Source organism: Salvelinus namaycush, chromosome 8, assembly GCF_016432855.1.
Source record: "Salvelinus namaycush isolate Seneca chromosome 8, SaNama_1.0, whole genome shotgun sequence".
Classification (NCBI taxonomy): Eukaryota; Metazoa; Chordata; class Actinopteri; order Salmoniformes; family Salmonidae; genus Salvelinus; species Salvelinus namaycush.
Genome location: NC_052314.1, coordinates 65,682,849 through 65,754,937, shown reverse-complemented (window position 1 = coordinate 65,754,937; position 72,089 = coordinate 65,682,849). Strand labels below are relative to the sequence as shown.

General features: G+C 40.3%; 1 protein-coding gene across 1 annotated transcript; it reads left to right on the top strand.

The window, feature by feature from the left end:
• Positions 1-21,598: 21,598 nt before the first annotated feature.
• LOC120052250 (fibronectin-like) lies at positions 21,599-45,588 on the top strand. Its single transcript, XM_038999070.1, has 8 exons — positions 21,599-21,617; positions 21,805-22,071; positions 22,178-22,444; positions 38,336-38,605; positions 39,555-39,638; positions 44,426-44,565; positions 44,646-44,755; positions 45,082-45,588. Exons 1-8 carry the CDS (start codon positions 21,599-21,601, stop codon positions 45,212-45,214), a joined length of 1,290 nt encoding a protein of 429 aa, XP_038854998.1. The 3' UTR covers positions 45,215-45,588.
• Positions 45,589-72,089: the final 26,501 nt, after the last annotated feature.

The following is a 72,089-nucleotide window of genomic DNA, read 5'->3' as shown; positions in this document are numbered from 1 at the left end:
GTCAGTTATCTGGTGATAGTATAGTGTTCTGACATCTACACTACTATAACAGGTCAGTTATCTACTGATAGTATAGTGTTCTGACATCTACACTACTATAACAGGTCAGTTATCTGGTGATAGTATAGTGTTCTGACATCTACACTACTATAACAGCTCAGTTATCTGGTGATAGTATAGTGTTCTGACATATACACTACTATAACAGCTCAGTTATCTGGTGATAGTATAGTGTTCTGACATCTACACTACTATAACAGGTCAGTTATCTGGTGATAGTATAGTGTTCTGACATCTACACTACTATAACAGGTCAGTTATCTGGTGGTAGTATAGTGTTCTGACATCTACACTACTATAACAGGTCAGTTATCTGGTGATAGTGTAGTGTTCTTGTCAGGATTTGGCCAGGATTATTCAGGTTTTGGTCACTAGATGCCCCCATTGCGCCTTTTTGAACCTTTTGTTTTTCCCTTGTTCTAGTTATTATTTGCACCTGTGCCTCATTTCCTTGTAAGTATTTAAACCCTTAGTGTTCCTCAGTTCTTTGCTCTATGTTTGTATGTTAGCACCCAGCCATGCTGTGAACATTTATTTCTCTAGTTGGATTTTCCTGAGGTACTCTGGTTTTGTTCTTGTTTATTTTTGATTATTCTTTTGAGGTTTGTTTTTCCCTGCTGTTCTTACCACTTTGTGGATTTTCATTGTGTCTTGGAGGATATTCATTTTTTCTCTTGGCATTACTTTTGACGTTGTGGATTTATATTTTTTGCCTGAAGATCTTTTTCCTTTATTAACTTCTTTGGGCTGCAAGCCCGAAGCCGGGCACAATATGACAACAGCCACTTCAGGTGCAGGGCGCGAAATTCAAAATATATTTTTTAGAAATATTTAACTTTCACACATTAGCAAGTTCAATACAGCAAATGAAAGATAAACATCTTGTGAATCCAGCCAACATGTCCGATTTTTAAAATGTTTACAGCGAAAACACCACGTATATTTATGTTAGCTCACCACCAAATACAAAAAAGGACAGACATTTTTCACAGCACAGGTAGCATGCACAAAACCAACCAAACTAACCAAGAAACAACTTCATCAGATGACAGTCTTATAACATGCTATACAATAAATCTATGTTTTGTTCGAAAAATGTGCATATTTGAGGTATAAATCAGTTTTACATTGCAGCTACCATCACAGCTACCGTCACAAATAGCACCGAAGCAGCCAGAGTAATTACAGACACCAACGTGAAATACCTAAATACTCATCATAAAACATTTCTGAAAAATACATGGTGTACAGCAAATGAAAGACAAGCATCTTGTGATTCCAGCCAATATTTCCGATTTCTTAAGTGTTTTACAGCGAAAACACAATATAGCATTATATTAGCTTACCACAATAGCCATAAACACAAGCCATTTACCAGCAGCAAAAGTTAGCGATCGTAACAAACCAGCAAAAGATATATAATTTTTGACTAACCTTGATAAGCTTCATCAGATGACAGTCCTATAACATCAGGTTATACATACACTTATGTTTTGTTCGAAAATATGCATATTTAGAACTGAAGTCAGTGGTTATACCTTGTGCTAACGTAGCATCTTTTTCCCAGAATGTGCGGATATTTTTATGACACTCAACAATTCTGACCAAATAACTATTCATAAACGTTACTAAAAAATACATGTTGTATAGGAAATGATAGATACACTAGTTCTTAATGCAATCGCCGTGTTAGAATTCTAAAAATAACTTCATTACGACATCCAGCTTAGTTATAGCGAGAGAGTGCCCAAAATCTGGGCGCAAACTAATAGTACACATGTTCGACAGATATATGAAATAGCATCGTAAAATGGGTCCTACTTTTGATGATCTTCCATCAGAATGTTGTACAAGGGGTCCTTTGTCGGGAACAATCGTTGTTTGGTTTTAGAATGTCCTCTTCTCCAGTCAATTAGCACGGAAAGCTAGCAAAGTGGTGCAAAGCTCTCCTTCGTGAACAAACGCAGACAAAGCAACACGCCTAACGTCCCCAAAAAAATTCAATAATCTAATAAAACTATATTGAAAAAACATACTTTACGATGATATTGTCACATTTATCAAATAAAATCAAAGCCGGAGATATTAGTCGTCTATAACGACAGCTTTACAGAAGGCAATACCAGGTCCCTTCTCGCGCGTTCCAGAAAACAGGAAATTGGGGTCACGTCATGCCAAGAGCTTTTATTCGACCTCAGATCATGTTATACACTCCATTTCTTCTCTCACTGCCTGTTGACATCTAGTGGAAGGCGTATGAAGTGCATGTATACTAATAAATATCAAGCACATTTATAGGCAGGCCCTAGAACAGAGCATCGATTTCAGATTCTCCACTTCCTGTCAGGAAGTTTGCTGCAAAATGAGTTCTGTTTTACTCACAGATATAATTCAAACGGTTTTAGAAACTAGAGAGTGTTTTCTATCCAATAGTAATAATAATATGCATATTGTACGAGCAAGAATTGAGTACGAGGCCGTTTTAAATGGGCACATTTTATCCAGGCTACTCAATACTGCCCCTGCAGCCCAAAGAGGTTAAACCACCGTCTCTAGTACTGCTGTGTCTGCCTCAACTTCTGGGTTCTGCCGACTATTAGTGACTGTTTCTCACACCGGGTCCTGACAGTTCTGACATCTACACTACTATAACAGGTCAGTTATCTGGTGATAGTATAGTGTTCTGACATCTACACTACTATAACAGGTCAGTTATCTGGTGATAGTATATTCTTTTGACATCTACACACTACTATAACAGGTCAGTTATCTGGTGATAGTATAGTGTTCTGACATCTACACTACTATAACAGGTCAGTTATCTGGTGATAGTATAGTGTTCTGACATCTACACTACTATAACAGGTCAGTTATCTGGTGATAGTATACAGTAGTGTTCTGACATCTACACTACTATAACAGGTCAGTTATCTGGTGATAGTATAGTGTTCTGACATCTACACTACTATAACAGGTCAGTTATCTGGTGATAGTATAGTGTTCTGACATCTACACTACTATAACAGGTCAGTTATCTGGTGATAGTACAGTGTTCTGACATCTACACTACTATAACAGGTCAGTTATCTGGTGATAGTATAGTGTTTCCGACATCTACACTACTATAACAGGTCAGTTATCTGGTGATAGTATAGTGTTCTGACATCTACACTACTATAACAGGTCAGTTATCTGGTGATAGTACAGTGTTCTGACATCTACACTACTATAACAGGTCAGTTATCTGGTGATAGTATAGTGTTCTGACATCTACACTACTATAACAGGTCAGTTATCTGGTGATAGTTTAGTGTCCTGATGTCTAAACTACTATAACAGGTCAGTTTATCTGGTGATTGTACACTGCTCAAAAAAATAAAGGGAACACTTAAACAACACAATGTAACTCCAAGTCAATCACACTTCTGTGAAATCAAACTGTCCACTTAGGAAGCAACACTGATTGACAATAAATTTCACATGCTGTTGTGCAAATGGAATAGACAAAAGGTGGAAATTATAGGCAATTAGCAAGACACCCCCAAAAAAGGAGTGATTCTGCAGGTGGTGACCACAGACAACCTCTCAGTTCCTATGCTTCCTGGCTGATGTTTTGGTCACTTTTGAATGCTGGCGGTGCTCTCACTCTAGTGGTAGCATGAGACGGAGTCTACAACCCACACAAGTGGCTCAGGTAGTGCAGTTCATCCAGGATGGCACATCAATGCGAGCTGTGGCAAAAAGATTTGCTGTGTCTGTCAGCGTAGTGTCCAGAGCATGGAGGCGCTACCAGGAGACAGGCCAGTACATCAGGAGACGTGGAGGAGGCCGTAGGAGGGCAACAATCCAGCAGCAGGACCGCTACCTCCGCCTTTGTGCAAGGAGGTGCACTGCCAGAGCCCTGCAAAATGACCTCCAGCAGGCCACAAATGTGCATGTGTACTCGCAGTATTCTGGAACATTAACTTTCAGTTGACTGTGAACTTTAGTTACACATAGTGTCTGTTTCCAACCACCCACACATTTTCTGAAAAAGCCCAAGTTAACCACGTTACCTTGTATCAGAACCTATTGTCCAGTGGTATATTAGTTCATAATTGTTTGTCTAAATAAGATAATATTACATCCAGTGTAGTCTACAGGTCCACAAGGACACTTTACTCCAATATTACACCCAGTGTAGCCTACTGACCCACAAGGACACTTTACTCTAATATTACACCCAGTGTAGCCTACTGACCCACAAGGACACTTTACTCCAATATTACACCCAGTGTAGCCTACTGACCCACAAGGACACTTTACTCCAATATTACACCCAGTGTAGGTTACTGACCCACAAGGACACTTTACTCCAATATTACACCCAGTGTAGTCTACTGACCCACAAGGACACTTTACTCTAATATTACACCCAGTGTAGCCTACTGACCCACAAGGACACTTTACTCCAATATTACACCCAGTGTAGGTTACTGACCCACAAGGACACTTTACTCTAATATTACACCCAGTGTAGCCTACTGACCCACAAGGACACTTTACTCCAATATTACACCCAGTGTAGCCTACTGACCCACAAGGACACTTTACTCTAATATTACACCCAGTGTAGCCTACTGACCCACAAGGACACTTTACTCCAATATTACATTTGTGCTCACTCAGTACATTTTGTTACGTTCCTTTTGAAAACACACCAATACAAAAATGTATGCTTTTTTTTTCAACTCTAATAGACTGGTAAGATTTATTTTCTCCATTTCACCAGATATGATAATTTTATGCATTGTTTGATTATGTTGTAATGTGTTAGTGGTTCTGGGGGACTGAGCAGGTGGAACCACAACTGGGTCAAAGTACAGTACATAGCTATGTCAAATACTGAATATGCTTGATTGGGGGGGGGGGGGATACGTACAGGACAATCAGTTTTAGAGATATAGAACTAAGTGTTTTAAATATATTTTACTCAATAAGAGTATTGTGTTTCGAGTTTGCACTTTTGGGACTATCCCATTGGTTTCTTAGTACTGGTTAAGCTAAGTCAAGCTCAATTATTTACATAAGAAATAAATATTAAAGTAAGAGATGATCTATGCAAATGCAGGCGGAGAGGAAGTGGAGAATCCAGCAATGCAGACCGGATATTGATGATGACACGTACGCCAACAAGCACAGGAAAAGGAAGATGGCGTATGTGTTAAATATTAATGTATCAAGCAAGCTTTACAAGGAGATTTGGAGAATATCAGGGAGTGGGGTTGCCGGAACAAACTTGTTTTAAACACCAAGAAAACCAAAGTTATGTTAGTCTGTTCCACTAGGAAAAGGCCAACACAGCATGGGATACAATTAAGTATGGGGGGAGTACAAATTGAGGAAGTGGCAGAAACCAAACTACTAGGAGTGCAACTAGACAACTGCTTATCATGGTCATCTCAAATAACTCATCTATGTAAAACAATTATTTAAACAGTATGCATGATCAGATGGATAGCTAAATATTTACCAGGAACAATTCTTAAGCAAATAACACAAGCATTAATATAGAGTCAGGTGAACTACTGTTCTGTGGTCTGGGGAAATGCATCATCAAGTGAAGTTAGGAGGCTGCAGAATGCACAGAACAAAGCAGCAAGGATTGTTTTAAGGTGGAGATATGGTTCTTCTGTTGCAGTCATGCGCAATGTTCTTGGTTGGTCATCAATCAACAAGATAATTGAAAAAAACATGCTTATTTTATTTCATAACATACATAATTTAAAACAGCCAAATTCTATTCACAATGGTATTCAGTTGGTAAGAGACAGACATTCCGTAAATACTAGGAATAGATTGTCCACCATCTACAGTGGGGAGAACAAGTATTTGATACACTGCCGATTTTGCAGGTTTTCCTACTTACAAAGCATGTAGAGGTCTGTCATTTTTATCATAGGTACACTTCAACTGTGAGAGACGGAATCTAAAACAAAAATCCAGAAAATCACATTGTATGATTTTTAAGTAATTAATTTGCATTTTATTGCATGACATAAGTATTTGATCACCTACCAACCAGTAAGAATTCCGGCTCTCACAGACCTGTTAGTTTTTCTTTAAGAAGCCCTCCTGTTCTCCACTCATTACCTGTATTAACTGCACCTGTTTGAACTCGTTACCTGTATAAAAGACACCTGTCCACACACTCAATCAAACAGACTCCAACCTCTCCACAATGGCCAAGACCAGAGAGCTGTGTAAGGACATCAGGGATAAATTGTAGACCTGTACAAGGCTGGGATGGGCTACAGGACAATAGCCAAGCAGCTTGGTGAGAAGGCAACAACTGTTGGCACAATTATTAGAAAATGGAAGAAGTTCAAGATGACGGTCAATCACCCTCGGTCTGGGGCTCCATGCAAGATCTCACCTCGTGGGGCATCAATGATCATGAGGAATGTGAGGGATCAGCCCAGAACTACACAGCAGGACCTGGTCAATGACCTGAAGAGAGCTGGGACCACAGTCTCAAAGAAAACCATTAGTAACACACTACGCCATCATGGATTAAAATCCTGCAGCGCACGCAAGGTCCCCCTGCTCAAGCCAGCGCATGTCCAGGCCCGTCTGAAGTTTGCCAATGACCATCTGGATGATCCAGAGGAGGAATGGGAGAAGGTCATGTGGTCTGATGAGACAAAAATAGAGCTTTTTGCTCTAAACTCCACTCGCCGTGTTTGGGGGAATAGAAGGATGAGTACAACCCCAAGAACACCATCCCAACCGTGAAGCATGGAGGTGGAAACATCATTCTTTGGGGATGCTTTTCTGCAAAGGGGACAGGACAACTGCACCGTATTGAGGGGAGGATGGATGGGGCCATGTATCGCGAGATCTTGACCAACAACCTCCTTCCCTCAGTAAGAGCATTGAAGATGGGTCGTGGCTGGGTCTTCCAGCATGACAACGACCCGAAACACACAGCCAGGGCAACTAAGGAGTGGCTCCGTAAGAAGCATCTCAAGGTCCTGGAGTGGCCTAGCCAGTCTCCAGACCTGAACCCAATAGAAAATCTTTGGAGGGAGCCGAAAGTCCGTATTGCCCAGCGACAGCCCCGAAACCTGAAGGATCTGGAGAAGGTCTGTATGGAGGAGTGGGCCAAAATCCCTGCTGCAGTGTGTGCAAACCTGGTCAAGAACTACAGGAAACATATGATCTCTGTAATTGCAAACTAAGGTTTCTGTACCAAATATTCAGTTCTGCTTTTCTGATGTATCAAATACTTATGTCATGCAATAAAATGCAAATTAATTACTTAAAAATCATACAATGTGATTTTCTGGATTTTTGTTTTAGATTCCTTCTCTCACAGTTGAAGTGTACCTATGATAAAAATTACAGACCTCTACATGCTTTGTAAGTAGGAAAACCTGCAAAATTGTCAGTGTATCAAATACTTGTTCTCCCCACTGTATGTGTTGTCCAGACAGAAAAGAGAAATAGGCAAAAGAACATTTCGATTTAGAGCAATAAAGAAATGGAATAAATTAACTGAGCAAACCAGAAACCTCAATATATAAATTTCAACATCATTTTAAAACGATTTAAATATAATACATAGAAATGTTGTGGGACTATAGTAGATGAAGAATCAATATTTTTTAGATTGAGTATTTATTGGGTCATTGTGTTAGTATATTATGTATGTTTGTAATAGTGTGTTATATGTGAAAATGTGATCGTATTATAAATTTAATTTGAATGTTTAAGAACTCTTGGAAGATTAGTCCAAATGGGGACTAAATCCAAATATAATAAAATAAATCAATGCACACAGATGGAAACACACACACACTTTAACAGGTGAGAGTACTGCAGTAAATATATGTTTCGTAGTGATCAATAGAGCAACTAATCCCTTACAACCAGAGAAAAGACACAAATATCTGACATTATAATACTCTGTGATTCAGGACATTTTCTGTGGTGGAAGATGGTGTTAGCAATTTATGTTATTCTTCAATAACACAAACTCCAAAGCAAATAAGGGGGAGAAAAATAGGTTTATTCAGAAAGGACAAATCAAGATGTTATGCTGGGAGGTAGATGTTCAGTCTCCCCTGTCCTCAGCTTTTTCCCACCGAACAAAGGAACAGGATGCCATTCATAACCCCGACCCTAGCCTGGGGTTGGCCAATCAATTTCAATCAGAAATTCTTGCAATACAACTCGACCAACGGCCAAATAACCGGTATTCTGCTCCCGACTCAAAGTAGTTTGAGTCGGGTTTAAGTTTACTATACATTAGTAGTGAGTTACTGTTTGTTTTGACTGAAATATTTATCAGATTCAATGGTGTGACAGTGTTTGATGAACTTTTCCCTTTTACAGAATGTTGGGTTAAGTGGTTAAGGTTAGATGAAGGGTTACCTGAAAGGGTTAAGGTTAGGGTTAGCTAAAAGGGTTAAGGTTAAGGTTAGGTGAAGGGTTAGCTAAAATGGTTAGTTAAAAGGGTTAAGGTAAGGGGAAGGGTTAGCTAAAAGGATTAAGGTTGGGATCAGGGGAAGGGTTAGCTAAAACCTTTAATGTTAGGGTCAGGGGAAGGGTTAGCTAACATGCTAAGTAGTTGCAAAGTAGATCAAATATAGTAAGTAGTTGAAAAGTTGCTAATTAGCAAAAATGCTAATGTTGTCCATGATGAAAATGCTAAAGTTGTCCAAATCCAAACCTTTGGATTGCTAGATGTTTGCCTACCTATCCACACTGACCAACCACCCTGTTTTAGTTTATGCCTTAAGTAACCATCTATATTACGTAACCATACCAAACATAACATATCCTACTAAATGGAGTGTCTCGGATTTACATACAGAATGATACAAAATGCTCTGAGACCAGGCTGCGGGGAAGAGACATTTCCATGGAAGTCCTGAGGTCAGTGATGCCAGGAGAGGTGTAATGACTCATGAAAACTTGAATTGACAAAATGTATATTACTGTGTGAATTAAATTGTTGCGTTTGGTTTTTTTCAAGAGCTTTTAAAGAGCTGCACATTTGGATATTTATCACATTCTATGTTTTCTGGTTGATGTATTTTTAAAGTGATTGTATGTTGGGTTGACTGGTTATCAGAAACATCCCTGTTGTCTGGTCAGAACATTCAACTGATTAGATTATAATCTGGGTGTGTTCCTGTCTTTTATTTTTACTAGAAACGTGCTGAGAAATGTTCATTCAGGTTGGGGGTGCATTTCATCTTGAATTTGGTTAAAAGGGCAGTGAATTCACTCATACTTTGAGGACTTGCTACCAAGCTCCCGTGTGTCAGATGCTTCTGGGAAGGCTTTCCACTAGATGTTGGAACATTGCTGCAGGGACTTGCTTCCATTCAGCCACAGGAGCATTTGTGAGGTCGGGCACTAAAGTTGGGCGATTAGGCCTGGCTTGCAGTTGGCATTCCATTTCATCCCAAAGGTGTTCGATGGGGTTGAAGTCAGGGCTCTGTGCAGGCCAGTCAATTTCTTCCACACAATCTCGACAAAACATTGCTGAATGGACCTCGCTTTGTGCACGGGGGCATTGTCATGCTCAAACAGCAAAACAAAGTATACCTCCTCCACCAAACTTTACAGTTTGTACTATACATTGAGGCAGGTAGCGTTCTCCTGGCATCCCCCAAACCCAGATTTGTCCGTCAGACTGCCAGATGGTGAAGCGTGATTCATCACTCCAGAGAACGCGTTTCCACTGCTCCAGAGTCCAATGTCAGCAAGCTTTACACCACTCCACCCGATGCTTGGCATTGGACATGGCCACGTTGAAAGTCACCGATAACAGCGCTCAGAATCCTTATTTTCCGTATAGTATGTATTATTTATGACAGTATATTACATATAGTATATAAGGCCTTTCGAGGGCCTAGTTATACCCTGACACTGTGGTGTTAGGAATCTCCTGGTTTACAGGCCACATACAGGCCACATTACATCCTATTAGAATCCAACCAGAATTAGGAAATCCAACAAGTGGAGTTGTTATTCACTTCCAACCTGCATTCAGAATGACTGCCAGAGTAGAGTAGATTGAATACTGAGACTTCCTCAATAATCTAAACTGGAACAACCATCTCAGTAACGGGTACAATAAATACAATTACTAACAGACTGGATAAGCTTAGAAAACGGTGTGTTATTTACCTTTGTGTAGCATACAATTAATCAACCAATCAATGCAAAAACACATATATTACAGTTAACAAACCATTCAGAAAATCTCCCTGAAATATGATATATGGTTCTATGTAGAACCCTTCTTGTCTTCCAAAGAATCATTAAAGAACCCTTTCTTACAAAAACAGTTCTAAGGATGTTAAGGGCTCTATTTTCGGCTGGCGTTAAGACGGCGCTAGTGTCAAACCCACGTTAGTTTGTCATTTCCTCATTTAAAAACTGACGTACTGGCATTTTCCAACAGAAGACCAACCAAAAACCAACCAAAAGCTGGTTTTAGCGGTAATGCAGTTGGTTATGTCATGAATTTTAACAGTAGAAACACAGCCTATCCAGCCGTGACTCAAACTGCCCATATGCACATGGAACAAGAATATCCTAATGTGCTTTTGGCGCCTACATACTTCATATTTAGAAATATACAAAACTCATGTTTTTTTCCCCCATTTCATTTTATTTTATTAGAAATAGTGAAAATGGCCTAAGTATTTCTGACCCCTGAAACTACAGTATAGCGCTACTGCCTGCACTTAGATTTACAATCGCTTAAGGTTTGTTCAAATTGAGCCCTAGGTGTTCTAGGTAGAAAACGGGAGACTATGTACAAAAAGTGCTGTCATTTCTAAATGGATGAAAATACCCTCAAATTAAAGGTGAGTCAAAAGAGTCAATAGAAGAAAAAAAAATTCACTGTCCCAATAATTAAAGAGGGCACTGTATCTCAAACCATTTCCAAACAACTTGAACCGAGCTGTCCTGAGCTGACCTGGTTACTCATTTACATAATTGCTGGAACCGTGCTATAAAGGACTGTAATGTTCTGTATACGTTCCTACAGTGATCATAGGACCACTCATTATATGCAGGAAGCATGAGCTGTAATTATTGCCTTAATTAAAAATGATTCTAATTTGAGAATTCATGATGGTGACTTCCCTAGTGAATATTATAAGGACAGTTTGTACATAGTATGGTTGGAGTCTGAGTCAGTCAGCATGATAGTGTGAAAAGGGTCAACTCTGTTTAATTTGGAAATGTCAACATTAATACATTGTCAAGATGTGTTTAAATGTCCTTTGCACATTTTGGCGACATTTTCTTTTTGTTACAAAGAGTTGAAAGAAGAGACGGAATAATTAGTCCCTTTGTTTTGGTACTGTCCATATGTAGATCCAGGTATGGTTGAAGAAGTGCAACATTTACCTGGAGCTAACTCTGCAGATAGCACCACTAGGTGATTTAAAAGGTCCTACTCAATCGATCAATAATATAATACTTCCAGCAAAAATTGTTATCTTTAATTTACAATCAGTAGAAACTATGAGAATGACAAGGTTCAGAACTTTGTGAAACATCACAGTTGAAAAATATATGGCAAATAGAAATAAAAAATGGATGGTGTTCAGAGATGGATGGGAGGGGCTGAGTGGAGCTGAAGGATGGGATTAGAAACAACAAGATAAGTAATGTAAAATATACTGTGCCGTAAAATGAATAAAGGTTCAGAACTTTTGTGAAACAGCATAGTTAAAAATATATGGCAAACTGGAGGCTTTTCAGATATAGATGGGAGGGGTTGAGGGTAGCTGAAGGATGGGATTAGAAACAAACAAAAGATAACTATTGTAAAAGACATTGTGTCCGTATATAGTATATGTATAAGCTGGAAGTAGAAGCCTAAGTGAAGCCTTGTCCATTAGTTTACTCCAATTATGGTAGGGGTGGTAGGGTTAGGGCTAAATAATAAAGGAAAATATATTTTAAAAAGATGTGTATATATATATATATATACAGTACCAGTAAGAAGTTTGGACACACCTACTCATTCAAGGATTTTTCTTTATTTGTACTATTTTCTACATTGTAGAATAATGGTGAAGACATCAACAATATGAAATAACAAACATGGAATCATGTAGTAACCAAAAAGGTGTTAAAACAATCAAAAATAAATTTTATATTTGAGATTCTTCAAAGTAAGCACCCTTTGCCTTGATGACAGCTTTGCACACTCTTGGCATTCTCTCAACCAGCTTCATGAGGAATGCTTTTCCAACAGTCTTAAAGGAGTTCCCATATATGCTTAGCACTTGTTGGCAACTTTTCCTTCACCCTGCAGTCCAACTCATCCCAAACCATCTCAACTAGGTTGAGGTCGGGTGAAGTTATTAAGGATACTTTGGATAGTGTATCAATACACCCAGTCACTACAATACAGGCGTAATTTCCTAACTCAGTTGCCAGAGAGGAAGGAAACCATTCAGTGATTTCACCATGATGCCAAAGGTGAATTTAAAACCGTTACAGAGTTCAATTGCTGTGATAGGAGAAAACTGAGGATGGATCAACAACATTGTAGTTACTCCACAATTCTAACCTCAATGACAGAGTGAAAAGAAGGAAGCATGCACCGAATACAAAATATTCCAAAACATACATTCTGTTCGCAATAAGGCACTAAAGTAGAACTGCAAAAAATGTGGCAAAGAAATTAAATTATACTAAATACAAAGCATTATGTTTGTGGCAAATCCATTACAACACATAACTGTATATCACTCTCATATTTTCAAGCCTGGTGGTGGCTGAATCATACTATGGGTATCCTTCTCATTGTTAAAGAATAAGGATAAAAATAAATGGAATACAGCTTTAAGCACAGGTGAAATCCTAGACGGAAACCTGGTGGAGTCTGCTATCCAACAGACACCAGTAGACAAATTCACCTTTCAGCAGGACAATAACCTAAAACACAAGGTCAAATATACACTGTAATTGTTTGCCAAGATGACATTTAATGTTCCCGGGTGGCCTAGTTACATTTTTGACTTAAATCGGCTTGAAAATCTATGGGAAGACTTGAAAATGGCTGTCCAGCAATGATCAACAACCAACTTGACAGAGCTTGAAGAATAAAAAATAAAAAAATGTGCTAACTATTGTACAATCCAAGTGTGCAAAGCGCTTGGTGACTTACCCAGAAATACTCACAGCTGTAATCGCTGCCAAAGGTGATTCTAACATGTATTGACTCAGGGGGCTGAAAACATATGGAAATTAGATATTTCTGTATTTCATTTTCAATAAATTGGCAAACATTCCTAAAAACATGATTTCACTTTATCATTATAGGGTGTTGTGTTAAAAAAATATTAATTTTGAATTCAAGCTGTAATACAACAAAATGTGAAATACTGTGTTTGTGATTATAGCACTGTAATCATTTACCTGTTTGAATATACTGATTATTGCTGATAGGACTCATTCATATAAACACAATGACACAACTATACAGTACTGGAGAGAAACGTGTATTGCATCTGTGTCATCATTTTCCAAATCTCAATTAAATTAACAAAGATGTACACAATTTATCATGAAATACTTTTAAAAATAATTGTTTACAGAAAAATACATTAACACAATAAATAAATACAACTCATTGAATGAACATTATTTCTAATTGTGGTGATTGTTCCCAAATAAACTACAAGTATGAACACAGAGAGGAAATGGAAAGAAAAGGAGAGAGAGAGAGAGAGAGAGAGAGAGCAGTTTGAGAGAAAATAAATTATGGCATTTAATCTCTGTGACCAATCTCTTCATATCATATCATAATGAATATTGGGTCTCTGTACCACTTTGAAATCATCCCTGAGCTTCTTCGCTCTTATCATGTCTGCTTTCTGACAACGTTTTAGGACAATCAGCTCCACAAAGACCTCTGCTTCTACCTGGAGGAACAAAGGAGTGATTACAACTGTGACAGGAATGACAAAAAGATAATAAGAATACTGCATGTTTTCTGGTCTATGTTTGTTTGTATGTTAACAGCATTTTACCACGAGTTGAAGACATTTCAACTTCATCCAATATTTGAATGTAGAATAAATATTTAAAATAAAGTTTGCGGCGTATGCCAAGATTTATCAGATGTGTGTCTTATTTCTAGAAGTTTTTAATTAATTAGACACTATCAATATTTGACGGCAGAAAATTAGAATTATCAGAACTACATACTCTGTCTCTTGGAAACGTAGAACCGTTTTTTTACGGGGGTTACGAGTGTTCAGCTGTGGGGTGTGGTAGAACGGTGAGATGGCGGAAGCAGAAGTGTCTTTGAAGCTGAAAGCGCGTCGATTACAGTTAACACGGAAGAAAGAGAAAGCGAGAAAGATGAGTGGACAGTGAAGTCCAAGAATGGAACAAAAAGTGCTAAGATTGTTGTGGAAAATGAGTCTGATGAATCGTTCCATGTTGGAATACGTTTTTTTGGATAAACATGTTTATTTGGAAAACCCTTTAGAAGTCACGAAGATGGCGTTGGGAAAGTAGCCAGGAGTGGTATGGTGTTGATGTCGTGTAGTCATAGTGACCAGGAGTGGTATGGTGTTGATATCGTGTGTATCTAAAGAGCAAAAGGAACGTGCATTGTGGCTCGCAAAATAATCCACGCATAAAGTGAATAGCATTGATTTTCGGAGCAGGGCCCCGGTAAAATGTGTTATCTCTGGCGTCCTGTAGGACATTGATAATCAATATTTTAGGCAAAACAAATCCAGGAGTAGTTCATTCACGCCGCTGGAAGGAATCTGTTATTGAATGTAAAATGTTGCAACTGTGGTGGGGATCATATTTCCGAATTCCCTGAGTGCCCTGATAGGGTGAAAGATTGAAGTGTCAAGCAAATCTATGTGGAGGCGGTGAAGAACGTTGAAGGGGCAAGACGCCACAGTTCTGAAGAAGATATGGCACCTGATGCACCACAACCAGTTGCAAATGTTATACATGAATCAAGTGATCTGGATACACTTATTGTGAAAAAGGTGGATTTTGTAGAATTTATAGCCACTGTTATTAAATGTACTGCACAAGTGTCCAATAATCTGGACATCATTATATCTGCAGCCGAGACGTTTTTGGGCCTCCAAGATTTAACAGCAGAAGCACTGCAAGGACTACTGTTGCCGGGAAATGTCCCGCAATCACATGACCCTTCTGAGCCTGTGTAGGGACCTGTTTAAAAAATCCTTATTATCCACCTGTACAGTAGGTGGCAGAATCCACATATAATTGTTGCGAATGCCATTCTAACAAAGAAGAAGAAAGTACATTTTACAACCATTTTATGTAGCTCCACCCGAGGTTTCTCGACAGCGGGAGAAATGGTAGGTTAATGATATTTGTATTATATAAGTCAGGTGTAAGATTCTTTAGGAGTCAATTCTTATTTATCCCAACGAAACGTAAAGATAATAGCCCGATTTTCAACTTCCTTCTATTAAACGGCAGGTAAAAACATTAACACCCAAACTGGCCCACTATGGCGGAGTGCGCACAAAGTACAAAAGGTGTTCTCTTTTACACGCGATCTGACGCTGAGATACATGTATTCTATTAACCTGATATAATAATATATCTTAAAATAATACATGCTTATGTTGAAATAAACAATAGGCAATAGTGTTAGTGTATTTCTTGCTAGCTTTGATATGCGGTCATATCATTGAGTGCCCTGTAGGCCTTATTGAGTTCTATTACATTTTTAGTGTCCGAATACCCATCAGATTTGAAGAAAAATGCGCAAATTCATTGCTTTTATTAAGTATGACAAATGTTAAGAGACTGTTGAGCAATATAATGATTTTTGAAGTAAGTTACACGTTGGCTGACAATCTGACAACGCTCTGAATTTACGAACGCCCAGACCGCAATGTGGCACTCCAGATTAAATTTACAAACACACCCTAAATAAGTATTATACAGTATGCTAGTATGGGGCAGTGGTTCCCAAACTTTTTATAGTCCCTTACCCCTTCAAACATTCAACCGCCAGCTGCGTACCCCCTCTTGCACCAGGGTCAGCACACTCTCAAATGTTGTTTTTTGCCATTGTAAGCCTGCCACACACACACACTATTCGATACATTTATTAAACATAAGAAAGAGTGAGTTTTTGTCACAACCCGGCTTGTGGGAAGTGACAATGAGCTCTCATAGGATCAGGGATCAAATAATAATAATCAATAATTTTGCTCTTTATTTAGCCATCTTACATATAAAACCTTATTTGTTCATCAAATTGTGAATAGCTCACCACAGGTTATTGAGAAGGGTGTACTTGAAAGGATGCACATAACTCTGCAATGCTGTATTGGAGAGAGTCTGTCTTAAATCATTTTCCACACACAATCTGTATTTAGTTTTCACTCTCACATAGGTACTTGGTTGCAAAGGGCATAAGTGTCTTAACAGCACGATTTGCCAAGGCAGGATATTCTGTGCGCAGCCCTATCCAGAAATCTGACAGTGGCTTCTGATTTTAAATATAATTCTGCAATGCAATTTCGATGAGGCTCTCTTGTTCAGATATCGGTAAGTGGACTGGAGGCAGGGCCTGAAAGGGATAACAAATCCAGTTGTTTGTGTCGTCCGTTTCGGGAAAGTACCTGCGTAATTGAGAACCCTTGCTCATGTGCTTCTCTATATCACATTTGACATTGTCTGTAAGCTTGAGTTCATTTGCATAAAAAAAAATCTGTATGTTGTCCTTGTTAATGCAGACAGAGAAGAGCTCCAACTTCTTAATCATAGCCTCAATTTTGTCCCTGTCCCGCACATTGAATATAGTTGCGGAGAGTCCCTGTAATCCTCAATTCAGATCATTCAGGCGAGGAAAAACATCATCCAGATAGGCCAGTCGTGTGAGAAACTCATCATCATGCAAGCGGTCAGACAAGTGAAAATTATGGTCTGTAAAGGGAACTTTAAGCTTGTCTCAATAAAAAAAGTGTCAATACTTTGCCCCTTGATAACCAGCGCACTTCTGTATATTGTAAAAGTGTTACATGGTCGCTGCCCATATCATTGCATAGTGCAGAAAATACATGAGAGTTCAGGGGCCTTGCTTTTACAAAGTTAACCATTTTCACTGTAGTGTCCAAAATGTCTTTCAAGCTGTCAGGCATTCCCTTGGCAGCAAGAGCCTCTCGGTGGATGCTGTAGTGTACCCAAGTGGCGTCGGGAGAAACTGCTTGCACGCGCGATACTACTCCACTATGTCTCCCTGTCATGGCTTTTGCACCATCAGTACAGATACCAACACATCTTGATCACCAAAGTCCATTTGATGTCACAAAGCTGTCCAGTACTTTAAACATATCCTCTCCTGTTGTCCTGGTTTGCAGAAGAGGATGTCTTCCTTAATTGACCCCCATAAACGTAAAGGACATATACCAGGAGCTGTGCCAGGCCCGCCACGTCTTTTGACTCATCCAGCTGTAAAGTGTAGAATTCACTGTCTTGTATGCGAAACAGTAATTGATTCAAAACATCTCCTGACATGTTTTTTTTAACCTTTATTTAACTAGGCAAGTCAGTTAAGAACAAATTCTTATTTTCAATGACAGCCTATGAACAGTGGGTTAACTGCCTTGTTCAGGGGCAGAATGACAGATTTGTACCTTGTCAGCTCAGGGATTCGAACTTGCAATCTTTCGGTTACTAGCCCAACGCTCTAACCACTAGGCTACCCTGCCGCCCCAATCTCCTGCCATGTCACTGATGCGTCGTGAAACAGTGTTGTTTGATGAAGACCTTGTCTGTATGGTTTTTTGGGGCCTTTTCCCCCAGCATTGTCCCAGCCATATCCGCGGCAGCAGGAAGAATTTAAGTCCTTCACAATAGTTTGGCTACATACGGACCATTAGTGGAATTCCTGCGAGAGAGTAACGGTTAATGTGATTGGATGTTCATTATTTGACTAGGCTACCTGTATTTGACATTGTGTTATTTCTCTGAACACTAGATGGTTTAGCTTTGTTTCACTGCCCAAAATAAAATTACTCAGGTGAGGGAAAAACACCACCCAAATGTATAGCCCCGTTGTAAAATCTAAATGGACAGTTTGAAAATGTGAAACACATTTTTATTTGGAGTCCCCCCGACGGCATTGCCCGTACCCCAGTTTGGGAATCGCCGGTATGGGGTATTCAAACGCAGCTCGAGATTGACTTTTTGTAGCAGGTTGGTTAGGAGAAATTATGCAGCAAGTTAGGATAATTAACGTAGTAGGTTAGGATAATTGGGTTCAGGTTAGGAAAAGGGTTAGGGTTAACCTTAACTGCAAAAATAAATCAACTTTTTACATCAATTAGACATCAACTGTATCCCATCTAGCCATGACTAGGTTCAGGCAGATTGGTGTCCAGCCTAAACCTGAGCCATTTTCTGTCCCCAGGAAATATCACTTCTTATTTAGTTTAAAATGTGGATTCCAAAAGGCTTTAAATATAAAGTTTGTGTCCTTAACACAAACAAATGGATCTTGAAAGGGAATCTTTTGTAATTTGAACACTTTTCTTCAGTGGATGTAGGTGTTTTTACCATGTCCCCAGGTGTTATTCATCAACTTCATCAACAACCCTTTCCTACAATGACACCACATTCAGGAAGTGTCATCATTTCTTTTGTGTGAAAACAATGGTCTTAAGCTATGTAAATATACACACTCTGTATCTATTTGTCCATGTTACTCGTCTGTATGTCCCACTCATCCATGTCTACCCTGTTATTCCAAATTAGAGCAAATTAACAAAATGTTTAAATGTGTTTGATAGAGAAGTTAAAATCCTGTTCACGTGTCCACCATTCTGGTAGCTCAAACTTTCTCACTCACAAAACTATGGCTAATTTAGGCAACACATTTCGAATCTGTTAGTTTCCACCCTGTTAGGATTATGCACCTAACAGGTTGGAAAATACACCTACAAAACGAACTGTATGAGCTTGACCAATGAACTGTCTGAGCTTGACCAATGAACTGTCTGAGCTTGACCAATGTGTTTTTCTGAGAGTCAGATATGTCTTTTTTCTGATAGAATACTACAAAATATATTATAATTTTTTCTCTCAAAGTTACGAGGTCCAAAAGCCACCAAATTGTAGGAATGACCCGCCTAATACAATTTCCTAAAAGACAACGAAATAACCTAATTACATAATGACTAGAATTATTTATATCAAGTTAGCTAAACTTGCTTATTTATTTCATCTTTGACTACCATTACAAGATAGCCTAGGTTACCATTACAAGACAGGTAGCTACTGTTTTATCTAGTTTCATTACTCAGGTTTGTACAGTACAGTTCTGAGGATGCTGAAAAGTTAGGTCAGGTACAGTATCAACAGAACTATTGTTGCAATGGGTGACGGCACCGTCAGTGTTTTTCCCGAACATTATTATTTTATTTTTTTACGTGCAATTGTGCTCGTTTCCTGGCACATTGCACGTCTCCTTCACCGTGGCAAAACATTCAGGAGAACTTCAGTGGCCATATAAGTGGGAACTCTGTGAAGGAATATACAGGTATCTGACAACATAGAGTATCTGAACAAGGAGCCACCATGAGCCAGAACAGCTTCAATACACCTTGGCATACATTCTAGAATAGTCTGGAACTCTATTGGAGGGATTTTTATACATGACCCTAAGCATGATGGGATGTTTTAATGACTTCATTAACTCAGGAACCTCACCTGTGTGGAAGCTAGAGGTCGACCGATTATGATTTTTCAACACCGATACCAATTATTGGAGGACCAAAAAAAGCCGATATCGATTAATCGGACGATTTTAAAATAAATAAATAAAATAAAAACATTTGATTATTTATTTGTAATAATGACAATTACAACAATACTGAATGAACACTTTTATTTTAACTTAATATAATATATCAATAAAATAAATTTTGCCTCAAATAAATAATAAAATATGTTCAATTTGGTTTAAATAATACAAAAACAAAGTGTTGGAGAACAAAGTAAAAGTGCAATATGGGCCAAAAAAACTCATGTTTAAGTTCCTTGCTCAGAACATGAGAACATATGGTTGTTCCTTTAAACATGAGTCTTCATTATTCCCAGGTAAGAAGTTTTAGGTTGTAGTTATTATAGGACTATTTATCTCTATACCATTTGTATTTCATAAACCTTTGACTATTGGCTGTTCTAATAGGCACTATAGTATTGCCAGTGTAACAGTAGAGCTTCCGTCGCTCTCCTAGCCCCTACCTGGGCTCGAACCAGGGACCCTCTGCACACATCGACAACAGCCACCCTCGAAGCATCGTTACCCATCGCTCCACAAAAGCTGCGGCCCTTGCAGAGGGGAACAACTACTTCAAGGTGTCCGAGCGAGTGACGTCACCGATTGAAACGCTATTAGCGCGCACCCCGCTGACTAGCTAGCCATTTCACATCGGTTACACCAGCCTAATCTCGGGAGTTGATAGGCTTGAAGTCATAAACAGCTCAATGCTTGAAGCACATCGACGAGCTGCTGGCAAATGCAGGAAAGTGCTGTTTGAATGAATGCTTACGAGCCTGCTGCTGCCTACCACCGCTCAGTCAGACTGCTCTATCAAATATCAAATCATAGTGGCATCCCTAAGTCTAAATATTGCTGTAACATTGAATGTTGTGCAATGTAATGTCATAATTATGTACAATTCTGCTAGGTGGCTAAAAACTGCTGCATATACCCTGACTCCGCTTGCACAGAACGCAAGAGAAGTGACACAATTTCCCTAGTTAAAATAAATTCATGTTAGCAGGCAATATTAACCAACTATGCAGGTTTAAAAATATATACTTGTGTATTGATTTTAAAGAAAGGCATTGATGTTTATGGTTATGTACACATTGGTGCAATGACAGTACTTTTTTTGCGAATGCGCTTGTTAAATCATCACCCGTTTGGCGAAGTAGGCTGTGATTCGATGAGAAATTAACAGGCACTGCATCGATTATATGCAACACAGGACAAGCTAGATAAACTATTAACATCATCAACCATGTGTAGTTAACTAGTGATTATGTTAAGATTTATTGTTTTTAATGCTAGCTAGCATCTTTCCTTGGCTCCTTGCTGCTCCTTGGTGCACTCGCGTAACAGGTGGTCAGCCTGCCACGCAGTCTCCTCGTGGATTGCAATGTAATCAGCCATAATCAGTGTCCAAAAATGCCGATTACCGATTGTTATGAAACCTTGAAATCGGCCTTAATTAATCGGCCATTCTGATTAATCGGTCGACCTTTAGTGGAAGCACCTGCTTTCAATATACTTTATCTCTCATTTACTCCAGTGTTTCCTTTATTTTGGCAGTTACCTGTATGTCAAAAGCAGTTGATGTATCTTGACTTTAAAATATTTGTTGTACATTTAGCAAAGTAACAATTTCTATGTTGTTAAAGAAATGACTGATTCTTATTTTGTTCCCACACTTTAAGAGTTAAGAGTTGTTATGGCGACCAGCACGCAATGCTGTCCTTAGATGATGGTAGGTATGGAACACAGAATAAACTGACACAAACTATATTATTTAATTTAAATCTCAATTTAAGATGATACATTTACTAAGATATCAATTGTTGTCCCTTTACTGCTGGGATGAATAATACACTTGTTTTTGTAATTTTATTTTCAATAAAGTCTGGTTTCACTCTCTCTCATTATTCCTTCACCAGTGCTGCCCCCTCCTGGTGACATCCAGGTCCTGTTGCTGACATTAGATTCTGTGTCTCTGAGCTGGAGTTCTCCTCAGGGGCTGACAGGAACACAGACATTCAGAGTGACCTGGGGGTGTGACGGTGAAACAAGCTCAACAAGAGTGAAAGGTGGGCATTATCTTGAAATAAGCAGTCTCAAACCTGGTGAAAAGTACCAGTTCAACATGGCTACAGAGGGAGAAGATGGAAGACAAAGCAGATGGGTCTCAGCATCCCTATCCACAGGTATAGTAGGCTAACTTGTGTTTTTATTCAGACTACATCAGTCATTCATTACTAGAGACATTTTTGCACATATTCTATTCTAAACAAGTCTTGATTTTTGTTCCAGTGGTCCCACCCAGAGATTTAAAAATAGACCATTTGGAAGAGACCTCCTTCACTCTCCACTGGTCCAAGGCTGAAGGGATGGAGAAAGTCCCACAGCGCTTCCTCATATCACACTGCATCCCAGGAACAGACCCCCGTGCAGCCAATACTGACCACTGCTACAAGACTTTCTCAAACCTGCAACCTGGCACAGAGTACACTGTTAGTGTTTCAACTGTGCTGAGCAATGGGGAACAGAGTGAATCTGTCTCTACAACAGTCTGCACTAGTAAGAGATCTTCCCCCAATTACAGCTCATCATCTCTTTGCCACTAAAGCCTCTCTCCAACCTTTTAACCTGTCTCTCCTTTCTGGGCAGGTTCCCATTGCTTGGAAGGCAGCTGTGGTTTGTCCTTTATTTAAAGGGTGAGATCAAGCTGATCCTAGCTGTTATAGGCCTATTTCTATTTTGTGCTGTTTATCAAAAGTTGGAAAAACTTGTCAATAATCAACTGACTGGCTTTCTTGACGTCTATAGAATAATCTATAGTATCCTCTCTGGTATGCAATCTGGTTTCCGCTCAGGTTATGGATGTGTCACTGTAACCTTAATGATATCACCGTTGCCCTTGATTCTAAGCAATGTTGTGCAGCCATATTTTTTTTCTTGGCCAAAGCTTTTGATACGGTAGACCATTCCATTCTTGTGGGCCGGTTCAGGAGTATTGGTATCTCTGAGGGGTCTTTGGCCTGGTTTGCTAACTACCTCTCTCAGAGTGCAGTGCATAAACTCAGAACATCTACTGTCTCAGCTACTACCTGTCACCAAGGGTGTACCCCAATGCTCGATCCTAGGCCCCATGCTCTTCTCCATTTACATCAACAACATACTGTAGCTCAAGCAGTAGGAAGCTCTCTCATCCATTTATATGCAGATGATACAGTCTTATACTTAGCTGGCCCCTCCCCGGATTTTGTGTTAAACGCTCTACAACAAAGCTTTCTTAGTGTCCAACAAGCTTTTTCTACCCTTAACCTTGTTCTGAACACCTCCTAAAAAAAGGTAATGTGGTTTGGTAAGAAGAATGCCCCTTTCCCCACAGGTGTGATTACTACCTCTTGAGGGTTTAGAGCTTGAGGTAGTCACCTCATACAAGTACTTGGGAGTATGGTTAGAGGGTACACTACCCTTCTCTCAGCACATATCAAAGCTGCAGGCTAAAGTCAAATCTAGACTTGGTTTCCTCTATCGTAATCACTCCTCATTCACCCCACCTGCCAAACTAACCCTGATTCAGATGACCACCCTTCCCATGCTAGATTATGGAGACATAATTTATAGATCGACAGGCAAGGGTGCTCTCGAGCGGCTCGATGTGCTTTACCATTCAGCCATCCGATTTGCAACCAATACTCCTCCACATCACTGCCCTCTATACTCCTCTAAACTGGTCATCTCTGTATACCTGTCGCAAGACCCACTGGTTGATACGTATTTATAAAACCCTCTTAGACCTCACTCCCCCCTCCCTATCTGAGATATATACTTCAGCCCCCATCCTCCACATACAACACCCGTTCTGACAGTCACATTTTGTCAAAGGTTCCCAAAGCACACACATCCATGGGTCACTCTTCTTTTCAGTTCGCTGCAGCTAGCGACTGGAACGAGCTGCAACAAACACTCAAACTGTTTTATCTCCATCTCTTCTTTCAAAGACTCAATCATGGACACTCTTACTGACAGTTATGGCTGCTTTGTGTGATGTATTGTTGTCTCTACTTTTCCCTTTGTGCTGTTGTCTGTGCCCAATAATGTTTGTACCATGTTGTATTGCTACCATGCTGTGTTGCCATGTGTTGCTGCCTTGCTATGTTGTCTTAGGTCTCTCTTTATGTAGTGTTGTGTTGTCTGTCTTGTGTGTGTGTGTTATTTATATTTTTAATCGCAGCCCCCGTCCCCGCAGGAGGCCTTTTAGTAGGTCGTCATGTAAATACGAATTTGTTTTTAACTAAGTTGCCTAGTTAAACAAAGGTTCAATAAATAAAATAAAGTAAACAAACAACAACAATTTTGTTACATTACAAATACACATTTTGTTTCTTCTGTTCTGTTTCTAGTTTATTTCTTCCCATATCAAAAGCCCTGGGTTTATTCTACTTTTCCCTCTGTAAGGCTATAAACATTTAAAAAATGAATCCCTTAAACATTTAATAAAATGACTAGAACGTTACCGGTGGAAAAGTAGAGTGATGTTGCGGTGACCATGAAATTGTTAAATCTTCAAGAGTTAGAAGTGTCCATCCAAGTATACAGCTACATTTTCATGTAGTAAACATTTCAATTTTTTTCAGTCGTTTTCATTATGAGTTAGTGTACTTTTAGCTAGCTAACATTATGTGTATGATCTGTGTGTAGTTATATTATTTGTATATCAGAGCCTTTGCTGGTTATAGCCTAATATTAGCTAGCTAACATTGAACCTGGTTGGTTAGCTACCTGCAGATTCATGCAGGGTAGTAATGTCATGAGGGATTATGGTTCATTGTCTAGCTAGCTACATGTCTTAGATACGAAGGACTCCATTATGCAAGTAACCATTTAAATAGAATGTTCATGATGTCACTGCGACAACTGTTGATATATGTAACTGGTAAATTCGCTCTAGCTGTCTACTCTGATTTCAGAGCACTCTCGTCTGTGTGCCAGAGGGCAGAATAACTGACCAATTTATGAACGCTCAACACCCGATGAATATGGCCGGTGTCAGTAAACGTTGGCAAATTAAACGTAATTCAATTGTTACCAGCAGCACAGTTGCAGTCACCAACGCTCTGGATAACATAAAAACAGCTTAACCAGCTCTGCTAGGGTGAGTAAAATGGTCAGTGAGCTGTTCTCTCATTTGTATCTGGAAGTAGCTAGTAAGCTAGCCAACGTTAGCTTGGGTGCTTGACTGCTGTTAGGACAGAACACTCGGATCAACCCTACTAGTGTGCGCTCTGAATTTACGAATGAACATTCTGGCAATACTCTTGAGTTTACGAACACCCAGAGCACAATGGCACTCTAGATAAAATTTACAAACACACCGTAGTTTAAACCAGCCTTTAGTCTTGAAATGTTTAGTACATGGCCTCACATGTGAATCCCTAAAGAGATGGGTGGGGCTAAAGCTTAAGAGGGTGTGAGCGATGCTGAATGGGCGTAGACAAAGAAGAGCTCTCCAGTAGGTTTACCAAAGCATTCAAAGGCCATTTTCTCTAAAGTGAGGTTACAAGTTTATCAACTTAGAAAGCAGAATTACTTTCCCATTGTTCCTCAACTGTAGTGTATTCTATACCATTTTGTAACTCTGAGTCTCTACTTTTATCCACTGTAAAATACACTATTTGAAATGTTGCTACATAAGATCGAGCCGGTCGGTCACGTATTACCGGCAGTCATGGGTCATGACCTCAGTAAAATTCCACATGACTACTGAGTCACGGTAATCTCCTTTTTTGCACTCTGGACATGCTTTGGTAGTACCCAACTTGCAAACTACCATCAGGTCCTAATGGCTTGGTACTCAGGGCTCTATTGTCCCTGTAACCTCTCTGACATCAATGCAATTGAAAATCACATCAAACACTTAAACAGTATTGTGGTTTTAAAACTCACCTCACTGTGATGATCAAGTTGAAGAAAGAAGTTCAATAACAGGTTGAAACTGAGTGGAAAACATAGTAGTTGTGGATGTTGTTTCAAAGTCAAACACAACGAAATGAACAGCCCTTTCTAAGGTGGTGATTCATTCAAAACACCCATGAGCATAAGAGCTTATGTATAGGCCTATATGAGCCCAAGCCCCCCCAAAATAAAACAGAATTAAAATAATGATTGATTCTTACTATAAAATTATATAAAATAATTGCACGGGATTTAAGCATATCTTGTCTGCTAAATGAACAAGTCTACAGCCAATGGCATGGCGCTTAACCAGATAATATACAGTATTCCAACTCTCCTGTTCTTCTGAAATACATTTTCTTCATATGTTTATTTAGTCCTGCCTAACATACATCATGTATTTATTGTGATGGTGTATATTAAATGATTTATTACACTTAAAACATGTAGATGTTCCAAAGGCATCAGTGGCTTGTAGGTGTTGAGGCCTGGAGATGTTAAACGTGTTTACCATAAAACTGAAATGAATAGCCCAGGGGTTTATTTGCATAAATCACTGGAAACAACAGGCGCTTATTAGAGACAGGTTTCTATTTGAGCCAGCCGTCTATTTCCTCAATGCACACGCCTTTTGCTCATTTGTATAGTTCATTGTTTAATTCTAGCATTCACTTCCAGCATTTTAATAAATGCACTAATGTGTTATCATTTACCCGTCACATTTATTTGGTCTTAGTATGCCTTTATTTCAAATAAAAAAATGACTTCCTTGACAGAATAATCTGTTCTTTGACTGTGCATTTTCGGCAGCTGATTTCTTGTGGTCTGTACCCCCCGAAGTTAAACACTGTTTTTGTGCCTGCCAGTTAGCAGATGTCAGCTGTTATTAACAGCCAATGGCTAGCAGCTTCTTACTGGCAAATGATTCATGAATTATTTCATGTATCAAATCAAACATTAAACCTTGTAAATAATTCATTATTTCTCGGTCAATTGCCATGAGACCGGCTGTCTATTGCATGACAATAACCAGCTGACTAAATGTCATGACCTCCACAGCTCTAGGTAAAACATCTTAAAACACTATGGCAATCCTTAGTGAAACACCTAGCAGCCTAATCAACAGATTTTGGCCTTTTGTGGAGGCTGAAAGATGCATAGTTCAGACATTATCTGAGAGGAAGTTATGTATCTCTTTATCGAAAGCTTGAGGACTTTCTTTTTTTACAACTTTTACATTTTTCTGATTATTAAATTTTTGAGAAATGTTAAGTGGAACATCTGTTAAACATTTCATTACATTTGAGTGTACAAAACATTTAGCCCTCAGAACAGCCTCAATCCATCAGGGCATGGACTCTACTAGGTGTCGAAAGCATTCCACAGGGATGCTGGCCCATGTTGACTCCAATTCTTTCCACAGTTGTCAAGTTGGCTGGATGTCCTTTGGGTGGTGGAACATTCTTGATACACATGGGAAACTGTTGAGCGTGAAAAACCCAGCAGCGTTTCAGTTCTTGACCCAAACTTATGCTCTTGGCACATACCATACCCCGTTCAAAGGCACTTAAATATTTCTGTCTTGCCCATTCACCCTCTGAATGGCACACATACAAAATCCTTCTTTAACCTGTGTCCTCTCCTTCATCTAAACTGATTGAAGTGGATTTAACAAGTGACATTAATAAGGGATCATAACTTTAATCTGGATTCACCTGGTCAGTCTGACATGGAAAGAGCAGGTATCCTTAATGTTTTGTACACTCAGTGTATATCTGGAGTTAAACTGTAACACTGACAATAATGTATTTTCCCCTAGTACTTCCTGCTCCAGACCAGCTGAATATTGACTCAGTGGACACCACATCAGCTGCTGTTAGCTGGAGCCAGCCACCAGGATTGGACCAAACCCAACATCATTACCAGATCTCTTACCGCTGTCCAGGGACAGAACCACACATCACTACCACATCTTCACACAGCATCACTCTCTCTGATCTGGAACCTGCGACTGAATACTCTGTCACCGTCTGCACTGTGCTGGAAAATGGAAAGCAAAGTAAACTGGTGTTAACAACCCTCACAACAAGTAAGTACCCTACTTAAGTATTATTTCTGGTTATCAAAATGACTATATGTGATTTCCCCAGATTACAAAATGCAGTTTGGTGCTGAAATCAATGAATGTTTATAATATCTGAGTTCATGCTTTCTTCTGTTTCTGTGAGTCATCAGTGGTGGGAAAAGTAACCAATTGTCATACTTGAGTAAAAGTAAAGATACCATAATAGAAAATTACTCAAGTAAAGGTGAAAGTCACCCGGTAAAATACTACTTGAGTAAAGTCTAAAAGTATGTGGTTTTAAATATACTCAAGTATCAAAAGTAAAAGTATAAATCATTTCACATTCCTTATATTAAGCAAACCAGACGGCACCATTTTTTAATTTTAATTTACGGATATCCAGGGGCACACTCCAACACTCAGACATCATTTACAAACTAAGCATTTGAGTTTAGGGCGTCCGCCAGATCAGAGGCAGTAGGGATGACCAGGGATGTTCTCTTGATAAGTGTGTGAATTATAATATTTTTCTGTTTTTCTAAGTATTCGAAATGTAACGAGGACCTTTTGTGTATCAGGGAAAATGTATGGAGTAAAAAGTACATTATTTTCTTAAGGAATGTAGTGAAGTAAAAGTAGTCATACATAAATAGTAAAGTACAGATACCCGAATAACTACTTAAAAGTAGTACTTTCAAGTATTTTTACTTAAGTACTTTACACCACTGTGAGTCATTATGTCAAGGAGTTGATCTGCCTCTGCTTGTTTTAACTTTATCCAAAGTACAGCGTAAAACCCTTGTTATTGTGGAGAGTATTTATAAATCCCAGCGTTCTTTTCATTTATCTGAATTTATGAATATAAATCAAATCAGTTTATTTGTCACGTGTGCCGAATACAACAGTGAAATGCTTACTTACAAGCCCTAACCAACAGTGAAATGTTTAAGTAAAAAATAGATATTAGGTAAATAATAGATAAATAACAAACAGTACAGTGACAGTGAAAATAACAGTAGCGAGGCTATATACAGGGCTATATACAGGTGGTACCGGCACAGAGGTGCAGGGGCACCGGTTAGTCTGGCTAATTGAGGTAATAATGTACATGTAGGTATAGTTAAAGGGACTATGCATAGATGATAAACAGAGAATAGCAGCGTAGAAGAGGGAATGGCGGGTTGGGGGTGGCGGAACACAATGCAAATAGTCCGGGTAGCCATTTGATTACCTGTCCAGGAGTCTTATGGCCTATGGCTTGGGGGTAAAAGCTGTAGGGAAGCCTTTTGGTCATAGACTTGGTGCTCCGGTACCGCTTGCCATGCGGTAGTAGAGAGAACAGTCTATGACTAGGGTGGCTGGGATCTTTGACAATTTTTAGGGCCTTCCTCTGACACCGCCTGGTGTAGAGGTCCTGGATGGAAGGCAGCTTGGCCCCAGTGATGTACTGGGCTGTATGTACTACCCTCTGTAGTGCCTTGTGGTCGGAGGCCAAGCAGTTGCCATACCAGGCAGTGATGCAACCAGTCAGGATGCTCTCAATGATGCAGCTGTAGAATATTTTTTGAATCTGAGGACCCATGCCAAATCTATTTAGTTTCCTGAGGGGGAATAGGCTTTGTCGTGCCCTCTTCACGACTGTCTTGGTGTGTTTGGACCATTCTAGTTTTTTGGTGATGTGGACACCAAGGAACTTGAAGCTCTCAACCTGCTCCTCTACAGCGCCGTCAATGAGAATGGGGGCGTGCTTGGTCCTCCTTTTCCTGTAGTCCACAATCATCTCCTTTGTCTTGATTACATTAAGGGATAGGTTGTTATTCTGGCACCACCCGGCCAGGTCCCTGACCTCCTCCCTAAAGGCTGTCTCGTCGTTGTCGGTGATCAGGCCTACCACTGTCATCTGCAAACTTGATGATGCTGTTGGTGTCGTGCCTGGCCATGCAGTCGTGGGTGAGCAGGGAGTACAGGAGGGGACTTAGTACGCAACCCTGAGGGGCTCCAGTGTTGAGGATCAGCGTGGCAGATGTGTTGCTACCTACCCTCAACACCTGGGGGCGGCCCGTCAGAAAGTCCAAGCGCGGTGCCGGAATAGAGAAATGAAATGGTGCCGGAATAGCAGAAACACTTCATTTTGTTACAAATCAGCTTCTGTTGTGACTTCTGCTTTAGCTTATTTCTTCCCATATCAAAAGTAATTGCAAGCTGGCTTTTTCTATTTTTTCAACTAATATTCTACTTTTCCTCCTGCAGTTTATTTCTGGAGTTAAACTTTAGCACTGACAGTAGTGTATTTTCCCTTAGTACTTCCTGCTCCAGACCAGCTGACTGTTGACTCAGTGAACACCACATCAGCTGCTGTTAGCTGGAGACGGCCACCAGGATTGAACCAAACCCAACATCATTACCAGATCTCCTACCACTGTCCAGGGACAGAACCACACATCACTACCACGTCTTCACACAGCATCACTCTCTCTGATCTGGAACCTGCGACTGAATACTCTGTCATTGTCTGCACTGTGCTGGAAAATGGAAAGCAAAGTGAACTGGTGTCAACAACCTTCACCACAGGTAAGGAAGTAAAATACATCAAGTTTGACACCAGATAATATTTATCAAACCTTAACTAATTATCAAAAAAGATATAAACTAATCCTAATGGATGTATCAGCATGGCATGTAAAGGTACAGTATCTTCCCTGATGAGAAATATGATGCTGAATTTCCCAGATCTCATCATGCATTTTGGTGATCACATTTATTTATATAGCCCTTCTTACATCAGCTGATATCTCAAAGTGCTGTACAGAAACCCAGCCTAAAACCCCAAACAGCAAGAAATGCAGGTGTAGAAGCACGGTGGCTAAAAACTCCTTAGAAAGGCCAAAACCTAGGAAGAAACCTAGTGAGGAACCAGGCTATGAAGGGTGGCCAGTCCTCTTCTGGCTGTGCCGGGTGGAGATTATAACAGAACATGGCCAAGATGTTCAAAAGTTCATAAATGACCAGCATGGTCAAATAATAATAATCACAGTAGTTATCGAGGGTGCAAGAAGTCAGCACCTCAGGAGTAAATGTCAGTTGGCTTTTCATAGCCGATCATAAAGAGTATCTCTACTACTGCTGTCTCTAGAGAGTTGAAAACAGCAGGTGTGGGACAGGTAGCACGTCCGGTGAACAGGTCAGGGTTCCATAGCCGCAGGCAGAACAGTTGAAACTGGAGCAGCAGCATGGACAGGTGGACTGGGGATAACAAGGTGTCATCATGCCAGGTAGTCCTGAGGCATGGTCCTAGGGCTCAGGTCCTCTGAGAGAGAGAGAAAGAAAGAGAGAAAGAGAGAATTAGAGAGAGCATAATTAAATTCACACAGGACACTGTATAAGACAGGAGAAATACTCCAGATGTAACAGACTGACCCTAGCCCCCCGACACATAAACTACTGTAGCATAAATACTGGAGGCTGAGACAGGAGGGGTCAGGAGACACTGTGGCCCCATCCGATGACACCCCCGGACAGGGCCAAACAGGCTGGATATAACCCCACCCACTTTGCCAAAGCACAGCCCCCACACCACTAGAGGGATATCTTCAACCACCAACTTACCATCCTGAGACAAGACCGAGTATAGCCCACAAAGATCTCAAGTGACGCACCCCTCCTAGGGACGGCATGGAAGAGCACCAGTAAGCCACTGACTCAGCCTGTAATAGGGTTAGAGGCAGAGAATCCCAGTGGAGAGAGGGGAACCGGCCAGGCAGAGACAGCAAGGGCGGTTCGTTGCTCCAGAGCCTTTCCGTCACCTTCACACTCCTGGGCCAGACTATACTCAATCATATGACGCACTGAAGAGATGAGTCTTCAGTAAAGACTTAAAGGTTGAGACTGAGTCTGCGTCTCTCACATGGGTAGGCAGACCATTCCATAAAAATGGAGCTCTATAGGAGAAAGCCCTGCGTCCAGCTGTTTGCTTAGAAATTCTAGGGAGAATTAGGAGGCCTGCGTCTTGTGACCGTAGCGTACGTGTAGGTATGTACGGCAGGACCAAATCGGAAAGATAGGTAGGAGCAAGCCCATGTAATGCTTTGTAGGTTAGCAGTAAAACCTTGAAATCAGCCCTTGCCTTAACAGGAAGCCAGTGTAGGGAGGCTAGCACTGGAGTAATATGATACATTTCTGGGGTTCTAGTCAGGATTCTAGCAGCCGTATTTAGCACTAACTGAAGTTTATTTAGTGCTTTATCCGGGTAGCCGGAAAGTAGAGCATTGCAGTAGTCTAACCTGCATCATTTTTGGAGAGAATGTTTCTGATTTTTGCAATGTTACGTAGATGGAAAAAAAGCTGTCCTTGAAACAGTCTTGAAATGTGCGTCAAAAGAGGGATCAGGGTCCAGAGTAACGCCGAGGTCCTTCACAGTTTTATTTGAGAAGACTGTACAACCATCAAGATTAATTGTCATATTCAACAGAAGATCTCTTTGTTTCTTGGGACCTAGAACAAGCATCTCTGTTTTGTCCGAGTATAAATGTAGAAAGTTTTCAGCCATCCACTTCCTTATGTCTGAAACACAGGCTTCTAGCGAGGGCAATTTTGGGGCTTCACCATGTTTCATTGAAATGTACAGCTGTGTGTCATCCGCATAGCAGTGAAAGTTAACATTATGTTTTCGAATGACATCCCCAAGAGGTAAAATATATAATGAAAACAATAGTGGTCCTAAAACGGAACCTTGAGGAACACCGAAATTTACAGTTGATTTGTCAGAGGACAAACCATTCAGAGACAAACTGATATCTTTCCGACAGATAAGATCTAAACCAGGCCAGAACTTGTCCGTGTAGGCCAATTTGGGTTTCCAATCTTTCCAGAAGAATGTGGTGATCGATGGTATCAAAAGCAGCACTAAGGTCTAGGAGCACGAGGACAGATGCAGAGCCTCGGTCTGACGCCATTAAAAGGTAATTTACCACCTTCATAAGTGCAGTCTCAGTGCTATGATGGGGTCTAAAACCAGACTGAAGCATTTCGTATACATTGTTTGTCTTCAGGGAGGCAGTGAGTTGCTGCGCAGCAGCTTTTTCAATTTTTTTTTTAGAAGAATGGAAGATTCGATATAGGCCGATAGTTTTTCTATTTTCTGCGTCAAGGTTTGGCTTTTTCAAGAGAGGCTTTTTTACTGCCGCTTGTAGTGAGTTTGGTACACATCCGGTGGATAGAGAGCCGTTTATTATGTTCAACATAGGAGGGCCAAGCACAGGAAGCAGCTCTTTCAGTAGTTTAGTTGGAATAGGGTCCAGTATGCAGCTTGAAGGTTTAGAGGCCATGATTATTTTCATCATTGTGTCAAGAGATTATAGTACTAAAACACTTGAGTGTCTCTCTTGATCCTAGGTCCTGGCAGAGTTGTGCAGACTCAGGACAACTGAGCTTTGGAGGAATACACAGATTTAAAGAGGAGTCCGTAATATGCTTTCTAATGATCATGATCTTTTCCTCAAAGAAGTTCATGAATGTATTACTGCTGAAGTGAAAGCCATCCTCTCTTGGGGAATGCTGCTTTTTAGTTAGCTTTGCGACAGTATCAAAAATACATTTCGGATTGTTCTTATTTTCCTCAATTAAGTTGGAAAAATAGGATGATCGAGCAGCAGTGAGGGCTCTTCGATACTGCACGGTACTGTCTTTCCAAGCTAGTCGGAAGACTTCCAGTTTGGTGTGGCGCCATTTCCGTTCCAATTTACTGGAAGCTTGCTTCAGAGCTTGGGTATTTTCTGTGTACCAGGGAGCTAGTTTCTTATGACAAATGTTTTTAGTTTTTAGGGGTGCAACTGCATCTAGGGTATTGCGCAAGGTTAAATTGAGTTCCTCAGTTAGGTGGTTAACTGATTTTTGTCCTCTGACGTCCTTGGGTAGGCAGAGGGAGTCTGGAAGGGCATCAAGGAATCTTTGGGTTGTCTGAGAATTTATAGCACGACTTTTGATGCTCCTTGGTTGTGGTCTGAGCAGATTATTTGTTGCGATTGCAAACGTAATAAAATGGTGGTACGATAGTCCAGGATTATGAGGAAAACATTAAGATCCACAACATTTATTCCATGGGACAAAACTAGATCCAGAGTATGACTGTGACAGTGAGTAGGTCCAGAGACATGTTGGACAAAACCCACTGAGTCGATGATGGCTCCGAAAGCCTTTTGGAGTGGGTCTGTGGACTTTTCCATGTAAATATTTAAATCACCAAAAATTTGAGTGTTATCTGTTATGACTACAAGGTCCGATAGGAATTCAGGGAACTCAGTGAGGAACGCTGTATATGGCCCAGGAGGCCTGTAAACAGTAGCTATAAAAAGTGATTGAGTAGGCTGCATAGATTTCATGACTAGAAGCTCAAAAGACGAAAACGTCATTTTTTGGGGGGTCAATTGAAATTTGCTATCGTAAATGTTAGCAACACCTCCGTCTTTGCGGGATGCACAGGGGATATGGTCACTAGTGTAACCAGGGGGTGAGGCCTCATTTAACACAGTAAATTCATCAGGCTTAAGCCATGTTTCAGTCAGGCCAATCACATCAAGATTATGATCAGTGATTAGTTCATTGACTATAACTGCCTTTGAAGTGAGGGATCTAACTTTAAGTAGCCCTATTTTGAGATGTGAGGTATCACGATCTCTTTCAATAATGGCAGGAATGGAGGAGGTCTTTATTCTAGTGAGATTGCTAAAGTGAACACTGCCATGTTTAGTTTTCCCCAACCTAGGTCGAGGCACAGACACGGTCTCAATGTGGATAGCTGAGCTGACTACACTGACTGTGCTAGTGGCAGACTCCATTAAGCTGGCAGGCTGGCTAACAGCCTGCTGCCTGGCCTGCACCCTATTTCATTGTGAAGCTAGAGGAGTTAGAGCCCTGTCTATGTTGGTAGATAAGATGAGAGCTCTCCTCCAGCTAGGATGGAGTCCATCACTCCTCAGCAGGTCAGGCTTGGTCCTGTTTGTGGGTGAGTCCCAGAAAGAGGGCCAATTATCTACAAATTCTATCTTTTGGGAGGGGCAGAAAACAGTTTTCAACCAGCGATTGAGTTGTGAGACTCTGCTGTAGAGCTCAGAGACAATTACTCGATGCCGACACATCTTTCTAGCTGATTTACATGCTGAAGCTATGTTGTGCTTGGTGACCTCTGACTGTTTCATCCTAACATCGTTGGTGCCGACGTGGATAACAATATCTCTATATTCTCTACACTCGCCAGTTTTAGCCTTAGCCAGCACCATCTTCAGATTAGCCTTAACGTCGGTAGCCCTGCCCCCTGGTAAACAGTGTATGATCGCTGGATGATTCGTTTTAAGTCTAATACTGCGGGTAATGGAGTCGCCAATGACAAGGGTTTTCAATTTGTCAGAGCTAATGGTGGGAAGCTTCGGCGTCTCAGACCCCGTAACGGGAGGAGTAGAGACCAGAGAAGGCTCGGCCTCAGACTCCAACCCGTTGCTTAATGGGGAGAACCGGTTGAAAGTTTCTGTCGGCTGAATGAGCGACACCGGTTGAGCATTCCTACAGCATTTCCCTCCAGAAGCCATGAGAAAGTTGTCCGGCTGCGGGAACAGTGCGAGGGGATTTATACTAACGTTACTATCTGTACTTACTGGTGGCACAGACGCTGTTTCATCCTTTTCTACACTGAAATTACCCTTACCTAACGATTGCGTCTGAAGCTGGGCTTGCAGCACAGCTATCCTCGCCGTAAGGCGATCGTTCTCCTGTATATTATGAGTACAGCGACTGCAATTAGAAGGCATCATGTTAATGTTACTACTTCGGCTGTTGGAGGTCCTGACGAACCACGTCCAGATAAAGCGTCCGGAGTGAAAAAGTAGAATGAAAAAAAAAAAAAGTTGAGTGAGGGGAAAAACTAAAAATATAAACGTAATTAAAATGTAAAAACCGTAAAGTTGTCAGGTAGCAAAGTAAGGTGATGAAATTAATAAATGTTTTTGTAGTGTCTGAATTCATGCTTTCTTCCATTAGTGAGTCATTACGTCAATGAGTTGATCTGCCTCTTCTTGCATTAACTTTACCAGTACTACATTATAAAACACTTGTTGTTGTGGAGAGGATTTAGAACTGCAGCGGTTGTTTTGTTTTGTTGCCATGGTGACAACAATGTAGCAGTGGCACAGTGAAGTTGATAAATAAATGCATTTAGTGGATTCTTTTTTTTTACATGACATATCTGCTTTAGTTTAATTCTTCCCATTATCCTCGTAAAACTGACTATCCTACCGGTCCTTGACTTCGACAATATAATTTACAAAATAGCCTCCTACACTCTACTCAGCAAATTGGATGCAGTCTATCACAGCGCCATCCGTTTTATCACCAAAGCCCCATATACCACCCACCACTGCAACCTGTATGCTCTCGTTGGCTGGTCCTCGCTACATATTCCTTGCCAAACCCACTGGCACCAGGTCATCTATAAGTCTTTGCTAGGTAAAGCCCCGCCTTATCTCAGCTCACTGGTCACCATAGCAGCACCCACCCGTAGCATGCGCTCCAGCAGGTATATTTCACTGGTCACCCCCAAAGCCAATCCCTACTTTGGCTGCCTTTTCTTCCAGTTCTCTGCTGCCAATGACTGGAACGAATTGCAAAAATGACTGAAGTTATATCTCCTTCACTGACTTTAAGCATCAGCTGTCAGAGCAGCTTACCGATCGCTGCAGCTGTACACAGCCCATCTGTAAATAGCCCATCCAACCAACTACCTACCTCATCCAATATTTGTTTTTGTTTTTCTGCTCTTTTGCACACCAGTATTTCTACTTGCACATCCTCATCTGCACATATATCACTCCTGTGTTAATTGCTAATTTGTAATTACTTCGCCACTATGGCCTATTTATTGCCTTACCTCCTTACATCATTTGCACACACTGTACAGTCATGGCCAAAAGTTTTGAGAATGACACAAATATACATTTTCACAAAGTCTGCTGCCTCAGTTTGTATGATGGCAATTTTCATATACTCCAGAATGTTATAAAGAGTGATCAGATGAATTGCAATTAATTGCAAAGTCCCTCTTGCCATGCAAATGAACTGAATCCCCCCCCAAAAAATCCACTGCATTTCTGCAGAAGGCTTCAGGGCGCCCAAGAAAGTCCAGCAAGCGCTAGGACCGTCTCCTAAAGTTTATTCAGCTGTGGGATCGGGGCACCAGTACAGAGCTTGCTCAGGAATGGCAGCAGGCAGGTGTGAGTGCATCTGCACGCACAGTGAGGCAAAGACTTTTGGAGGATGGGCTGGTGTCAAGAAGGACAGCAAAGAAGCCACTTCTCTCCATGAAAAACATCAGGGCCAGACTGATATTCTGCAAAAGGTACAGGGATTGGACTGCTGAGGACTTGGGTAAAGTCATTTTCTCTGATGAATCCCCTTTCCGATTGTTTGGGGCATCCGGAAAAAAGCTTGTCCGGAGAAGACAAGGTGAGCGCTACCATCAGTCCTGTGTCATGCCAACAGTAAAGCATCCTGAGACCATTCATGTGTGGGGTTGCTTCTCAGCCAAGGGAGTGGGCTCACTCACAATTTTGCCTAAGAACACAGCCATGAATTTAGAATGGTACCAACACATCCTCTGAGAGCAACTTCTCCCAACCATCCAGGAACAGTTTTGTGACGAACAATGCCTTTTCCAGCATGATGGAGCACCTTGCCATAAGGCAAAAGTGATAACTAAGTGGCTCGGGCAACAAAACATCGATATGTTGGGTCCATGGCCAGGAAACTCCCCAGACCTTAATCCCATTTAGAATTTGTGGTGAATCCTCAAGAGGCGGGTGGACAAACAAAACCCCACAAATTCTGACAAACTCCAAGCATTGATTATGCAAGAATGGGCTGCCATCAGTCAGGATGTGGCCCAGAAGTTAATTGCCAACATGCCAGGGCGGATTGCAGAGTTCTTGCAAAAGAAGGGTCAACACCGCAAATATTGACTCTTTGCATCAACTTCATGTAATTGTCAATAAAAGCCTTTGACACGTATGAAATGCTTGTAATTATACTTCAGTATTCCATAGTAACATCTGACAAAAATATCTAAAGACACTGAGGCAGTAAACTTTGTGGAAATTAATATTTGTGTCATTCTCAAAACTTTTGGCCACGACTGTATACAGATTTTTCTGTTGAGTTATTGACAGTTTTTTTTTATTACATTGTTTTTGTCTTACTGCTTTGCATATCACAGTTGTAAATGAGAACTTGTTCTCAACTGGCCTACCTGGTTAAATATAGGTGAAATAAAAAAATGAATAAAAAATATCGAAAGGAATTGCAAACTGACCTTTTACTTTTAAACTACTATTCTACTTTCCCTCCTGTAATATATTTCTGGAGTTAAACTGTAGGCCTGACAATAATGTATTTTCTCTTAGTACTTCCTGCTCCAGACCAGCTGACTGTTGACTCAGTGGACACCACATCAGCTATTGTTAGCTGGAACCAGCCACCAGGATTGGACCAAACCCAACATCATTACCAGATCTCCTACCACTGTCCAGGGACAGAACCACACATCACTACCACATCTTCACACAGCATCACTCTCTCTGACCTGCAATGTGTCACTCAGTACTCTGTCACTGTCTGCACTGTGCTGGAGAATGGAAAGCAAAGTCAACTGGTATCAACAACCCTCACCACAAGTAAGGAAGTACCCTACTTAAGTATTGTGCCTGGTGTCAAAGTTTATTAAACTTGAACTAGTTCTAAAAATGAATATGAAATAGTCATAATGAATGTGTCAGCATGGGATGTTCATGCTTGTTTCTGCTCATGTGAGTCATTATGTCAATGAGTTGCCTCTGCTTGCTTTAACTTTAGAGGATTTACAGTGCATTAGGAAAATATTCAGACCCCTTGACTTTTTCCACATTTTGTTGCGTTACTGCCTTATCCAGCCTTATTCATCAATCTACACACAATAACCAATATTGACTAATTGAAAACAGGTTTAGAAATTGTTGCAAATGTATAAAAAATATAAAACCTTATTTAAATAAGTATTCAGACCTTTTGCTATGAGACTCAAAATTGAGCTCAGGTGCCATGAGGTTAATATTGAGACTACCTGCCCATACCTTACCTCTACGGTGCCCTCCGTAGTTATTGCTTGACTGTCAAGCATGTTTTCTTCTTTTGACTCTGTGCTCCAAAAGTTTGGCTTTAAAATCATGACTATGAGGTTAAAGTGCAAATCTTCAGCTTTAATTTGAAGGTATTTTCATCCATATCGGGTTAGAAATAACAGCGTAATGTGTAATAAAGTAGTGAAAAGTTTCGTTTTCTCAGAATATCAGGCGCGGGCTGAAAATCTACGTTTTTACATTGCATTTTTTAGGGGGCATGAGAATAAATGAGGAGGAAACTCAAATGAACTTTGAGCGCTTTAATTCGAATTTTTACATTGCAAACAGTAACAATTATTTTTCATGCCATGAAAAGTAGCGGATCTGACCAAATAGGTTCTGGAACACATCAGTCCAAAACTGAGAGGTGCCGGATCCTGTTCCCGCAGGATCCAGCTCAAATTAAACACTGATGATACAGTAAAACACATTACCAAAGATCTGACTTTAATAACTTGTGATTCAGTACATTTTCAGTGGTGGAAGAGACCCTCCAGAGTTGCTGCAGTGTGTGTTCTACTGGCTGTCATCATAGGCCTGTGGGATTCCTGTAAGTTAATGGTTTTTTATTAAACATTTGTAGTCAATGTTGTGATAGTTACACATTTTGATTTACTTTTCCCTTTTACAGATGCAACTGCAGAGCGAGACCATCTACAGAATAGTCTAAATACCAGGACTACAGCGAGAGACCAGCTACAGAATAGTCTAAATACCAGGACTACAGCGAGAGACCAGCTACAGAATAGTCTAAATACCAGGACCACAGAGAGAGACCAGCTACAGAATAGTCTAAATACCAGGACTACAGAGAGAGACCAGCTACAGAATAGTCTAAATACCAGGACCACAGAGAGAGACCAGCTACAGAATAGTCTAAATACCAGGACCACTGAGAGAGACCAGCTACAGAATAGTCTAAATACCAGGACCACAGAGAGAGACCAGCTACAGAATAGTCTAAATACCAGGACTACAGAGAGAGACCAGCTACAGAATAGTCTAAATAACAGGACCACTGAAATAGACACGTTGATGAAGAGTCTAAACACTACAACTATGGAGCATGACCAGCTACAGGAGGAGATAGAAAGACTGAACTGGGAGAACAAAGGTAAATGTGTGCAAAGGGCCCCCTTTTTATTTGCTTGCTGATCCACATTTTCTGTAGTTGTCCTGTTATCTCACACACAATCATATTCAATAAGTAGTATTTGCCATGGCCATTAGGAGCAGAAACAAATTAAATTGACGGGAGCTGTGTTTTGCCTTTGCGCTCAACACACATCACAGGAGATCAGAGGTCATCAGAACTACCTAGAACTCAGATACTTTTATTTTTTAGGGGGTAGATCAGCTTTAATGTTGCAGATAGATTGTGGCTTCCATTAATGTAATTGTCTGCACCATATACAATCCCTCATTTATATTTTTTGTAAATACTGTATATACAGTATGTAAAATATATACATGCATACATACTCTATCGGTCAAAGGTTTTCGAACACCTACTCATTCAAGGGTTTTTCTTTATTTTTACTATTTTCTACATTGTAGAATAATAGTGAAGACATCAACACTATGAAATAACACATGGAATAATATAGTAACCAAAAAAGTGTTAAACAAATCAAAATATATTTTCTATTTGAGATTCTTCAAATAGCAACCCTTTGCCTTGAGGACAGCTTTGCACACTCGTGGCATTCTCTCAACCAGCTTCATGAGCTAGTTACCTGGAATGCATTTAAATTAACAGGTGTGCCTTCTTAAAAGTTAATTTGTGGAATTTCTTTCCTTCTTAATGCATTTGAGCCAATCAGTTGTGTTGTGACAAGGTAGGGAGGTATACAGACCAAGACCAAGACCAAGTCTATATTATGGCAAGAACAGCTCAAATAAGCAAAGAGAAACCACAGTCCATCATTACTTTAAAGAATCTCAAATATAAAATATATTTTGATTTGTTTAATACGTTTTCGGTTACTACATGAAACCATGTGTTATTTCATAGTTTTGATGTCTTCACTATTATTCTACAATGTAGAAAATAGTAAAAATAAAGAAAAACCCTTGAATGAGTAGGTGTGTCCAAACCTTTGACCAGTAGTATATATATTTAAAAAATATATGTTTTCCTTATTAATTCCCCTATCCCAACCGCCCATCCCCTAATTGTTGTAAACGAATGGACAACAACACTTAGGCTTCTACTTCCAGCTTGTACATACTATATACATTTTATGGACAGAGTATATTTTACAATAATTAGCTTGTTTTTAGTCCCATCCTTCAGCTCCACTCAACACCTCCCATCTATATCTGAACACCATCCAGTTTTGATTTATATTTGCCATATATTTTTCAACTGTGCTGTGATGTTTCACAAACATCTGGATCCTTTCTAGTCTCATAGAGTCCACATATTGTAACATTAAAGTAAACATTTTTTGCTAGGAGTATTATTATATTATTGATCGATTGACTATGACTTTTTAAATCACCCAACAGTGCTATTTGCAGAGTTAGCTCCAGGTAAATGTTGCAATTCTTCAGTCATTCCTGAACCTGCGACCAAAAACAAGCTACATATGGACAGTACCAAAACAATTGATCTAATGAGTCTTTCTCTAAGCAGCAAAATCTGGAGCTGGGATGGTTGTATCGCCCCCATATACAATGCATTCAGAAAGTATTCATACCCCTTCACTTTTTCACATTTTATTAAGTTACAGCCTTATTCTAAAATGGATTATATCCTCATCAATCTACACACAATACCCCGTAATAACAAAACAAAAATTTTTTTGGGGGGTTTGCAAATGTCATAAAAAACAGATACCTTGTTGACTTAACCTCTGAAGGATCGGAACCTTTTTTTCAATTTGCGCCTAGAATGACATACCCAAATCTAACTGCCTGCAGCTCAGGACCTGAAGCAAGGATATGCATATTCTTGATACCATTTAAACGGAAACACTTTGAAGTTTGTGGAAATGTGAAAGGAATGTAGGAGAATATAACACAATAGATCTGGTAAAAGATAATACAAAGAAAAAAACGTTAGTTTTTTCCATCTTTATAATGCAATGAAATGCAAATATATGACTAAGGAATATAGGCGCAGTTTAGATTTTGGCCACTAGATGGCAGCAGTGTATGTGCAAAGAATTAGACTGATCCAATGATCCATTGCATTTCTGTTCAAAATGTTGTATCAAGACTGCCCAAATGTGCTTAATTGGTTTATGAATACATTTAAGTTAATAACTGTGCACTCTCCTCAAACAATAGCATGGTATTTTTTCACTGTAATAGCTACTGTAAATTGGACAGTGAAGTTAGATCAACAATAATTTAAGCTTTCTGCCAATATCTGATATGTCTTTGTCCTGGAAAATGTTCTTGTTACTTACAATATCATGCTAATCACATTAGCCTACGTTAGCTCAACTGTCCCGCCGGGGGGGGGGGGGGGCGACACCGATCCTGTAGAGGATAACTATTCAGACCCTTTGCAATGGGAAATGAAATTGAGCTCAGTGCATCCTGCTTCCATTGATCATCCTTGAGATGTTTCAACAACTTGATTGGAGTCCACCTGTGGTAAATTCCATTGATTGAAGCGTACCAACAAGTTTCAGGAGCATTTGAAGGTCCCCAAGTACACAGTCGCCTCCATCATTCTTAAATGGAAGAAGTTTGGATAAACCAAGACTCTTCCTAGAGCTGGTCGCCCAGCCAAACTGAGCAATCAGGGGAGAATGGCCTTGGTCAGGGAGGTGAACAAGAACCCGATGGTCACTCTGACAGAGCTCCAGAGTTCCTCTGTGGAGATGGGAGAACCTTCCAGAAGGACAACTATCTCTGCAGTTGTCCACCAATTAGGCCTTTATGGTAGAGTGGCCAGACAGAAGACACTCCTCAGTAAAAGGCACATGACAGCCTGCTTGGATTTTGTCAAAAGGCTCCTAAAGGACTCTGACCATGAAACCTAGATTGAACTCTTTAGCCTGAATGCCAAGCGTCATGTCATGTCTGGAGGAAACCAGGCACCATCCCTACGGTGAAGGATGGTGGAGGCAGCATCATGCTGTGGGGATGTTTTTCAGCGGCAGGGACTGGGAGACTAGTCAGGATCGAGGCAAAGATGAACAGAGCAAAGTACAGAGGGATCCTTGATGCAAACATGTTCCAGAGTGCTCAGGACCTCAGACTGGGGGCGAAGGTTCACCTTCCAACAGGACAACGACCCTAAGCACACAGCCAAGAAAACGCAGGAGTGGCTTCGGGACAAGTCTCTGAATGTCCTTGAGTGGCCCAGCCAGTGCCCGGACTTAAACCCGATCGAACATCTCTGGAGAGACCTTAAAATAGCTTTGCGGCGATGCTCCCCATCCAAACTAACAGAGCTTGAGAGGATCTGCAGAGAAGAATGGAAGAAACTCTCCAAATACAGGTGTGCCAAGCTTGTAGCGTCATACCCAAGAAGACTCAAGGCTGTAATCACTGCCAAATGTGCTTCAACAAAGTACTGAGTAAAGTGTCTGAATACTTATGTAAATGTAATATTTCAGTTTTTTATTTTTAATACACTTGCAAAAAAAATAAAAAATGTTTGCTTTGTCATTATGGGGTATTGTGTGTGGATTGATGACGGGGGGAACATTTCTTTTAACATTAAACACTTTCCGAATGCACTGTATATAACATTCTATTGGTTGCACGAATGTTGTGTAATAATTAAAACTTTAAAACGTTTTTTTTTTAAATCCAGGGTCGTTTTGTGTATCAGTTCATAAACCATGTACCATGGAATCAGTACATCAAAAATCTCTTCCCAACGTTGGTTTTAATTTTGAGTAGAACAGACATTTCAATATATTTCTGTTAGCTGCATGTGTAACACGTCTACCAGTCCTATTTCTATAATGTATAAAGATTATACCGCTTTACATTTTTTTTACAAAAATATAGTGTTTTTAATCAATTAGTATATTGGAGTTTAACCATAATATTTGGATTAAACTGAAATTGCAACCAACTTTCTATGGCTTGTTTAAAAAATAGCGATATTTTGGGGATCATTTCATTTAAAAATAACCAAAGTGACAGGTTGTAATTTGAATAAAGGGAAAAATGCCATTGTTGAACATGAGGTGTGACATTTTTACTAATTTGCTGGAGAACCAGTTCAGATTTAAGTATAACTTTAGTATGGCTGAAGCCTTTAGTGAGAGGTTTAATGTTTTTCATATTTAATAATTTCTGTTTCCCAAATTCATATTAATTATATAAATAGGCCCCTGTCAAAGATAGTAAATGTCAAACTTCTAGGGTCCTGTCCTGAAGGATGGAGAAGGTTTGGCTGCAGATGTTACTACCTCTCTACTGAGAAGAAAACCTGGAATGAGAGCAGACAGGACTGTCTGGAGAGAGGAGCAGATCTGGTGATCATTAACAGTGAAGAGGAACAGGTGAGAGACAGACAGAGAGAGCTACTTTATTTATTAGTCCATCATGTATTATTAACAATGCTTTTCCTGTGCCACAACAGACATTCATCAATGGGTTTAAATCAGTCAGTTATGTCTGGATTGGTTTGACTGATTCTGTTACTGAGGGGACCTGGAAATGGGTTGACGGCAACCCACTGACCACCCCAAGGTAAGAGACTACTGCTCTAATAACACTGACCACAGTGGAAGGTGTAGGACTGATTATCTGTGTTGTTCATACTCTAGGTTCTGAGAGAGTGGTCAGTCTAACTCTGTGTTGTTCATACTCTAGGTTCTGAGAGAGTGATCAGTCTAACTATGTGTTGTTTTTACATTTACATTTTACATTTAAGTCTTTTAGCAGACGCTCTTATCCAGAGCGACTTACAAATTGGAAAGTTCATACATATTCATCCTGGTCCCCCCGTGGGGAATGAACCCACAACCCTGGCGTTGCAAGCGCCATGCTCTACCAACTGAGCCACACGGGACCAGGTATTGGTGGAGTGGAGAGCCTGGTGGTGGTACGTACCAGAACTGTGGGGAAATCTATTACATATCATCAGGCCAAGGAGTATGGAGGGATTTGGGATGTTCCTTTTCACAAGAATGGATCTGTGAGAAATAGTCTTCTCATAGTTACTTTCTCTGCACTGCTGATGAATGAACTCTCTACTGTATGTTAATGATGGTCTGAAGACTGGTGGGATTTGATAGAATGGTACTCTGAACTACAGGTAGGAGAGAAACGAACACATGCACACATTCAGACACACACACACGAAAACACTGATCCCTCTTGGGCCAAGAGCTGACACTGATTTTTGAAGTCGCAGGTTTGGCTACCGCGTCACGTGACCAGGAGCAACATGACTGACTAATGTCTGCTGCACAAGCTGACACGCAATCATGTATTCATACTGTGTGTCAAACAATGTGTATAAATAGGGGTATAACATCTGGAATCTACAAGGACAAGACACCTCTCTCACACCTCTACATTTTAAAGATCTACTCCTAAACTTGAAGAAAGAAAAACTGGTGTAAATATGACGTTGTGCCTTTTAAGACAGAGTGAATGTTACTGTTTACATTTGAACTCATATTTTGTTAACTTCCTCTCTGTGGAGGCAGCACCAGAATGAAGGGTTGGATCATAAATAATCATCAGTTATCAAAACAGTGTCTAAGGTTTTGTTACTAAACTAACTGGGACTAATCATTGACTACAGTAGGACAGGTTGCAATGGCCGCCAGTGCAACAAACAAGTCACGACCCCTGGTGACCTTTAATACAGGTAGTGATTAGATTCAACTGTTTTGAAAAGTAGATATTATTTAGCAAGTGAATCTAGTTGTTTAATGGTTGTATTATATTTCAGAGAGGGAGAGAGAGAATCCCAAATTATACCCTATCCCTTTGTAATGCATTCCTTTTGGTGAGTAGTGCACTATAAAGGGAATGGGGTGTCACTTGGGATTCTCTCACAGCCAGAGAGTTAGGCAGAATACAGCTTACTCACAACTCACCGTGGCCCAATGGAGGCCCGTTGAGACTCTTCAGTTGGCCATCCCAAGAGCTGGGTGACAAAATCACAACAAGGAAAACAAAAAGACTATCCAAACCAACTGCAGGAAAACAACCTGGTTGGGAGGCTACTTTCATATAGCTTCTCTGATCAGTAATCACCTGTCAATCATCCACACCTGAGAGCAACAGGGTTGGGAGTCTACTTTCATATAGCTTCTCTGATCAGTAATCACCTGTCAATCATCCACACCTGAGAGCAACAGGGTTGGGAGTCTACTTTCATATAACCACTGCCACGAGCTGACCATGCTTTGACCACGCGCGTTCACGTGATAGGCAGCTCTACTCCATGCTCAACTGAAGTCGATGTAATTCTCCGGTTGGAACGTTATTCAAGATGTATGTTAACAACATTCTAAAGATTGATTCAGTACATCGTTTGACATGTTTCTACTGACTGTTATGGAACTTTTGGACATTTCGTCACATTATAGTGGACGCGCTTTGTGACTTTGGAATTGTTTACCAAACGCGCTAACCAAAGTAGCTAATTGGACATAAATAACGGACATTATCGAACAAATCAAGCATTTATTGTGGACCTGGGATCCCTGGGAATGCATTCTGATGAAGTTCATCAAAGGTAAGGAAACATTTATCATGTATTTTCTGGTTTCTGTTGACTCCAACATCGCGGCTAATTTGGCTATTGTTCTGAGCGCCGTCTCAGATTATTGCATGGTGTGTTTTTTCCGTAAAGTTTTTTTGAAATCTGACACAGCGGTTGCATTAGGGAGAGGTATATCTATAATTCCATGTGTATAACTTGTATTATCATCTACATTTATGATGAGTATTTCTGTTGAAACGATGTGGCTATGCAAAATCACTTGATGTTTTTGGAACTAGTGAATGTAACGCGCCAATGTAAACTCAGATTTTTTTATATAAATATGAACTTTATCAAACAAAACATGCATGTATTGTGTTACATGAAGTCCTATGAGTGTCATCTGATGAAGATCATCAAAGGTTAGTGATTCATTTTATCTCTATTTCTGCTTTTTGTGAAAGCTATCTTTCGCTGGAAAAATGGCTGTGCTTATTGTGGTTTGGTGGTGACCTAACATAATCGTTTGTAGTGCTTTCGCTGAAAAGCATATTTGAAATCGGACACTTTGGTGGGATTAACAACAAGATTACCTTTATAATGATATAAGACACATGTATGTTTGAGGAATTTTAATTATGAGATTTCTGCTTTTTTAAATTTGGCGCCCTGCACTTTCACTGGCTGTCGTCATATCGATCCCGGTAGCGGGATTGCAGCAATATGAAGTTAACCGTTAAACCGAACTTCTTGGATTTTTTTTATTTTTTTACATTTTTTATTTCACCTTTATTTAACCAGGTAGGCCTGTTGAGAACAAGTTCTCATTTACAACTGCGACCTGGCCAAGATAAAGCAAAGCACTGCGACCTGGCCAAGATAAAGCAAAGCAGTGCGACAAAAACAACACAGAGTTACACATGGGATAAACAAAAGTACAGTCAATAACAATAGAAAAATCTATATGCAGTGTGTGCAAATGGAGTAAGGAGGTAAGGCAATAAATAGGCCATAGTAGTGAAGTAATTACAATTTAGCAAATTAACACTGGAGATATAGATGTGCAGATGAGAATGTGCAAGTAGAAATACTGGTGGAAATACTGCAGGACAAATTCAGACTTAGTGTAAGGTGCCAGGGGAGAGCTTAGGGCAGGTAGTGTACAGGCCGGTGCTGATGGAGGACGATAGCACCCAGCAACAGTCAACAAAGAGCTATTTGATAGTTTAATGCTTAAAACCAGCAAATCAAATTGTTTGGGGACAGACTTGGTGGAGACAACCGAGCACTGAAGGTGATCCTTGGTAAAGATTGCCACTCCACCACCTTTGGAAGATCTGTCTTTCCGAAAAAGGTTATAACCAGAAAGGTTAACATCAGTATTCAAAACACTCTTCCTTAACCACGTCTCAGTAATGACCAACACATCTGGATTGGAGCTGTTGACCCACACTTTCAATTGATCCATTTAAGGTAATAAGCTTCCAGTGTTAACGTGCAGAAAACCCAGGCTTTTACGAGAGCAGAATGATGACTTGATCCCAGGTCAGTATTCCTGAGATGGTTCATCTCTAGATCTGCATTTGCTCTTACATTGAGTCCAGGTTTGGGTTTATTTCACTGAAGAAGATTGCCTGCACTGTCATTCACACAGAACACATTATTTCACAAAACATCTCTTTGAAACTACGGTATAGACCCATTTTGGCATTGAGCCTTTCAAGTTTTCTAACTTTTTAGGGTATTTTGGAGGAGCAGAATATTCGACCATTTACAACCCCAGGATTTGTGCTTGAGAGAGAGGGTCGTTATACACTTCTGTGCAGCAGCCTGCAAATGTAACTTTCAGTTGGACTTGCGCTTGACTGAACTTTAGTTACATTTCCTTCCTGTTTCCAACCAACCACACATTCTGTTGATGTCACATGGTGTTTCTGAACCTACCAGACAGTGGTTTCTAAATAATGCTAGATCACTACTATTGTGTAATGTTTGTCTCATCAACAACAAACCAGTAAACTGTAACATTTCTGGTTGAATCCATTGTCAACTCTTTTTTCCCCCTTCATTTCACATGATATGATCATTTAATGGATTGTCTGATTGTTATGTAATGTGTTAGTGGTTCTGGGGGACTGAGCAGGGGAGATAAAATAAAATGCCTGTGGAGTTGAAATCCAACTAGAGCAATGAAGACCATGGATATTGATGATGACACGTATGCTGACAAGCCCAGACAAATGGATGGTGTTGGTGTTACATTTTCTGGGTTCAATGCAAGTACAGACAGACGTAAAGACAGATGTATAGACAGAAACACACACACAATCACACTTTCTCATTTCATAAGTAGACTGAACACATGGTCCAAAATGTACAAATGAAAATACTATGTGGTTAAATAGTCATATGCACACCATAATGGTAAATATTGATATTTCATTCTGTAACGACTGTAACATTATGTAACTCTCAAACACGAAGATCCCCTGAACGCAGCTCACTCTCCAGATCCCCATCACCTGAATTCTGATCACCTGTTCACACACCTGTATGTCATTTACACACACTAATTAGTTCAGTTCCCCGCACCCCGTCATTGTGAGGTATTGTTTGTTTTGATACACAGTCTATTCGAAACTCTGTTTATTTCTGTATTAGTCCTCCCGTGTATCGTAGTTTTGGCCATCCTCACTAACGATGCCTTTTTGCCTATTCCCTGCCTGTACTGTTACCTTTGTGGAGTCCCTGTTTATGTCCTTCTGCCTGTCCCTGGAACCAGCTACCTGCCTCTTCCTGTGGTCCTTTGCTAATAAACACCTGCTGCACCCTGCGCTTGAAACCAGCACTCTGTCTCCCATCATATTCATTACACACTATTAGACAACAGTTCCACTCCCTGGGCCTGATGAACGGTGGATAAACTCTACATAGCTCTGGTCTCTTTAAAGACATCAAATACATATTTCAATATAGTTACAAATAGAAACAACAGCTCAACTCTTAATTGGATAACCAATACATCTCCATTAGACATGGGCTACAGCACGACACACTATCGGTCATTTACGTTTGAAGGAGATGCACAGCGTTTACCATTAATGCAGTTTCTGCTAACCGGGGGAAATGCCTTTAAAAGACGCATTGTCGGCTGTATAGTGCCACACTATAACACGCTTTGCATTGAATCCCAGTCTGTAGACCTTTACATTCATATCCATATAGGGGTTGAATATGGCAGATTTGGACACTGATAAATGCCTAAATTGGAATGCTGTGGCTGTACAGTAACATGCTATACATGACGTCATAGATCAGGGTCTCCGCTTCACAGTTCTGTGTGGGTTTTGACAGACAGCTGTTCTGAAATTGACCATTGCAAGCCACAAGAAGTTGACCCCATCCCTTTCACTAATTGGGAAACTTTGAAAATGTTTTGTTGTCTGACTGAGGGAAAGGCTGTAAATTAACAGGACTCAATGTATTTTAAAAGATGAGATGTTGAGGATTATAATAAATACCACGTTGATGTCATACAAGAGCCCAAATCTGTACTTTACATTTCCTGATCATAAAACTCATGTAATAAACAGTGTCAATAAATATTTAATTTAGCTCTATCCATACAGGCCAATTCCCATTATGGTGTGCATTTCACAATTTAACAACATACCATTTTCATTTAAGCTTTTACAGTTATTAATTAATTTAAAAAGTTGTCATTTGTTTTACTTCCATTCTATTGTATGTACCAATCGTACCTTTCTGCTTATTACATTTCCCATTTGGCTCTTAAGTACCATTTCCTAGATTGCCGTTTTGTACATTTTATAAACGTACGGACTCAAAGCTTCAAAATGTATGTCATACACTGCAGTTTGGGGACCCATGAGGAAGTTATGCTTATTTTATATGTGATTAACTTGTTATTCCACCTTGTAGACAAATACCAGAAAATCTATATAATGTGATTAAATATGTATACTGTAGTACTAAGATATATGTGATGTGATTAAAGATGTATGTATGCTGTACTACTAAGTGTTGTAATGTACTAATACTATAGTAACACCAATGTTTCACTTCTAAATGGTGTCAGTTATACGTTGACAAAGCAGTTTGAAAAAAAGGTAAGTATAAAACAGAGAGGTGTCTTGTCCTTCTAGATTCCATGTTAATATTAGATAAAGTATAAAACAGAGAGGTGTCTTGTCCTTCTAGATTCCATGTTAATATTAGATAAAGTATAAAACAGAGAGGTGTCTTGTCCTTCTAGATTCCATGTTAATATTAGATAAAGTATAAAACAGATTAGAGAGAACAAAAATGTACTAGACAAGACATGTCTTTAATCAAGATTACATTATTTATTTATGTACTAGACAGGAAATGTTTTTAATCTCAGTTGAATGAGTTGAATGATTTATTGAATTAGCAGGAAGTACAATGTTTACGTTCAGAATAATACAAAGCACAATAATCAAACAGTCATTTTAAATGTATTTAGAAGTGTAAAACTTAACAGTGATTGATTGACAGCAGCTATTGAATGATATTATACCCCTATTCTACACCTCAATGTTTGACATATGAATAAATTGTGTGTCAGCTCTCGGCCCAAGAGGGAATTACCTCTTTAATTAAGACGTTGGTTTCTCCTGGGGAGACTCAGGTTCAGATCAGTGTCTTCGTGTGTGTGTGTGTGTGTCTGAATGTGTGGATGCGTTTGTGTGTGTTTCTCACCAACGTGTATTTCAGAGTACCATTCTATCAAATCACACCAGTCTTCAGACCATCATTAACATACAGTAGAGTTCATTATTCAGCAGTGCAGAGAAAGAACTTATGAGAAGCTTTCTCACAGATCCACTGTAGTGAAGCGGAACAATCATAGCCCATCCATCCTCTTTGTTCTGATGACCGGTAATAGTTAAACCCACAGTTCCAGTCTGTATGATCACCAAGCCATCCACCCGACAAATACCTGCAGAAAAAACAAAACAGTTAGACTGACCACTCTCTCAGAACCTAGAGGATGAACACAGAGAATCAGTCCTACTCCTTACGCTGTGGTCAGTGTTATTAGATCAGTAGTCTCTTACCTTGGGGTGTTCAGTGTTATTAGATCAGTAGTTTCTTACCTTGGGGTGGTCAGTGTTATTATAGTGCAGTAGTCTCTTACCTTGGGGTGTTCAGTGTTATTAGATCAGTAGTCTCTTACCTTGGGGGTGGTCAGTGTTATTATAGAGCAGTAGTCTCTTACCTTGGGGTGGTCAGTGTTATTATAGAGCAGTAGTCTCTTACCTTGGGGTGGTCAGTGTTATTATAGAGCAGTAGTCTCTTACCTTGGGGTGGTCAGTGTTATTATAGATCAGTAGTCTCTTACCTTGGGGTGGTCAGTGTTATTAGAGCAGTAGTCTCTTACCTTGGGGTGGTCAGTGTTATTATAGAGCAGTAGTCTCTTACCTTGGGGTGGTCAGTGTTATTAGAGCAGTATTCTCTTACCTTGGGGTGGTCAGTGTTATTATAGAGCAGTAGTCTCTTACCTTGGGGTGGTCAGTGTTATTATAGAGCAGTATTCTCTTACCTTGGGGTGGTAAGTGTTTTTAGAGCAGTAGTATCTTACCTTGGGGTGGTCAGTGTTATTATAGAGCAGTATTCTCTTACCTTGGGGTGGTCAGTGTTATTATAGAGCAGTAGTCTCTTACCTTGGGGTGGTCAGTGTTATTATAGAGCAGTAGTCTCTTACCTTGGGGTGGTCAGTGTTATTATAGAGCAGTAGTCTCTTACCATGGGGTGGTCAGTGGGGTGCCGTCCACCCATTTCCAGGTCCCCTTAGTAACAGAGTCAGTCAGACCAATCCAGGCCAAACTGAATGATTCAAACCCATTGATGAATGTCTGTTGTGACACAGGAAAAGCATTGTTAATAATATATGACGGACAAATAAATAAAGTAGCTCTCTCTGTCTGTCTCTCACCTGTTCCTCTTCACTGTTAATGATCACCAGGTCTGCTCCTCTCTCCAGACAGTCCTGTCTGCTCTCATTCCAGGCTTTCCTCTCAGTAGAGAGATAGTAGCAGCTGCAGCCAAACCTTCTCCATCCTTCAGGACAGGACCCTAGAAGTTTGACATTTACCATATTTGACACAACTGTTATGAAAAATTATGTATGACAAATGAAAAGAACATGACAGATAAACCCTCTCGTGAACCCTTCCAATGAGCTGATTAGGATTTCACCTTGCAGCTTTAAGAAATAATTCTAATGGTCTGGTGATTTGTCACAGCAATCGTTTGTGTCAATTGCCTGTTTGTCTACAGCTTTTACACTGAACAAAATTATAAACGCAACATGAATGCATTTCAAAGTATTTACTTAGTTACAGTTCATATAAGGAAATCAGTCCATTGAAATCAATAAAAGGTAGGGGTGTGGATCAGAATGCCACCATTTGTCTCATACAGCATGACACATCTCCTTCACATAGAGTTGATCAGGCTGTTGACTGTGGCCTGTGGAATGCTGTCCCACTCCACTTCAATGGCTGTGCAAAGTTGCTGGATATTGGCGGGAACTTGTTCACACTGTTGTACGTGTTGATCCAGAGCATCCCAGACATTCAGGACATGGAAGAACTGGGACATTTTCATCTTCCAGGAAATGTGTACAGATCCTTGCTACATGCAGATGAGCTTCCCTGAGATGATGTCTGACAGTTTGTGCAGAAATTCATTGGTTGTGCAAACCCACAGTTTCATCAGTTGTCTGAGTGGCAGGTGAAGGAGTCAGATGTGGAGGTCCTGATCTGGCGTGGTTACACGTGGTCTGCAGTTGTGAGGCCAGTCGGACGTACTGCCAAATTCTCTAAAATAACGTTGGAGGTGGCTTAATGTAGAGAAATTAAGATAAACATCTCTGGCAGCAGCTCGGGTCGACATTCTTGGAGTCACCATGCAAATTGCATGCTTCTTCAAAACTTGAGACATCTGTGGCATTGTGTTGTGGACAAAACTGCACATTTTAGAGTGGCCTCTTATTTTCCCCAGCACAAGGTCATGCTGTTTAATCAGCTTCTTGATATGCCACACCTGTCAGGTGGATGGATTATCTTGGCAAAAGAGATAAGCTCACTAACAGAGACGTAAACACATTTCTAACATCATAAATCACTAACAGACGTAAACAGATGTGTGCCCAACATTTGAGCTGTTTGCATATGTGACATTTCTGGGATATTTTATTTCAGCTCATGAAACATGGGACCAACACTTTACATGTTGCGTTTATATTTTTGCAACTATTATTTATTCCCACACTGAATAAGTAAGTAGCTTTGCACGAGCCTTGTCTTATGAGAGGCCAGAACAGCTCATAGGATCCTGTTTCTGTAGAGGCAGCTTGATGTACAAGTAACAACTTCCAATGTATCTGACATCTCTAGTCTCTTCTAGAATTACTAATTATAAAACTGGGTCAATGTATTACATTACACTTCAGATCCCCACAGTTTCTACACAGATCAGAACATGCCCCTTCAGTTATGATGCACCTTTACATGTGGAACAATTTACAAAAAAGTATTAGAATATATATGTTCTGGTGCCTCTTGTGCTTTTCAAAAAATGTATTTCTGATCTTTTAAATGTTAACTGTAATTGTTTTCTTAAGGCGGATATGTATTGTGTCTGTGTAGTTGTTAATACAGTGTGTTAAAAGTTTTAAGCAGACTGTGTTTGTCTATTGTTGTGACCTAGATGAAGATCAGGTCAAATTTGATGACCAATTTATGCAGAAATCCAGGTAATTTCAAAGGGTTCACACTTTTCCTTGCCACTGTATATGTTTATTTCTTTGTATTGAAAACAGGGCTCTACTGCAAATGAGACCTTGGTCCTAGTTGATCCTGTTTAAATAAAATTAAAATGTAAGTACACCAGCTGGACACTAGTTTATCGTAGGACCTTACCTCCACTTTATATCCTTAATGCTGAGTACCAAGCAGACACTCATCAGGTAACATTGTACAGCCTTTCATATGACTCTGTGGGGGATCAAACTCTCAAACTTCCAATCTCAGGGTGGACACTAACCACAAGGCCACTGGTGAATTCTAAAAGACGCCACAGTTAATGATAAAAGATGTCGAACTACATTATATATCAAACTTCCTTGACTGACGAAACAAAATCTGAGGGAGTTGTAGGTAGGTAGTTCTGATGACCTCTGATCTCCTGTGTCATGTGTTGAGAGCTACGGCAAAACACAGTTCCTGTCATTTGTTTCTGGTCCTAATGGCCACGGCCAGCACTGATAATACTTCTTGAATATGTTTATGTGTGAGATAACAGGTCAACTACCAAAACTGTGGGGGGGCTGTCCTTACCTTTGTTCGCCCAGTTCAGTCTTTCTATCTCCTTCTGTAACTGGTCTCTCTCTGTAGTCCTGGTATTTAGACTATTCTGTAGCTGGTTTCTCTCTGCATCTGTAAAAGGGGAAAAATCTATCAAAATGTGTAACAGTCAAAACATTGACTACAATTATTTTAATTAATTTTTTCACTTACAGAAATTCAACAGGTCTATGATCAAAGCCAGTAGAACACACACTGCAGCAACTCTGGAGGGTCTCTTCCACCACTGAAAATGTACTGAATCACAAGTTATTAAAGTCAGATCTTTGGTAATGTGTTAATGTGTTTTACTGTATCATCATGAGCTGGATTCTGCGGGAACAGGATCCGGCACATCTCAGTTTTGGACTGATGGATTCCAGAACCTATTTGTCTGGATCCGCTACCTTTCTTGGCATGAAAAATAATTGTTAATGTTTGCAATGTGAAAACTCAAATTAAAGCGCTCAAAGTTAATTTTAGTTTCCTCAATATTAGCAGAGGGTAGTGTAGGTAGAGGTAAGGTAGAGGCAGGTAGCCTCAATATTAACAGAGGGCACTGTAGTTAGGGGTAAGGTAGAGGCAGGTAGTCCCAATATTAACAGAGGGTACTGTAGGTAGGGGTAAGGTAGAGGCAGGTAGCCTCAATTTTAACAGAGGACACTGTAGGTAGGGGTAAGGTAGAGGCAGGTAGCCTCAATATTAACAGAGGGTACTGTAGGTAGGGGTAAGGTAGAGGCAGGTAGTCTCAATATTAACAGAGGGTACTGTAGGTAGGGGTAAGGTAGAGGCAGGTAGTCTCAATATTAACAGAGGACACTGTAGGTAGAGGTAAGGTAGAGGCAGGTAGCCTCACTATTAACAGAGGGTACTGTAATCAAATCAAATGTTATTTGTCACATACACATGGTTAGCAGATGTTAATGCGAGGGTAGCGAAATGCTTGTGCTTCTAGTTCCGACAATGCAGTAATAACCAACAAGTAATCTAACCTAACAATTCCACAACTACTACCTTATACACACAAGTGTAAAGGGATAAAGAATATGTACATAAAGATATATGAATGAGTGATGGTACAGAACAGCATAGGCAAGATGCAGTAGATGGTATAGAGTAAAGTATATACATATGAGATGAGTAATGTAGGGTATATAAACATAAAGTGGCATAGTTTAAAGTGGCTAGTGATACATGTATTACATAAAGATGGCAAGATGCAGTAGATATAGAGTACAGTATATACATATACATATGAGATGATTAATGTAGGGTATGTAAACATTATATTAAGTGGCATTGTTTAAAGTGGCTAGTGATACATTTTTACATACATTTCCATCAATTCCCATTATTAAAGTGGCTGGAGTTGAGTCAGTATGTTGGCAGCGGCCGCTAAATGTTAGTGGTGGCTGTTTAACAGTCTGATGGCCTTGAGATAGAAGCTACTGTAGGTAGAGGTAAGGTAGAGGCAGGTAGTCTCAATATTAACAGAGGGTACTGTAGGTAGGGGTAAGGTAGAGGCAGGTAGTCTCAATATTAACAGAGGGTACTGTAGGTAGGGGTAAGGTAGAGGCAGGTAGCCTCAATATTAACAGAGGGTACTGTAGGTAGGGGTAAGGTAGAGGCAGGTAGCCTCAATATTAACAGAGGACACTGTAGGTAGGGGTAAGGTAGAGATAGGCAGGCTCGAGGTTACAGTGTTGGGCCAGAAACCGAAAGGTTGCAGGTTTGAATACCGGAGCAGACAAGGTGAAAAATAGGTTGTGCCCTTGAACAAGGCACTTCATCCTAATTCCTCCAGGGGTGCTGTACATTGGAGACATTGTGATCATTGTCAAGAAGTCACACCCATCCCACTGGCGTTAGAAGTTCAGAGTGAGAAAGTTTAGACTATATAGAAATAATTAAATCATGAAATTACGAGGATTTCTATCCTCTTTAACAGGAGGAAAAGTAGAATAGTAGTCAAAGATAACGTACCTTTACATCCCATGCTGACACATCCATTATGATTACTTCAGTCATTTTGATAACTAGTTAACATTTAATAAACTTTAACACCAAACAGAATACTTTAGTAGGGGAATTCCTTACTTGTGGTGAGGGTTGTCGACACCAGTTGACTTTTCTTTCCATTTTCCAGCACAGTGCAGACAGTGACAGAGTACTGAGTACCACATTGCAGGTCAGAGAGACTGATGCTGTGTGAAGACGTGGTAGTGATGTGTGGTTTTGTCCCTGGACAGCGGTAGGAGATCTGGTAATGATGTTGAGTTTGGTCCAATCCTGGTGGCTGGTTCCAGCTCACAGCAGCTGATGTGGTGTCCACTGAGTCAACAGTCAGCTGGTCTGGAGCAGGAAGTACTAAGGGAAAATACATTATTATCAGTGCTACAGTTTAACTACAGAAATATACTGCAGGAAGAAAAGTAGAACAGTAGACAAAGTACTAAAGGCCAGCTTGCAATTCCTTTAGATCTGGGAAGAAATAAGTTAAAAACAGACGTCACACAACAGAAGTTGGATTTGTAAAGTAACACAGATGAAGGGTGTCTGCTATATTCATTTAGTAGGATTTGTAAAGTAACACAAATGAAGGGTTTCTGCTATATTCATTTAGTAGGATTTGTAAAGTAACACAAATGAAGGGTTTCTGCTATATTCATTTAGTAGGATTTGTAAAGTAACACAAATGAAGGGTTTCTGCTATATTCATTTAGTAGGATTTGTAAAGTAACACAAATGAAGGGTTTCTGCTATATTCATTTAGTAGGATTTGTAAAGTAACACAAATGAAGGGTTTCCACTATATTCATTTAGTAGGATTTGTAAAGTAACACAAATGAAGGGTTTCTGCTATATTCATTTAATAGGATTTGTAAAGTAACACAAATGAAGGGTTTCTGCTATATTCATTTAGTTGGATTTGTAAAGTAACACAAATGAAGGATTTCTGCTATATTCATTTAGTTGGATTTGTAAAGTTACACAAATGAAGGGTTTCCACTATATTCATTTAGTAGGATTTGTAAAGTAACACAAATGAAGGGTTTCTGCTATATTCATTTAGTAGGATTTGTAAAGTAACACAAATGAAGGGTTTCTGCTATATTCATTTAGTAGGATTTGTAAAGTAACACAAATGAAGGGTTTCTGCTATATTCATTTAGTAGGATTTGTAAAGTAACACAAATGAAGGGTTTCTGCTATATTCATTTAGTAGGATTTGTAAAGTTACACAAATGAAGGGTTTCTGCTATATTCATTTAGTAGGATTTGTAAAGTAACACAAATGAAGGGTTTCTGCTATATTCATTTAGTAACGGTGTTGTCCTGCAGACAGATTGTTGCCGCCACACCAAAGATAAATAAATATAAATGAAAAGAATGTAATTCTAGATCCCCTCCACAATAAATAGTGTTTAACACTGTACTACTGATAAAGTTAAAGCAAGCAGAGGCAGATCAACTCCTTGACATAATGACTCACAGAAATGGAAGAAAGCCTGAATTCAGACACTGTATTATAAACAACGTTTAATGATTTCAGCACCAAACTGCATGATGAGATCTGGGGAATTCACCATCATATATTTATCATCAGGGAAGATACTGGACCTATACATCCCATGCTGACTGTTACGGGTTTCGGTTCTGTTACGAGTTTCAGTTTCTCTATCCATTTAGAGTTGACTAGGTTGGGCGCTCTGATTGGAGTCACCTCGTTAGTCAGTATGTGTTACAAATGTGCTGCTGGTCCTGCTGGTATTTAAGAGCTGCTGGCCCTGATGGTATTTAAGAGCTGCTGGCCCTGCTGGTATTTAAGAGCTGCTGGCCCTGCTGGTATTTAAGAGCTGCTGGCCCTGCTGGTATTTAAGAGCTGCTGGTCCTGCTGGTATTTAAGAGCTGCTGGTCCTGCTGGTATTTAAGAGCCGCTGGTCCTGCTGGTATTTAAGAGCTGCTGGTCCTGATGGTATTTAAGAGCCGCTGGCCCTGCTGGTATTTAAGAGCTGCTGGTCCTGTTGGTTTTTAACCTTTCTGGACTACCCATCCCGGATCCGGGAGCATCCTCATCAAAAAAGCTGACTAGCATAGCCTAGCCTAACACGACAGGGATATCATATAATATAATTTCATGAAATCACAAGTCCAATACAGCAAATGAAAGATCTTGTGAATCTTGTGAATCCAGCCATCATTTCCGATTTTTTAAATGTTTTACAGCGAAAACACAATATGTATTTATATTAGCTCACCACAATAGCCAAACACACAACGCCATGTTTTCACCATGTTTCCACCGCATAGGTAGCTTTCACAAAACCCAGAAATAGAGATAAAATTAATCACTAACCTTGAACAACTTCATCAGATGACAGTCTTATAACATCATGTTATACAATACATTTATGTTTTGTTCAAAAATCTGCATATTTGAGGTATAAATCGTAGTTTTACATTGCAGCCACCATCACAAATAGCACCAAAACAGCCAGAATAATTATAGAGAGCAACGTGAAATGCATAAATACTCATCATAAAACATTTATGAAAATACATGGTGTACAGCAAATGAAAGATAAACATCTTGTGAATCCAGCCAATATTTCCGATTTTTTAAGTGTTTTACAGCGAAAACACAATATATATATTTCTATTAGCTCACTACAGTAGCCAAACACACAACGCAATTTACTCCCCGCCAAAATAGCTTTCACAAAACCCACAAATAGATATAAAATTAATCACTAACCTTGAACAACTTCATCAGATGACAGTCTTATAACATCATGTTATACAATACATTTATGTTTTGTTCGAAAATGTGCTTATTTAGAGCTGCAAATCGTGGTTTTACATTGTGAATACGTAGCCACAATGCACCAAAATGTCCGGAGATATTTTGGACAGTCACCTAATCTAACCAAAGAACTCATCATAAACTTTACTAAAAAATACATGTTGTACAGCAAATGAAAGATACACTGGTTCTTAATGCAACCGCTGTGTTAGATTTTTTAAAATAACTTTACTACAACATACAGCATGCAATATTGTGAGACAGCGCTCACCTATTCTCCGCCTTGTTGGAGCCAACATATTACACAAAAATACAAAATAACATCATAAATATTCTCTTACTTTTGATGATCTTCCATCAGAATGTTGTGCAAGGAGTCCTAGTTCCAGAATAAATCGTTGTTTGGTTTTAGAATGTCCATTTCTTCTGTCGAATTAGCAACTTTGGCTAGCCATGTGGAGCTCACGTGTCCAAGAAATCGTTGCGCCTGGAACGAAAAATTCCAAAATTCCCAAAAAACGTTGAATAAACTGGTCAAACTCGGTTGAAAATCCTACTTTATGATGTTCTTCTCATATGTATCCAATAAAATCAGAGCCGGAGCAATTCGTCGTGTATACCGAACGCTTTTCAGAAGACAATGTGAGGTTCCCCGGCGCGCAGTTGAAAACTGACAAAAGAGCGGACCTGTCACTCCAAAAGCTCTCATTCGGCCTCACATCAAGCTAGACACCCCATTCAACCTTCTACTGCCTGTTGACATCTAGTGGAAGGCGTATGAAGTGCATACAGATCCATACATATAAGCCAGTTGAATAGGCAGGCCCTGACACAGAGCCCCACTTTCAGAATTATCACTTCCTGTCTGGAAGTTTGCTGCCAAATGAGTTCTGTTTTACTCACAGATATAATTCAAACAGTTTTAGAAACTTCAGAGTGTTTTCTATCAAATAGTAATAATAATATGCATATTGTATGATCTAGAACAGAGTACAAGGCCGTTTAATTTGGGCATGATTTTTTCCCAAAGTGAAAACAGCGCCACCTATTAAGAAGAAGTTTTAAGAGCTGCTAGTCCAGTGCATCAGATGGAGAGATGAGCTACACCTCATGTTAGGGTGGCCACAGCATTTAGCCAGAAACTCCTGTTTATTTAACTACATATCCTTTTTACTCCAGATCCTGAGTTGATGTAGGTTTTTCTTTTCAGAGGTAAATCTTAGTGGGCATCCATGGTGGAGATAACATTGACTGATAACATACCAGTGGCAAAGAGATACAACGGTGTGCCACGCCCCTTGTATGCTGAGGTGAAGCGCCACCTTCAGGGGCACCTGAACAAAAACTTCATCATACGCATCACCTCTGGTCTGTGTATGGAAAAGGATGGGAGTTTAAGACTTTGTGTTGATTACAGGGGATTGAACAAGAAGACTGTTCTGGACAGGCATCCCATACCCCGTATACAGGAAATACTTGATGGTTTGGGAGGAAACTCATGGTTTACAGTTTTAGATCAAGGAAAGGCATACCACCAAGGCTTTGTGGGAGAAGAGTCCATACAATACACTGCCTTCAGCACCCCTTGGGCCTTATATGAATGGAATAGAATTCCCTTTGGCTTTCTGCCTTCCAACGAAGCATTGAGGAAAGTTTAGAGGGTTTAAGAGAGAGAATCTGTATACCATATTTGGATGATATTCTTATTTTTAGTCAGTCATTTAACAGCAAAATAAATAGGGTATTAAACTCAGGGCTGATGTGTGACCTATTCAAGAATGAGGTCCGTTTTTTAGGAACAATTATTTCTGCTGAGGGTTACAGAATGGATGTTAAAGAAATTGTAGCAGTGCAAGAACTGGTAAACAGGCCACCAACAAACGTGAGAGAGCTGAGGAAACTACTGGGGTTTCTAGGGTAATACAGGGGTTATGTACATAACTTCTCACAACATGCTAAATGTCTCTATGACTTACTAGCAGATAAGTCGGAGACCCCAGCATCCGGGAAGCAAGGGACCAAGGTATCTATGCAGTCGGGACAGGCTCTGCCCCACCAGACAGTTCTATGGGAGGATGCTCATTAGAGAGCATTAGAACACTTGGTGAGTGTGTTGACTAATCCACCTGTGCTTGCTTACCCTCAAATGGGCAGTGACTGAGCGGTTCCGAGATGACCTATTGTTTGCTCCCTCTGTGACAGTGTACAGTGATAATAACCCCTTGACATATGTAATAACTCCTGCAAGACTGAATGCCACCGGTCATCGCTGGGTGGCAGAGCTGTCTGACTTTAATCTCACACTGAAGTATCGTCCTGGAAAGGTAAACACTGACGCAGACTTTCTGTCACGCTCTCCTTTGCATGCTGAACATTACATGGAAGAATGCACAGAGAAACACTCACTTGAGATGGTAAAAGGAACACTCAATAATGTTCAGACACAACAGAATGACTGTGTAAAGTGGATATCCACGGTCACACTAAGGCCATCAGTGCAAGATGAGCTGTCATGGTGGGGGGGAACAGTTACTGAACAGTGATCCACACGATATCATGCAGGCTCAGTTAAAGGATGCGGCTGTATGGAGAATCTTGGAACTGAAAAGTCAAAGGACTAAGCCTAAACCAACAGAATGTCAACAAGAGTCATACAAAGTCAAACAGTTACTGCAAGAGTGGAACAGGCTCCATGTCTCACCAGATGGATTATTACAAAGGAAAACAGCAAAAAGGACACAAGTTGTGGTACCAAGTCAGTATAGAACACTGATTTACAAGTACTTCCACACTGAAATGGCCCATCTCGGAACAGAAAGAGTGTTGAACTTATCACGAGAATGTTTTTATTGGCCGCGCATGCAACATGACATTGAACACTTTATCACTACAGTGTGTAAGTGTATCAAACAAAAGAAACCCAGTGTAATAACTAGGGCCCCAATGCAACATGTACGAGCTACAGCTCCTTTCCAGATGATTTCAATTGACTATGTGCATTTGGAGAAAAGCAGAGGGAGCTACGAGTACATTTGAGTTATTTTAGATAACTTTACAAAATGTGCACAAGCCTACCGCACCAGAAATAAGTCAGGGAAAACTGCAGCAAAAAAAGCTTTTGATTATTCTTTCCCAAAGTTTGGCTTTGTGTCAAAAATCCATCATGATCAGGGAAGAGAGTTTGAAAAGCAGTTATTCAGAGCCTTGCAGAACTGTACGGGAATAGCCAATTCCAGAACCTCTCCATATCATCCACAGGGGATTCCGGTGGAGAGATTTAACCGTACACTGTTGTCAATGTTGCGCACACTAGATGAAGAGGAAAAAGGCCAACTGAGGTGATTATCTGAACAAGCTCATTCATGCATATAATTGTACCACTGGTGATGCTACTGGGTTCTCACTGTATTTCCTGCTCTTTGGAAGGGCTCCACTGCTACCTGTTGACCTTGTCTTTGGGTTACAGATAAAGGAACAGGAGAAATGATACCAGGATTATGCTAAGAAGTGGCAGCAACAGATGGCGGAAGTCTATAACATCGCCATTAGAAACATGGAGAAATCAACAGCAAAGGGAAAAGCCCACTGTGATTGTAGGAAAATGAGTTCAGTTCTGGTCTCAGGGGATCGTGTACTGGTGAGGAACATGTCAGAACGTGGGGCGCCGGGAAAGATAAGATCACACTGGAAGGACCAAATACATGTGGTGGTGACCAGGAAAGGTGATGACAGCCCTGTCTATGAGGTCCGGGTTCTGCAACGCAATATGCTCATGTCATGTAATTCCCTACCATTTGAGGAAACTGTTGAAACTAGAGGTCGACCGATTATGATTATTCAACGCCGATACCGATACCGATTATTGGGGGACCAAAAAAGGCAGATGCCGATTAATCGGACGATTTTTTCTTTTTTATTTGTAATAATGACAATTACAACAATACTGAATGAACACTTATTTTAACTTAATATATTACATCAATAAAAATCTATTTAGCCTCAAATAAATAATGAAACATGTTCAATTTGGTTTAAATAATGCAAAAACAAAGTGTTGGAGAAGAAAGTAAAAGTGCAATATGTGCAATGTAAGAAAGCTAACGTTTAAGTTCCTTGCTCAGAACATGAGAACATATGAAAGCTGGTGGTTCCTTTTAACATGAGACTTCAATATTCCAAGGTAAGAGGTTTTAGGTTGTAGTTAATATAGGACTATTTCTCTCTACCATATGTATTCCATATACCTTTGACTATTGGATATTCTTATAGGCACTTTAGTATTGCCAGTGTAACAGTATAGCGTCCGTCCCTCTCCTCGCTCCTACCTGGGCTCGGAACGGGGAAAAAAACAAAAACAGCCACCCTCGAAGCAGCGTTACCCATGCTGAGCAAGGGGAACATCTACTCCAAGTCTCAGAGCGAGTGACATTTGAAACGCTATTAGCGCGCACCCCGATAACTAGCTAGCCATTTCACATCGGTTACACCAGCCTAATCTCGGGAGTTGATAGGCTTGAAGTCATAAACAGCGCAGTGAAGAGCTGCTGGCAAAATGCACGAAAGTGCTGTTTGAATGAATGCTTACGAGCCTGCTGCTGCATACCATCGCTCAGGCAGACTGCTCTATCAAATCATATACTTAATTATAACATAATAACACACAGAAATACGAGCCTTTGGTCATTAATATGGTCGAATCCGGAAACTTTCATTTCAAAAACAAAATGTTTATTATTTCAGTGAAATACGGAACCATTCCGTATTTTATCTAACTGGTGGCATCCATAAGTCTAAATATTGCTGTTACATTGTACAACCTTCAATGTTATGTCATAATTACGTACAATTCTGGCAAATTAGTTCGCAACGAGTCAGGCTGCCCAAACTGTTGCATATACCCTGACTCTGCGTGCAATGAACGCAAGAGAAGTGACACAATTTCACCTGGTTAATATTGCCTGCTAACCTGGATTTCTTTTAGCTAAATATGCAGGTTTAAAAATATATACTTCTGTGTATTGATTTTAAGAAAGGCATTGATGTTTATGGTTAGGTACACGTTGGAGCAACGACAGTCCTTTTTCCGCACCGCATCGATTATACGCAACGCAGGACACGCTAGATAACTACACATGGTTGATGATATTACTAGTTTAACTAGTGATTGATTGATTGTTTTTTTATAAGATAAGTTTAATGCTAGCTAGCAACTTACCGTGGCTTCTTACTGCATTTGCGTAACAGGCAGGTTCCTCGTGGAGTGCAATGAGTGCAATGAGAGGCAGGTGGTTAGAGCGTTGGACTAGTTAAGGTTGCAAGATTGAATCCCCGAGCTGACTGAACAATTGCCCCTGAACAAGGCAATTAACCCACCGTTCCTAGGCCGTCATTGAAATTAAGAATGTATTCTTAACTGACTTGCGTAGTTAAATAAAGGTGTAAAAAATAAAAATAAAATAATCGGTGTCCAAATATAACGATTTCCGATTGTTATGAAAACTTGATAGGGGCCCTAATTAAATCGGCCATTCCGATTAATCGGTCGACCTCTAGTTGAAACACCCAGTACAGGTCTGTGGAGAATGGAACCACCCCAGCAAAAGCAGCAAAATGGGGAGAATGTTGAGTCTGAGAGCTCAGATGAAGATTCTTATCCAGTATTCATCAATAGGTCACGAGGGGATGACTTTAAACATCTGCTATCCGAGCAGCTAACCGATCGCTGCAGCTGTACATAGTCCATCGGTATATAGCCCACTCAATTTACCTACCTCACCCCCATACTGCTTTTATTTATTTACTTTTCTGCACACCAGTATCTCTTCTTGCACATGATCATCTGATGATTTATCACTCCAGTGTTAATCTGCTAAATTGTAATTATTCGATTTATTGCCTACCTCCTCATGCCTTTTGCACACATTGTATATAGATTCTCTTTTTTTCTACCATGTTATTGACTTGTTTATTGTTTACTCCATGTGTAACTCTGTGTTGTTGTCTGTTCACACTGCTATGCTTTATCTTGGCCAGGTCGCAGTTGCAAATGAGAAGTTGTTCTCAACTAGCCTACCTGGTTAAATAAAAGGTGAAATAAAAAAATAAATAAAAAAAGAGAGCAGACAGAAGCACACAGCTAGTATCAGATAATAGTGAGGAATGGGGTCAGACTGATAGAATATTAACAGAGGGTACTGTAGTTGGGGGTAAGGTAGAGGCAGGTAGTCTCAATATTAACAGAGGGTAATGTTAAGTTCATGTTTTAAGTATCCCTATACTTCTGTTATTACGGGGCTATCACTCAGTCAAGAGTGCGCATGCGCAGGGAGTCAGTTCGTTGATGGACCTAGCCTTGAGTGTAATGGCTACCTTGTAGTGTGTTCATACGGTATAGTAAACTTTGTTAAACTGGAACCTTGTCGTTGTGTCATTTCGAGTTAACATTGGTAGCAGAGGATGGTTAATAACTACAATGTGCCACCTTGCTTCGACGAGAAGAGGTCGTACGAAAGTTGAAAAAATGAACTTGCAATCTGGACACGAGTTACTAACCTGGACGTGAAAAAGCAAGCACTTGCGGTGGTATTATCGCTTGAGGGAAGAGCGAGAGATACAGCACTGGAAATATCCGTTGAGGATTTGAACAAGGATGACGGTATGGGAACTTTGATCACAGCACTGGATTCTGTATTTCTTAAAGAAGAGAAAGACCGTGCCTACGAGGCATTTTCAAACTTTGACAGTGTTACGAGAGATATTTCGGTTGCAATGACGGACTACATCATTGATTTCGAACAGAGGTACAATAGGATGCGCAAGTACGACATGGTTCTCCCAGATGCAGTGTTAGCTTTCAAGTTTCTAGATACTGCCTGTCTAGATGGTAGGGAGAAACAGTTGGCGTTGACTGCTTGTACTGTGCTGACTTTTGCATCAATGAAGTCGGCACTAAAAATAATATTTGGTGAAAAGACGTCTGTCGCGCCAATAACAGATGGAATGCAAGTGAGTGACGCAGCATATTACACTGAGCAGCAGAGAAAAGGCACCACCAAGTCACGTTCAAGACAACCAGAAGAGGGCGCCATTTTCCGGCACAATTCCACTGGACAAAAATGGAAGGAGATCAAAATGTGCTATTTGTCATAGCACTTACCATTGGGTTAAAGACTGTCCTCATAAAAATGAACAAGTTAAACTAACAGATGAAAATGTAAACACAGAGATAGAGCAGTGTAACATTACACTGTTTTCAAATGAATCTGCTTCTGATACTGAGATTTTTATAGTTGAATCCTTAGGATCCGCTGTGATTGATACTGCATGTACACGGACAGTGTGTGGTGCAAAATGGCTTGATAGCTATGTCAGTGAACGAAATATGAAAGAAGTACAAAATATAATTGACACACCAAGCAACAGAGCTTTCAAATTTGGAGATGGGAGAATTGTCCATTCTACCAAGAGCGTTAAGATACCAGCAAAAATTGGTCAGACTAAGTGTCACATTGAAACAGAGGTGGTCCCTACAAATATCCCCTTACTATTAAGTAAAGCTTCCCTCAAGAAGGCAGAGGCTGTACTAGACATAAAAAATGACAAGGCAGTGATGTTTAAACAACCAGTGACTCTTGAACTTACTACCTCAGGCCACTATTGTGTAAACATTTTAGACAAAGACATCACACAGAGTCCATGCAAAAATGAGATTCTGACTGACACAGAGCACATGGAGATTCTGACAGTCACAGAGAACATGAGCACTAAAGAAAAACACAAAGTATTGTTAAAGCTTTACAAACAGTTTGGACATGATACAGTTGACAGACTTCAGAAGTTACTCAGCAGTTCAGGGAATAATGATGATGAGAAGTACGAAACTGGAAACAAAGTGTACTACAAACGAGTTGACTGTCAAGAGTGGAAAGGACCGGGAGTAGTCATTGGTCATGATGGTGTGGTGATATTTGTGAGGCACGGAGGCATCATTGTCAGGGTGCATCATTCAAGATTGCGGAAAGTAAATGATCAACAAGATAGAGGGGCTGTTGCTGAGAATCAGTCTCCTAATGAAAATGACAAAAAGGACACAGTAACAGACACAAACCTACCAGATGTCGCATCCAATGATATGGACACTGAAACTGACACAGGAAATGGAGCAGAGACCTTCAACCATGCCACAGGTAATACTGTTGAGCGTTCAAATGAGGAAAAAATTCAACAACAGCCACATGTGTTAAGAGAACATGGTTGTTCCAATCTGAAAACTGGACAACCTGTTAAATACATGGACAGAGAAAGTGGTATTCCACCCACAGCAACCGTCATTGGACGAGCAGGAAAAGCAAAACACAAGAACTGGTACAACTTGCAGTACTCTGAACCAGCTACACTTTCTGGTACAACAGGGTCAGCTGACCTGCCACTTGTAGATAATATCAGAATTTAACCAAAGGAAAATCGAGAAAAACAGAATGACATTCAAAATTATGTACCTGAAACAAAGGACGTGTCATTTGACTCAGCTAAGCTAGATGAGCTCAGTAATTGGAGGAAAAATTGAGTGTTTGAGGAAGTCAAAGACATTGGCCAAAAATGCGTCTCAACAAGGTGGGTGTGTACCCTTAAAGAATCCTTAACTGGAATAGTGCCTAAAGCACGTCTAGTGGCTAGAGGTTTTGAGGAGCTGGCTGCTAAAGAACTCACAAAAGACTCACCGACATGCGCCTCAGAGTCACTCAGATTGCTAATGTCAGTGATCTGACAGAAAAAAATGGAAACTTAATTCCATAGACATCAAATCTCCATTTTTGCAGGGAACAGAGCTGTCAAGGGACATTCACATCCGACCTCCGCCTGAAGCTAAAAGCGAAGGAACACTGGAAACTAAAAAAGTGTGTGTATGGACTGGCAGATGCATCACTCTACTGGTACAACAAAGTCAAGGCAACAATGCTGAATACAGGTGGAAAAATGTCACAAGTGGACCCTGCAGTCTTCTATTGGCTTGATCAAGACTGCAATGTGACTGGAGTACTTGCCTGTCATGTTGATGACTTTATCTGGGGTGGCTCACAGACCTTTGCTTCAACTGTGATTCCTCACCTCAAAGCTGTTTTTTAGGTTGGCCGTGAGGAGCATGATCATTTTTGTTATGTTGGCATAGAGTTTATTACAGTTGATGGGAAAATACTGATGCAACAGGAGAGCTATATCAAGAATCTTCAACCCATCCACATGGATTCATCAAGAGCCGTACAAAGGAATTCCCCTCTATGTGGAATTGAAGCTGGTCAATTGAGGTCAAAGATAGGTCAAATTTTATGGGCTGCGGCACTTTCTACCTGTAGTTTGTGTCACTGACAACTACTCATTAGTTGATGCTGTGAAGTCAACAAAGTCTGTCACAGAGAAAAGACTTCAAGATTAGCAGCATCAAGGAACTTATTCAAGCACAAAGGAACAGCTTGCTGACTGTCTGAATAAAAAGGAGCATCCGGTCTTGTGCTCCTACAGGCTCTCAGTAATGGAAAGTGGCAGCTTGAGTAATACAAATAAAAACTGTCACACAACCCATTTGTAATGGGGATCTTGAATAATACTTGGACATTTAATTATGTTGTTGATGTTTTATTTGTCTTTAAAGAAAAGGGGGAGATTGTTAAGTTTATGTTTTAAGTATCCCTATACTTCTGTTATTACGGGGCTATCACTCAGTCAAGAGTGCGCATGCGCAGGGAGTCAGTTCGTTGATGGACCTAGCCTTGAGTGTAATGGCTACCTTGTAGTGTGTTCATACGGTATAGTAAAATTTGTTAAACTGGAACCTTATCGTTGTGTCATTTCGAGTTAACAGGTACTGTAGGTAGGGGTAAGGTAGAGGCAGGTAGTATCAATATTAACAGAGGGTACTGTAGGTAGGGGTAGAGGCAGGTAGCCTCAATATTAACAGAGGACACTGTAGGTAGGGGTAAGGTAGAGGCAGGTAGCCTCAATATCAACAGAGGGTAGTGTAGGTAGGGGTAAGGTAGAGACAGGTAGCCTCAATATTAACAGAGGGTACTGTAGGTAGGGGTAAGGTAGAGGCAGGTAGCCTCAATATTAACAGAGGACACTGTAGGTAGGGGTAAGGTAGAGGCAGGTAGCCTCAATATCAACAGAGGGTACTGTAGGTAGGGGTAAGGTAGAGGCAGGTAGCCTCAATATTAACAGAGGGTACTGTAGGTAGGGGTAAGGTAGAGACAGGTAGCCTCAATATTAACAGAGGGTACTGTAGGTAGGGGTAGAGGCAGGTAGCCTCAATATTAACAGAGGACACTGTAGGTAGGGGTAAGGTAGAGATAGGCAGGCTCGAGGTTACAGTGTTGGGCCAGAAACCGAAATGTTGCAGGTTTGAATACTGGAGCGGACAAGGTGTTGTACCCTTGAACAAGGCACTTCATCCTAATTCCTCCAGGAGCGCTGTACGGAGCGCTGTACGTTGGAGACATTGTGATCATTGTCAAGAAGTCACACCCATCCCACTGGCGTTAGAAGTTCAGAGTGAGAAAGTTTAGACTATATAGAAATAATTAAATCATGAAATTACGAGGATTTCTATCCTCTTTAACAGGAGGAAAAGTAGAATAGTAGTCAAAGATAATGTACCTTTACATCCCATGCTGACACATCCATTATTACTTCAGTCATTTTGATAACTAGTTAAAATTTAATAAACTTTAACACCAAACATAATACTTTAGTAGGGTACTTCCTTACTTGTGGTGAGGGTTGTTGACACCAGTTGACTTTGCTTTCCATTTTCCAGCACAGTGCAGACAGTGACAGAGTACTGAGTACCACATTGCAGGTCAGAGAGACTGATGCTGTGTGAAGACGTGGTAGTGATGTGTGGTTCTGTCCCTGGCCACTGGTAGGAGATCTGGTAATGATGTTGGGTTTGGTCCAATCCTGGTGGCTGGCTCCAGCTAACAGCAGCTGATGTGGTGTCCACTGAGTCAACAGTCAGCTGGTCTGGAGCAGGAAGTACTAAAGGAAAATAGAATATTGTCAGGGCTACAGTTTAACTCCAGAAATAAAATGAAGGAAGAAAAGTAGAAAAGGCTGCCTGCAATTCCTTTAGATATGGGAAGAAATAAGCTAAAAACGTAAGTCACACAACAGAAGTTGGATTTGTAAAGTAACACAAATGAAGGGTTTCTGCTATATTCATTTAGTAATGGTGTTGTCCCGCTGCCTGGAAAGGTGAATTTTTAGAAGTAGAAGCTCGCATTGTTTGGTACAGACCTGGATAGTAAGACAGAACTCTGCAGGTTATCTTTGTAGTAGATTGCAACACCGCCACCTTTGGCAGTTCTATCTTGGCAGAACATTTTATAGTTAGGGATGAAAATGTCAGGGTTTTTGGTGGTTTTCCTAAACCAGGATTCAGACACGGCTAAGACATCCGGGTTGGCAGAGTGTGCTAAAGCAGTGAGTAATACAAACTTAGGGAGTAGGCTTCTAATGTTAACATGCATGAAACCAAGGCTTTTACGGTTGCAGAAGTTAACAAATGAGAGCACCTGGGGAGTGGGAGTGGAGCTAGGCACTGCAGGTTCTGGATTAACCTCTACATCACCAGAGGAGGAGTAGGATAAGGGTACGGTTAAATGCTATAAGAACTGGGCGTCTAGCACGTTCGGAACAGAGAGTAAAATGAGGGGGTTTCTGGGCACGATAGCATAGATTCAAGGCATAATGTACAGACAAATGTATGGTAGGATGTGATTACATTGGAGGTAAACCTAGGCATTGAGTAATGAAGAGAGTGATATAGTCTCTAGAGACGTTTAAACCAGGTGATGTAATCGCATATGTAGGAGGTTATTTTGATATCTAGTTAAAATCATAAACTTTGACACCAAACATAATACTTTAGTAGGGTAATTCCTTACTTGTGGTGAGGGTTGTTGACACCAGTTGACTTTGCTTTCCATTTTCCAGCACAGTGCAGACAGTGACGGAGAACTGAGTACCACATTGCAGGTCAGAGAGACTGATGCTGTGTGAAGACGTGGTAGTGATGTGTGGTTCTGTCCCTGGCCACTGGTAGGAGATCTGGTAATGATGTTGGGTTTGGTCCAATCCTGGTGGCTGGCTCCAGCTAACAGCAGCTGATGT

Bases quoted from the DNA above. Each gene is read 5' to 3' on its own strand.
- LOC120052250 (XM_038999070.1), top strand. The intron at 22,445-38,335 runs GTAAGAGATCTT...ATTTTCTCTTAG, and splicing joins CTCTACAACAGTCTGCACTA to TACTTCCTGCTCCAGACCAG. The intron at 44,756-45,081 runs GTAAGAGACTAC...ACACGGGACCAG, and splicing joins AACCCACTGACCACCCCAAG to GTATTGGTGGAGTGGAGAGC.